Raw genomic sequence first — 72,089 nt, 5'->3', positions numbered from 1 at the left:
GGGGATTCCTTGATCCGGTCTCTCATTCTGTAGTCACATCAATTCTCAATTCTATTTTGCAGCTTTGGGTAATATATTTTTACTCTGTTTATAGGTATATTCATTGTACCCAGGGCGAAATAGTTCCTGTTCTCACTATAAACGGTTGTTCCCTCAGCAGCCTCTCTTCGGTCTCTCCCTTGAATTTGTTTTCCGAGAAACCACAAAGCGTAAACATCTCTGTCCTGAAGAGGTAAGAAGAAGTTAAAGTTACGGCTTTACCTCTGACAAAGTGCTGACACTGGAGACTCCTTCCAGTACAGCTGCACGAGCCACACCCATAAGTGGAACTTTACCGATCTTGACACGCCCGCACTCCTTTTGCTAGTGTGAATGCAGGGTAAGGGCTGATCCCATTACAACCTCTTTTTATAAAATAGGGTAACGAATTTTCACGTACACGTATTTTCTGGACTAGGAGACACAAGTAGGTTCTCGAGTCTTAAAGAACCGAGTTTGCCCAAAAATGTTCTGGAGGTTACGATAAACATTATGAAGATCTGGAGAAAAAGAGACTACTCGGATTGGTTTAACCTGCATTTTTAGGGATCAAGTTAAAGAAGATGGTGTGTGTGATTTATCAGTGTGTGTGATTTGTTGGCGTGTGTGTGTGTGTGTGTGTGAGATTGGGGTTAAAAGCAGCCCCTGCAGGAGAACGACTGCATCTCCTTCTACTACATTCATCCTGTTCCATCTTGTGGACGTCATGTGACTCTTGTGATCCGAGTTTTGTTTTGTTTTTGTTTTCACTTTTGCGCGCTCTCTTTGTTAAACTGTTCTTGTATATGTGTGTGTGTGTGTGTGTGTGTGTGTGTGTGTGTGTGTGTGTATACAGTACCAGAATGGTCAGAAGAGACGGAAGGCCCATTACAGCAGTGTTGACCTGTCTGAGGTGGAGTGGGAAGACACTGACAATTATGTACGGACATATTACCTTTCTGTTCGATTAAAAGCACTAAAAAAAAGGGAAAAGGGTGTATATAGTTTATAGTCAGACTAAATTTGATAAAACATGCCTTTTATTACTGAATCTTTTTGCAGGAAGAGTTTAAACAATGACTATTGCATCATAAAATATAAGAGCCAATCATGTTCCAGTATGCAAATTCAGTCCATTCCGCACCAGTTTCCCCTGGGGGAAGGGTGTGTGCTTGCATTCGGGTTTCGAAACATTTTCAATTTGTAAATCCATTAATTTCTTGCTAAGGCTGAAAGCGTTGATCTCTGTGAATGAGCTGTTACTGCAAAGCGAGCACGTTAATATAAACCTGAGCTTTGCAGCTGCGCTACTGTCAGACCTACTGTTATTGAAAACTAATCAACCAATCAGAATCCATTATTTGACGTGATGGAACGTCTGGAATGCGTTTTCTAGCTGCTGTGTTTTCTTCCACAGCTCAGGAACGCTATGGTGAACAGAAAAACGGGCACCTTCTCCATGGAGGTGAAGAGGACAGTCGATAGAGGGGTGAGCGCCGGCTTTCTTCACCACGCCGCATCCCTCGCGTATCTAAAATATTCTTCGCATTCATGCTCACTTTAGATATCTTTTACGCCGTCTTGCTTTTCTACAGAAACGTGTTCTGTCAATGCACAACGATTACTACTTCACAGCCATCAGAGGAACGTCATACAGGTACACATGCACAGACTCTTATTAGCTCTTAAATAGATAGAATGATTTTAAGGGAATTGAATAAAGTGTGTGTGTGTGTGTGTGTGTGTGTGTGTGTAGTGTCGGAGTGGCTTTGTCCAGAGGCCATGGAAAGCACTTCTTTAAGGGAAATGTTACACTGGAAGCAGGTAACTGTAGCTTCTTTCTACTTTTATTTCTCTCTCTCTGCATAGTTTGAGCTCTTGACGCTTTAAACGAGAACTCTGAATCAAAATCATCTACTTATTAATTTAAATAATAATAATAATAATAATAAAAAAGTCCATTTAAACGTTACTTTCAATAAAAAGTCTGAGAATTTTTGATAATGTTCCCTGCATTCTTGTTCATTTCTGGATGTCAGGTCTGCGTGATCTGGATCAGCCGGGCGTGGCTCTGGCAGACGAATGGTAATACGCGTTTACACTTTTATTATTAAAGAAGGATAAATAGTAGCCTCACAGGTCATATAAACTGACACAGAGACTTGATCGCTAACCTGATCATATAACACCATCACTAGCTTTCATATATAGCTTTTTTTTCTAGCTTAGCATAATGTTGAACACAAAACACTGGCTGTAGTTTCCCCAATATAACAGCTTATCTACACAACTATTTAAATACAGCACTATTCTAGCAGTAACCAGATACCTAGTTAGCTTAGCAAACATTAACAGTATTGCTAATCTAACCAGATACCTAGTTAGCTTAGCAAACATTAACAGTATTGCTAATCTTTCATTATGTAACTGATTCATGCCTAGCATGAAGTACTAGCTGTACTATCACAATATAATAGTTAAATATAATAGGTTAAGCTAAACAGCTCTTTATATAAGGTACTAACCTAGCAAGCTCTGCTAGAAAGCTAGGTAAACATTATGCTAACCATGTATAATCAAGCGTGAAACTCTGGTTGCATTTACACAATATAAGAAGCAATATTAGCTAATCTAGACAAGACAGCTCTCTAAATACAGCACTGTGCTAATGTTAAGCAGGGCTAGCTATCCCGGTCTACTAGCAAAAGAAAATATTTCTAGAGTTTGTAACTCATCCCGGTCTACTAGCAAGCTAAATAACATTACTCTGACTATAATAATGCGCAGCATGAAACACTAGCTGTAGTTACACAATATAGTAAGAATAATTAGCTAATCTAGATGATACAGCTGTTGAAATACAGCATTGTGTGAATGTTAGTCACCTAGCAAGTTGGGATAACATTATGCTAATCATTATAATGCTTAGCATGACATATCTCTACAGCAGTAATCTGATATTATATCATTTATCCAGGTGTGCTAGCAGTCTTGCTAATGTTAAGCTAACTATAACAGATCTTATTAAACTTTTATTTATTTAGGGCCAACTTTGAGACCAAACTTTATTCTGTTAAATAAGTTCCCCTTGAACTCCAGCACTGCAGTGTGCTGACACACACACACACACACACACACACACACAATCTCTTTTGTCCTTCACCGGGGAGGACAGTGAGGATTTTTCTGTCCTTCTGTTGTTCCTGGGTGTTTTAATGCGAGGTGATTAATTACGCTGCGCTGTAAAGGTGCCGGGTCGGTTTCATTATCTGTGAAGTCACAGCGTCTAATTGATAATTTTGCCTCCAACGCTTTTCTGGAGCTGTAACACACGTTAACGTTTGGTCTCTACAGGACATACTGCAACACCGACGAGCATCACGAGCATCGCTACCTGACGCAGATTCAGGCCATCAAACTCTACCTGACCGGCCGCAAACCACACCTCAAGTGTAAGAGGCCACAGACTATTTCATATTTGTGTGTGCGTGTGTGTTAAACACCCTGCGTCACGCCGTTATAGGAAAGTAATCAGTGTCCGGGCGGTGTGATGAAGTCGACCCATATTGATCATCTTCTTCTTTTTCTCTAGTAATCTTGTCATGTTAGAGAGAAACCGCAAAGAAGCATAAACTGCTCGGAAAACTTCGAGTTACGGCTTTACCTCTGAATGTTACGAATTGCTGACACCGGAGACTCCTTAGATGCATGTTACCGTACATAAGCGTACATAACCTTACAGAAAACCTCCCCGTCCACTGTGCAAGTCCCAGTGAATGATCTGTTTCTATAGAAACGATAACATGGTCATGTGATAAACCTGTGATTAGTGGTATAAATTTACTTTGAGTAAAGGTCACGAGAAGGATTCTGCCTCCGATGTTAGTTTCCACCAAGGAGCCACGGAAGATATCTGATAAGCCTAACTTGTCGTTCCTAATCTCTGAAAGGTTAGCTAGCAGGATGATAACTCTGAAGATACAAGCTGAATGCTAAAAGCTAGCCGTCGTGGCACGAACCGCCGTGATAAATATCAAGTAGCAGGAGATCACACGGACGTGTGTACGATCTCATGAAAGACCCCGTTTAGCCGATTTATTTATTTATTTATTATCCAAAGCGATTTACAATTTAGATCCGAAGCTGTTTGATGCTAAAAGGCCACTGTATGACTTTACAGATATCTGATTTTTGGAGAAATGTGGTCACATGTTTGTAAAAGTCAAAAGCATGATCTAAAACACACTCGAGGAAAGTACAGATACGCTAAGATCACAGCAGGTGCGTGTGATGCGCCTCGGTGAGCCGTGCCTCGTCCTGGTTACACGTCTGCGTCGTCGTCGTGTGTGTTGTGAGTGTGTGAAAATCTCCTCTGGCTTGCCGTAGGCGACAGGGAGCTGATCCAGCAGGTTCTCTTCGACGCCGTGATCACCGCTCCGCTCAAGGCCTACTGGACCGGCCTCGCTCTCAACAAGTCAGAGTGAGTCTCGCTTCACGAGACCTTCTCACAACACCCTTTCACTCTTAAATACCCCTGCTTTTTTAATCTAATCTCAGTCCACAGCGTCTGTAGTGCATCAGAGCGGCACGCTTCCTCACACGGAACGGCTGTTTACTCACAAGTCTAAGGGCCGGTGTTTCATTCTGTCCTTAAATATACAAGACCATAAAACACACATTTAATACTACACGGCAGCGATAAAGACGTGCACACGAGACAGAACGCACAGAAAATCTCAGCGAGTTGCTATAGCGTCACCCTTCCAACACTCTAGCAGCACAGTGAAAAGTCCTTCCGGTTACTTTACACATTTCTGACGGGTTTGTCGTATCATTCGCCACACAACTCAACCACACAACACCTGTAATTCTGGCATGACCTTCAATTCTCCTCTCTGAAAGGACAGAGTTTACAGATTTACACTCTCACTAATACACACACCTCTCACTCAATAATTCACCAACGCATTCGAGCAAAACGCACTCGCGTAAAGTTTACATGCGTAAACTTTTACTGATGAAGTTCAGCACCTGCCCCTAGATATCCATTATACGTGTGGAGCAAATGGATTTGTTAGTTGTCCTGTCACAATCTTATCAAAATTAAGTTTAAAAAAAAAAAAAATGACGTATTCTAGCAATGCTTATAATAAACATGCCGCATGAACGTATTATAAAATCTTATATTATATTTTCAAATGAATGCTTTTAATGAATGTTTCAGGAACCCTGATAAAGGAGTGGAGATTGCGTTCCTTGGCACTCGCACTGGTCTCTCCAGAACCAACCTGTTTGTCGTCCCGGAGCAGCTGACCAAACAGTGAGCAGAACCGAACTTTAACCGACCAATCAGAAAACAGTTTTTGGGTTTGTCCGGGAAATTAATAAGTATTTTAGATGATGGACATCTCATCTAAGTTAATATTAAAATGGTTTGTGTGTGTGTGTGTGTGTGTGTGTGTGTGTGTGTGTGTGTGTGTGGAGGGATCTGCTGAGGGCAGAGGATAAGGAGGGTGTCTTTAATGCGGATCACTTTCCCTTGTGGTATAAGAGAGCGGCCGAGCAGGTTCCCGGCACCTTCATTTACTCCATTCCCTTTAGTGCAGGTAGGACGCACACACGCGCACACACACATACACACACACGCACACACACACACACACACACACACACACACACACACACACACACACACACACACACACACTAAACTACTAACATGGTTCCATCTAGTGGTTGGAAAGAAATTGTGCACGGTTCTCATTTTTATTTGTATGATGTACAGTATGATGTGTGTGTGTGTGTGTGTGTGTGTGTGTGTGTGTGTGTGTGTGTTTAGCACAGGATAATAAGAGTGTGGTGTTGGCCAGCACTGCTATCCAGCTCCTGGATGAGAGGAAGTCTCCTATAGTGGCAGGTGAGTGCTTCCTTACGTTACTGTATACAGACACTGGATGTCTACATATAGACTTCATATAGACTTCATAACACATGCATAACACTACATGAGCGGTTTGTCAGTATTCACAAGATGCAGAAGATTCACTATATCCACGATATTTTTTTTTAGAAAAACCCTTACATTTTTCAAATGACCAACAACCGTAAACAATCAAACATGTTACTGTTTAGCCTCATTTGACTTAAAATCCAGCTTCATAAGGATTTCATAACACACACGTAAGCATACTAACAGTAAGATATGTGTTTCGGGAGATGTCTTATCTTTATATTAGTGTAAGACCAAACAGGAACTTCATATCACACTCATAAAGAGTTCATAAGCAATTATAAGCAGCTTATGTCAGTATTCATAAGATTACTGTATTTGATGCTTTAGTCTGGAGGCTGGAGTGACGCTTCATACACGTGTTATAAACACGGCAACTCTACATTAGTGTCATAGGAAGCCCAAACTCCATTATAAAGCATGTTTCTGAGCAGATAAACTGACTTTATAAAGCAACGCTTGTAATCTTGTGAATGCTGCCATAAGCTGCTTATAAATACTCAGTAACAGTCGTGATTATGTATGTGTTATGCAAACGTATTTACTCTTAATCTTCTAAAGCATAAATGATTTAAACATCTCCAGTCATGCAGCAAATACAGACATAAAGAGCTCATATCATTCACGCAGTATCCTTATGTGGGTGTGATGAAGTGCTTATAAAGGTAGCACGAAAACATGAAGCGATTAATACACTCTGTTTCTTCCTCCGAGTGCTCTGACTGTGTGTGTTACGCACGTGTGTTTCCACAGCTGTCGGGATTCAAATGAAACTGGAATTCTTTCAGAGGAAGTTTTGGACAGCCAGCCGACAGGTGAGGAGAAAAAACTACTCTCATACATGAGTATTATCAACACTGATATTATCAACACTGATATTATCAATACTGATATTATCAACACTGATATTATCAACACTGATATTATCAATACTGATATTATCAACACTGATATTATCAACACTGATATTATCAACGCTAATATTATCAATACTGATATTATCAACACTGATATTATCAACACTGATATTATCAGCGCTAATATTATCAACACTGATATTATCAACACTGATATTATCAACACTGATATTATCAATACTGATATTATCAACACTGATATTATCAACGCTAATATTATCAACACTGATATTATCAACACTGATATTATCAACACTAATATTATCAACACTGATATTATCAACACTGATATTATCAACACTGATATTATCAACGCTAATATTATCAACACTGATATTATCAACACTGATATTATCAACACTAATATTATCAACACTGATATTATCAACACTGATATTATCAACGCTAATATTATCAACACTGATATTATCAACACTGATATTATCAATACTGATATTATCAACGCTAATATTGTCAACACTGATATTATCAACACTGATATTATCAACGCTAATATTATCAACACTGATATTATCAACACTGATATTATCAACACTGATATTATCAACGCTAATATTATCAACACTGATATTATCAACACTGATATTATCAACACTGATATTATCAACGCTAATATTATCAACACTGATATTATCAACACTGATATTATCAACACTGATATTATCAACGCTAATATTGTCAACACTGATATTATCAACGCTAATATTATCAACACTGATATTATCAACACTGATATTATCAATACTGATATTATCAACGCTAATATTGTCAACACTGATATTATCAACACTGATATTATCAACGCTAATATTATCAACACTGATATTATCAACACTGATATTATCAACACTGATATTATCAATACTGATATTATCAACACTAATATTATCAACACTGATATTATCAACACTGATATTATCAACACTGATATTATCAACGCTAATATTATCAACACTGATATTATCAACACTGATATTATCAACACTAATAATATCAAGGCTAATATTATCAACACTGATATTATCAATGCTAATAATATCAATGCTAATAATATCAACACTGATATTATCAACACTAATAATATCAAGGCTAATATTATCAACACTGATATTATCAACACTAATAATATCAAGGCTAATATTATCAACACTGATATTATCAACACTGATATTATCAACACTGATATTATCAACACTAATAATATCAACGCTAATAATATCAATGCTAATATTATCAACACTGATATTATCAACACTAATAATATCAAGGCTAATAATATCAATGCTAATATTATCAACACTGATATTATCAACACTAATAATATCAAGGCTAATATTATCAACACTGATATTATCAACACTAATAATATCAATGCTAATAATATCAATGCTAATAATATCAACACTGATATTATCAACACTAATAATATCAACGCTAATATTATCAACACTAATATTATCAACACTAATATTATCAACACTGATATTATCAACACTAATAATATCAACACTAATAATATCAACGCTAATATTATCAACACTAATATTATCAACACCAGTATTATCAACGCTAATATTATCAACACTGATATTATCAACACTGATATTATCAACACTGATATTATCAACACTAATAATATCAACGCTAATATTATCAACACTAATATTATCAACACTAATATTATCAACACCAGTATTATCAACACTGATATTATCAATACTGATATTATCAACACTGATATTATCAACACCAGTATTATCAACGCTAATATTATCAACACTAATATTATCAATACTGATATTATCAACACTGATATTATCAACACCAGTATTATCAACACTAATAATATCAACGCTAATATTATCAACACTGATATTATCAACGCTAATATTATCAACACTAATAATATCAACACTGATATTATCAACGCTAATATTATCAACACTGATATTATCAACACTGATATTATCAACACTGATATTATCAATGCTAATAATATCAACACTGATATTATCAACACTGATATTATCAACACTAATAATATCAACACTGATATTATCAACACTAATAATATCAATGCTAATAATATCAACACTGATATTATCAACACTAATAATATCAAGGCTAATAATATCAATGCTAATAATATCAACACTGATATTGTCAACACTAATAATATCAACGCTAATATTATCAACACTAATATTATCAACACTAATATTATCAACACTAATAATATCAACGCTAATATTATCAACACTAATATTATCAACACCAGTATTATCAACGCTAATATTATCAACACTGATATTATCAACACTGATATTATCAACACTGATATTATCAACACTAATAATATCAACGCTAATATTATCAACACTAATATTATCAACACTAATATTATCAACACCAGTATTATCAACGCTAATATTATCAACACTGATATTATCAACACTGATATTATCAACACCAGTATTATCAACTCTAATATTATCAACACTGATATTATCAACACCAGTATTATCAACGCTAATATTATCAACACTAATATTATCAATACTGATATTATCAACGCTAATATTATCAACACTGATATTATCAACGCTAATATTATCAACACTAATATTATCAACACTAATATTATCAATACTGATATTATCAACGCTAATATTATCAACACTAATATTATCAACACTAATATTATCAATACTGATATTATCAACACTGATATTATCAACGCTAATATTATCAACACTGATATTATCAACACTGATATTATCAACACTAATATTATCAACCCTAATATTATCAACACTAATATTATCAACACTGATATTATTACTAAAGTAAAACTCAGTATTTTGAGGTGTAAAGGTATTAAGTGAAGTTATTTGAATAATCTCATCCTCCGTCCTTCACAGTGTAACGCCCTGGACGGGAAATGCAGCATCAGCTGTGACAATGAGGTAACCTCTCTCTCTCGCACTCTCTCTCTCTCTCTGTCCGTCTGTCTGTCTCTGTCTGTCTGCCTGTTTGTCTCTCTGTCTGTCTGTCTCTCTCGCTGTCTGTCTCTCTCTCTGTTTTTCTGTCTGTCTCTCTCTCTCTCTCTGTCTGTCTCTCTCTCGGTCTGTCTGTCTCTCTCTGTTTTTCTGTCTGTCTCTCTCTCTCTCTCTCTGTCTGTCTCTCTCTCGGTCTGTCTGTCTCTCTCTGTTTTTCTGTCTCTCTCTCTCTCTCTCTCTCTGACTGTCTCTCTCTCTCTGTCTGTCTGGCTCTCTCTCTGTCTCTCTCTCTCTCTGTCTCTCTCTCTTCCTGTCTCTCTCTCTCTCTCTGTCTGTCTGTCTGTCTGTCTGTCTGTCTCGTGTTCTTTTTGTATGCCTCTCTCTGTCTTTCACTTTGTCTCTCTCACTCCGTGTCTCACTTTTTCTTTCATCCTCTCTAATTCTGTCTCTCTTCTTTTTCCTTCCTTTTTGTTCTTCTTCAGTTTATCCCTTTCATACTTCATCTTCTCTCCCTTTCTCTCCCTCTCTCTGTCCTTGTCTTTCTTTCTTTCTCTGTCTGTCTGTCTGTCTGTCTGTCTGTCTGTCTGTCTTCTGCCACTCTCTGCTTGCCTTCCTCTTAACCTCTAAAAACTCGTTTCCTCTTCTGGTGGTCTCCCACACCTGTTTCGTGTGGAAGCGAAACGCAGTGTTGTACCTATCTGTCACACACACACACACACACACACACACACACACACACACACACACACACACACCCCAGACTGATTTCCCCAGGTTTCACATGATTGTTCTGCATGAGACAGCAGCTCAGTTTCAGTTCCTCTCATATTACTGTGTTCCTCGATAAGACGCTTCCTCCCGACTTTGAGATTCATCACACTGAAGGTTACTGTACAGACCGCTGTATTTACACTCTTCCCTCGTTTCTCTCTCTCTCTCCTCTCTCTTTTCCATCAGGATATTAAATGTTACCTCATTGACAACAACGGCTTTGTTCTGGTGTCTGAGGATTATTCTCAGGTTGGTCAGTCACAGTGATTACACGCTGCATCTCATTCATTTAACTGTGTTCAGGTTTACACTTTAATCCTCAGATTATAGTCCGTTTATCAGGTCCACCTTGTTATACAGGTCACTCTGTAGTCCATCTGTTGCTCTGCACAAAATATTGGCACCCCTTCTGCCCAGTCCATCGGTGAACAAAGAGCAGAAATGATTTATTTTTTAAAAAATTTACAATTATTTATATGCCATATTGGTTCTTCTCTCTCCATCATAACTAAACATTTAATATTTCAATCTCGATGTGTTTACAGTGTGAATGATAATTATTGCCATTATTACGTCATGATGAATTCATATACGGTATGCATGCATATAGATACACTTAATATCGCCTTATCTTATACATGCACAATTTTAAGCACGAAAATGAATTATATACATGATCCTAAACATCCCACTCCTCAGGGTCCGACATTGCCTGCTAGGTCCTTCCACTTCTGTTAGCATTAATACAAAATTCCATTTTATTGTCATAAGAATGAGAGAAAAAAAACAAAACAAAACACCACAATACTTATATTTCGAGCTATTGTACCTTGTAAAAACTGCTACCTGAAAGTCGTTGTGATGTCACTTCCTGTCTCTTCATAGACAGGGCTCTTCTTTGGAGAAGTGGAAGGAGCCGTCATGAACAAACTGCTCCTCATGGGCTCTTTTAATAGGTCAGAGAGCAAGTACACTCACCCACACACACACACATGTATCATTCAAATATTTTGCATGTACTATGATGTAGAGCAGATTGTAACACAAACGTTTGATCATATATTGTGATGTGACTTTCCACACATATTTTACCGTGTGTGTGTGTGTGTGTGTGCGTGTGTGTGTGTGTGTGGCAGGCTCACTCTGTATGACTATCAGGCTCTGTGTAAGGAGTACGTAGGCAGCAGTGACAGCGCGCGCACTTTACTGAACGTGAGTATGAGCGTTACTGTTAACATTAGCGGTGTTAAGCAGTGCCACGCCCATTTTCTGTATCTGTCTAGCACTCAAAATATTCAGCTCTGTTTTTGTGTTTAAACCACGAGTGGGCGTGGTCTACACCAGAAAGTGTTTCTATTTTCCCATTCGTTTTTTCTTTCACAAATTAGTTCGCAGAACATAACGTTATTCACCTCCTGAACCCCGTGGAACGTTCTGTCTCCTGTGACTGAGGGTGCTTGTGCAGGGTGATCAGCTCCTCAGCTCCCTGGGTGGAGAATCAGTATAGGGTGTACACAGTATATGGCTCGGTACACGCCGGGACACTGATGACTCAGTTTCCGGCAACGTGACAATGTACTCGCGTTGTAAAACGTCGCCACAGCAGACAGGACCCAAATCTTTCCGACGTTGTATGTCATATCAATTTGTTAGCTTGATCACACGCGGATGTTTTTGGCGGTGCGTTGTGGAAGGATGCTGCGATCGAGACGGCCGACTCCCTGATCAGTGTCCTGACTACTGAACTAGGAAGCTGACTGCGATGCCCCCAGCATCATCTATAAAAGCATATCTCTTTTGTTTGTACAGAAGTCTGATAGGAAATAATGATATGACAGAGCTCAGTGTTTGAATGAAACCTGGCAACCCTTCCCACGTGCCCTTCACTCACCTGTCCTTTAAAGATCTACATAAGAGTGAAAGGTTTGCGTTAGTGTGACTTTGTTGTTGTTGTTGTTTTGTCCTGCAGGATTAACAGCAAATAAAATAAAATAAAAAAACCCTGAATGTATTCGTTTAGGACACATTCTCGGTTCAATCCAAACAACGTATTCGTATTCAGTTACGTCCCTTCTAAATACCCGAAATTCAGTTGAGCTATTTTAATAAATGATGAATTATATTAATAGAACAGTAAATTGTAATCCAGAGGCTCTGTAACGTGATGAATGAATGTGAGCAACTGTAAAGAAGCACATTTAACGTGAAGACGCTTTTAAAAGGAACGAGATAAAACGGTACGTCTTATTGTACATACAAATGAACAGTTGGAACTCTTTTCTTTTTTTCCTTAAAAACTCGCGCTCTTTTCTACTGACGCAGAAGGAACGAAGTAGAGGTTTGATACAGAATGTGTATATGAGGTTGTGATGTTATGTGTGTTTTCTCTTTTTTCAGCCGTTCTCTGCTGTGAAGTGGCTCATCAGTGAAATGATCCTGTAAGAAAAGCTAGTTTTGTGTAAATTCGGCAGTTTTATATTTAGTGCTGGGTGATTTTACTCCTGTGTGTGTGTGTGTGTGTGTGTGTGTGTGTGTGTGTTACAGATTCCTGCTAGAGTTTAACTTCTACAGCTGGTGGAGTTTTGACTCGACTGTGAAAGGTGATTTGGTTTTGCTTACGGAGTTACTCAAGGATCTCTTTCAATATTTGTGCAATGTGTTTACAAAGTCGAAATATTAGGATATATTTACGAATGTGTGTGTGTGTGTGTGTGTGTGTGTGTGTTACAGCTGACAGAGTGAACAGGAGGGCGATGCTGGTGCCGTGTGATATGGAGTATCCGGTGTTTGTCTCAGAGCGCACGATCAAAGAGACGGCCGGCAGCATCGACTGTGACGGCTGTATCAGGTGTGTGTGTGTGTGTGTGTGTGTGTGCGTGTGTGTGTGTGTACTCGCTTTCGCACTGCAAGTCCAAAAAGAAGAAGTGTTTTTATTCATGTACAGTGGTGCTTGAAAGTTTGTGAACCCTTGAGACTTTTCTAGATATCTGCATAAATATGACCTAAAAACATCATCAGATTTTCACACGCGTCCTAAAAGTAGATAAAGAGAACCCGATTAATCAAACGAGACAAAAACGTGAAACTAGGTCATTTATTTATTTAAGGAAAGCGATCCAATATTACATATCTGTGAGATATGAGGAAAGGCAAAAAAATAAGGGCTAAAGGGCTCACAAACTTTCAAGCACCACTGTCGTCAAACGTGACGTATTGCAGCTTTCGAAGCTTGTCTCAAACCGTCTGGAGCACAAAGTGCTGCTTTCTAAAACACTGGACAGATTTCTAGTCAGAAATGTGCAGGCAGTTTTGATTTTTTTTGTTAATGAACCAAACAGCAGGTATAGTTCATCATTTTTCCCCTGGTGTGTGGTTGAGGTTAAGATTGAGAACAGGATGATGGGTTATGGTTATTTTGCATAACCCAGACGTATCCATTGTGTGTGTGTGTGTGTGTGTGTTAGAGAGAAAGAAAGAGCTCTATCGGTTTTGTACTATACACAGATTATATTGCATCGTTAACGTTTATCTGCCTTTAACTGCCTGCTTTGTGACGCAAAATTGTCTCTCTCTCACCTGTTCCAAGTCAGGTTTTTATTATATCTGTGGTTTTCTGTATTTTATTAGCTTACTTAGTTTGTTGGTTTGTTTGTTGTATGTTTCACTTAATTCAATTTTGTTTGTTTGTATTTCATTTCATATAACCTCTCTCTGTCCTGCAGTTATTTTGCACTAATCGCAGCTCAGAAAGCCATCCACCCAATTACTGACTCTAAGAGTATTAATATATCTGTGCTTGTACAGTGGGTGCAAAGTAGAGTTTCACCTCTCCTCTTTTAAGCCTTCTTGGTAACAATTGCGCTGTTAACAGTAACAGTGAGCTGCTCGTTGTGCGTGTGTGGTTTCAGTAAGAAGGTGAGGTGTTAATAACGCACACTGGCTGATAAAAGGCTCAACACCCACGCGGAGCGAGACGCCGAGCGCTCTGCCGAGTCTTTCACGTCACATTTCAAGGTCTGCTGTTGTTAATACAGGAAAGAGAAACTTTCTGAGGCCTGAAGAAACTGTTGCGGCGTAGAGAGAGCAGACGCTGTGGCTTTGAGCTTATTTATGTGCAGAACTCTGCTTAAAGCACTTGTGTGAAAACTGAGAAGAACTACCGTGCTGTACGCTTTCAGTTACAGACGGCCTCGTCTAAACGCTCCACACGTTATTCCTTTGGTGAATTCATAAATATGAAATATATTTATTAAAAAAAAAAACTAAAATGAGTGAGTTTACTGCAGGAACTTTAGAGACTGGAGGCCTTTAAGGACCTCCACATCCATTTATATTCTTATTATGTTACTGAATTTGTTTTTTTTTGTTTTTGTCACACAAAACTCTAGGAGTGGGTCCAGGAGGACGGGCGCGAGGACGTAAATAAAGAGGACGGGCGCGAGGACGTAAATAAAGAGGACGGGCGCGAGGACGTAAATAAAGAGGACGGGCGCGAGGACGTAAATAAAGAGGACGGGCGCGAGGACGTAAATAAAGAGGACGTGCGCGAGGACGTAAATAAAGAGGACGGGCGCGAGGACGTAAATAAAGAGGACGGGCGCGAGGACGTAAATAAAGAGGACGGGCGCGAGGACGTAAATAAAGAGGACGGGCGCGAGGACGTAAATAAAGAGGACGGGCGCGAGGACGTAAATAAAGAGGACGGGCGCGAGGACGTAAATAAAGAGGACTGGCGCGAAAACGTAAATAAAGAGGACGGGCGCGAGGACGTAAATAAAGAGGACGGGTGCGAGGACGTAAATAAAGAGGACGGGCGCGAGGACGTAAATAAAGAGGACGGGCGCGAGGACGTAAATAAAGAGGACGGGCGCGAGGACGTAAATAAAGAGGACGGGCGCGAGGACGTAAATAAAGAGGACGGTGCGAGGACTTAAATAAAGAGGACGGGCGCGAGGACGTAAATAAAGAGGATGGGTGTGAGGACAGATTTTGTTAGGATGAAACCAGTTATCTCAGAAAGTTCAATTCAATTCAATTCAATTTGATTTGTATAGCGCTTTTTACAATAGACATTGTCTCAAAGCAGCTTTACAGAAATATCAACACGGTTAATAAATATCAACATATACAGATATTAAAGGTGCGAATTTATCCCAACTGAGCAAGACACTGAGTGGCGACGGTAAAGGAAAAACTCCCTAAGATGTTTAAAGAGGAAGAAACCTTGAGAGGAACCCGACTCAGAAGGGAACCCATCCTCATCTGGGTAACAACAGTTAGTGTGAAAAAGTTCATTATGGATTCATATGAAGTCTGTATGGCGTTAGGAGCAGCCGTAGTCCCAGCAGTCTGGAATTAAAGAAGATTTGAGCTCCATCCAGAGCTCCTCGTAGACATGGAGAAGTGTCTGGAAGCTGGCCAGTCACTTGATGCCTGAGCAGAAGTGAACACTGCTTTATGACCCAACCATAATCCCAAATTGACTCCTCCTGCCTTCAGCAGCACTCTTTTCCTCCAAACCAGTATTGTTAACCACATCCAGGAGCTCACTCTGCCCATTTTAGTGGCACTAAAGTTAGACGAGAAAGTGGCGAGGATGTGTCCCTCGTATCCCTGGAATAGACCACGCCTTTAATTTAAGCATGTTTTCTTGTGCCCTGAGACAGATCGCTGTGTTTACACAGTTACAGACCGACAGATTGACGAAACGTGACTTGCAATAACCTGATTAATTAAAGTTGAATAAAACAGCAGTTTAGACACTGCAACACATATACACTGGCAAAAATGATCATTTTCTCTCTCTCTCTCTCTCTCTCTCTCTCTCTCTCTCTCTCTCTGTCTCTCTCTCAGGACGTTTGTCATTCAGCAGATACCCAGCAGTAACCTCTTCATGGTGGTTGTGGAAAACAAGTGTGACTGTAGCTCCGCCCCTCCAGTTACAATGGAGCCGATCGAGATCATTTATATCCTTCACAAATTATAAATACAGAGATACAGTCATTTGCATTTCCTGGTACAGCTTTCAAAGTTTACCCAAACACACACACACACACACACACCCACACACACACACACACACACACACACACACACACACAGAGTAAAAAAAAGAGTCGTCTTCACAATAAAAAACTATTCTATTCCCTTAGTGTTGAATAATAAAGTCAAACTGCCTGAACTAATAATAAGTTGGTCAGCCAAAATACTACCTCAGTGACATACAGTCTGCTCCAAAAGTATTGGAACAGCAAAACCAGTGTTTTTGTTTTTGCTGTACACTGAAGACATTTGGGTTTGAGATCAAAAGATGACTATGAGACAATAGATCAGAATTTCAGCTTTCATTTCCTCATATTTACATCTAGACTTGTTAAACAACTTTTTAAAACATGGTGCCTTTTGTTTGAAACCACCCATTTTTCACGTGATCAAAAATACTGGAACATGTGACAGGTGTTTCTTGTTTACCAGGTGTGCCATGTTAGCTTGATTGTTTAAACGCTTAATAGCTCTGAACATCCAGTCTTGGTTTGAGCCCTAGGTTTTACCTGTAAAGATAAAAAAGATAAACCAACAAATGCTGTACTGCATGAAAAACCTAAAATGGAGGACAGAAATAAACAACTGAACGGATAGATAGAATTCAATGACTAGCTACTGCTAAAAACGTGTAATTCCTTATGTCTGGTTATCAGAGTCTACTAATAAAACTTCCCTGTTGGCTAAAAAAGAGTGGTAGCTAAATAGCTAAATTAGCTCACTGGTATCTGGCTGGTTTTAAGTCATTAAGTTAGAACTTGTTTACCTTGAACTGAAAAGACAAGAATGAGCTCTCTGATCTAGTTATGAATTAAATTATATCAGATAGAGGAGTGTCTTGGTGTTTTGAAGTTTTTGAAGTCTGTTGAAAACTACGTGCCAATTTGGTGGCTGTTCTCAGCTGTCTAGCTAGCTTGTGCTAACGGGGTCTGACTAGCTAGATATTTGAACTCTGTTAAATTTTGACATGTTTCTTCAAAAATGAATCATAAAAAATATGACCAAAATTGACCAGAAATATTGGCACAAGCATATTGTAATCTCAGATATGTTTACATTTGGAAAACTATTGCTTAGTACATTTTTACAGTACACACAGACACACACACTACACAATAACATTTTACACAGTTCTGAGTGTGTGTGAGTTTATATGCTTTAACCTCTGAACACACAACGAGTCTCTTAAGTGTGAGACAATGAAGTTTCAGAAGGACCGCAAACGTCCTGACTCCTGTCACCCCTTCCATCCTGAGGTACACTCTGTGCACGTATGTGTGGTGTGTGTGGTGTGTGTGCGTGTGTGTGCAGTCTTGTATGTTTGTGTACTTTCTCTCCCCCTATATTCTCTGTTACTGCAGCTAAAAATGACCCTTATCTTAATCGGCCAAATGTCCTCACAAAATTGTTGTGTGTTTCTTTCATTAAGAGGAAATTTTGGTCCTCACATTTCAGCCTTGAGTAAATGCTGTGTGTGTGTGTGTGTGTGTGCAGGAAAACGCCATGGAGTGCGGCTCGGCCACAACCCTTTCTCCTACGCTAGCTGCCGCTTTGAGCCCCCTCCTGATTGTCCTCATTTCCAGGTGACCTTTGACGTGACCTTCGACCTTCCAGCCATTGGAGGATCGTCCTCGCTAATGGCTATTGCTAAATGGGGGTGTGAAAACAAAAATACCAGTTCAAATGCAGCTTGCTGACAGAATCAAACTCATCCTTATGACCTCAAAACTTAAACCTGCTGACACTTTAGAGGCTCGGTGACCTTTATATGACCTTTAAGAATGTCCAAACATAAAGAGAGTGGCCCAAACGCCAGAAGAGTCTTTCTCAGAATTCATTCTAATGAGTTATTGAGAAAACTCCAGTTGGTATGGTGTGTATAGGCGTTGCTTTACAAAGTAGAGAGAAAAAAGTTGTGCTTTGGCAGCCATTTTGTAGCTAGCTAGCTAGCAGCCTGCTGGCAAATTAGCGGCTAATTAGCAGCTAAAAGCATTTCACTCTACTTCTCAGCTAAAGTGTGGCACAGGGGCACTAAACATGACTAACTTTCTGCTTTATTACACAATATAGTTATCTGAATGTTATATTAGTAACCGATTTGATGTAAACTGCTTCTGAACGTTAACTCTAACGTATGCTAGCAGTAACAGACACAGCTCCACAGCCGAATAACGCTGTATGAACGCTCGAAAATAAAACGATGAGATCTTAAAACGCAGACGTCTTGTCAGAAAGAATTCTCTGCACCCTTTGGTTTGAGATATATATAAAAAAATGTAGGTGTGAATTTAAGCGTTTGGGACACAGAGCTTTGTTCTTAATCTGAGCCATGAGTCCCGCGTAACGCGCGAGACGAGCGAGCTTATAACAAATCACTGCTTTTTTTGTAATTTCATCCAGAATTCAAGACACCATTGTTTACGGGCAACTGAAAAAAAAAAAAAATAGATTCCTCGTTAATTATATTCCCATTCGTCTGCCTGTCATTTTTATTTACACCTTATCATTTCATCAAAGGAAATTAACATGCATGAAGTGAGAAAACGTACGGAATATTCTACAGAAAAACGCTGATTTTTAACAATTCTGAATTGCACAAGAATGCCTGCTTAACAAAAAAAAAATACAAAACAAAGAAAAGAAAATGTCTTTTAAATGATTATAACTATACCTCAAAAAGAACGAAAGCCATTTGTTGTAAATAAAAGCATATTTTCCATCAGCGGTCTCGTTTTTTTGGTCTTAATTTGAGGATTTTTCCTTTTTCCTTTATTTTTGGAACGACGAAATGATCGAAAAATGTATGCAGAGGGGTGTGTCAAGGCAAAATGTGTTTTAAAAATGTTAAATCGATGAAAAATGAATGAATGAACGAACAAATTAATATATAAATACAGTTATGAATATACATATGGATAATTATAGATATAGATATATAATATAAATAAGTAAAACAGGATGTTAGGCCTCTGTTGTCACAATTCATACAGAAAATGTCCCTTTGCTACTGTAAAGTCATCATTCTTGCTCACGCTTGCACTAGCGCACATTTTTCATTGTTGTACCTGGATCCATCTCCAGTGTATCTCTTTAAACCTTCACATTTTTGAGCGCTACAGTCATTTTATGCCATTAGACGTCTATATTCCCAGGGTTTAGAAGTTTTCGGAACAGAAATATTAAGGAGAAATGAAAGTGAGCCGTATAGAAGGCGTGTCACGTTGATGTCACTGAGACGATGTGTCACAGAATCCTGTTAGCTAGTTTCTCACATGAATGTGACCACTGACAGGGATGTGTACATACGGGTCAGGGTGTATATGCCAGTGAGAACGGGCCAAACGAAAGCAGAAGCATGAAACATTACAATACATTTCCGTATTTTTAAATAAGAACTCTAAATATAGACTTCGATGAGGTTTAATGCGCTCAGGTTCATAATACTCTAAACACAGGAATGTTCCATGAGCATGACTCAGGACCAGCTGAAAAACAGTCAACTTAAATCATTACGTGCTAGGAATCGTAATCGATCTAAACTATTGGGCCTTTTATCATATAGGTCACTGTTTGAGCTTCACAATTATTAACTATAGACCATTCGATACGGTAGTGTTGTTAAAATTCCTTTTAAACACCTCGGGGTCACTGTTATGTCCGTCAAACAAAATGATGGATATTGAAACATGGAAAAAGAAAAAGCTTTCTAAAGCTACTCGAACAGCTCTTACAAGGTGACGAACACGTTCAAGCCGAACCCAGGTCTGCTTAGTTCTGGTCAGTTCACATTAATGGATGGGGTAGGGAGGGGGCCGGTATATTGTTCAGACTTCCTACAATAATTGTCCTCCTACCGAGCGACATAAACGACATATACATGGTCCAGACAAATGACCTGCTCAGTATGGATTGCGCAGTTGAAGAAGCCACAGAACCGCCGCTCATTGGATGTTTTTGGGTTTTTCCCTCACCATTCCAAGTCACGAGACTGTTGCGTGTGAAAAGGCTTTGAGCATGTTTAAAGCATTGCTCGAAACATTTTCATCCAACTGCAAACGGTAAAAAACTACACATTGCTATAAATATCAGTCTTCAGTTTGATACAGTTCATTACGTCACCTGTAGGAGGACTCAGGGCCGTGGCTAAGCTGCAGGTTTTGCACTGGGAGGAGGGATTTGGGAACGAGCTGATGTGGAACACCTGAACCTCGCTATCTAACCCCTATTTATGTTGTTCCCTCGAGAGCTGAAAAGCTGCGTGATATTTTTTTTGGTGTTGGTGGTCACAGACTTATTAAGTGTACAAGAACAAAAAATGCTTATGCTAATATTACGTAGAAAACTAAAAAAACAAAGAGGATTGGAAGTATGAAATGAAGTACAGGGGTTAAAGTGTCAAAAAGGGCCAAATCACCTGAATCCTCTGTGATCGTCTTGTCTTTGTGTTCTCTGCTGCTCCTAATTATAGCACGACCGCATTAGCTGTTACGTCTCTGAGAGCGAGTAGGCCTGCTTGCCTGCGTGCTCGCTCGTGGCTTTCTCAACTTCCTGCAACAGCCGATCTCTTGCAAAACCATCGTCTCCTTTAAGAGCTCTGTGTTCGCTTTTAGAAATACACGTTTTATCTGAATGGTTAAGTCTTGACCCAGTTGTGACATTGCCTTCGTGATCAAACAGCAGCTTGAAATCAATTTATTTAAAGATGCCAAAGCAGCGTATTAAATTAAGGCATGTACTGCATAAAAACCATACAAATAATACAAAATTTACACTCTGTAAGGTTAGCATCCATCAGTACTTCTGTATCAGGCTGTACACCGTGTCTTTGTCTTGGGTGACCACTTGAGTGTCGGCGATGGTACAATACATGTGATACACATCGTCCTAAAGCGTCGGAACAAAACAGTATCATGTAAGCCATCAGCAGTGTTATTTACTGAAAAGATCTCTTTAGACTTGCAGCGATGTCATGATACCTATCAGACCACAGCGTTTCATAATAACAGCTGCTGAGAAGGCAATGAAATACTGAAATTCAAACGTCACCACGAAGCAGTGTAACAGTTTATCAGAAACCATTACTCACCTCTGTTGTCTTAGCATCTTCTTTTACGTCTCCGCTAGTGTCTGGAAATTCACATGATTGGAAGAGTTAAAGTCGTCACACAGTAGCATGACATTCAGATTATAAAACAGTGATTCTGAATGTTATTTATTTTTCAGGTTGTTGTGGCTACACTATCCCCTTTACTGGACTATTTTTTTTTGTAGGAAATTGTTCAAACATAAAGCTTATGATTGGATCCTATTTGATTATCAATCAGAAAGAACTTGAACAGACAGTTTAATAATAGAGAGTGAGACGCTAGCTATGTTTCCATCCAAGCTACGTATTTAACATAAAACATTATGTTACATAATTCCCCGGCATTTCCGGGGATACTGGCGCATCTCACCGTCTGCCATTCTTACTTTTCACAGGAAATAATCCAATCACATGACTTGTTGAGGTAAAGTCACATGACTTTTTTGATGCAGGTTGAGGAATTTCTTCAGTAAATGTGTTTCCGTTATAGTTTATGTGCATGTCTTCTTATCGATTTAAGCAAATTATCCACATCGATACGTTTTTTATGCACGTTTTGCCGATTTTTAATCACATCTGGTGAACATCATACTATTTTTGTACGTGTATGGAACTAGCATATGAGTCGGAAGTAGATTTTACAGTAATCACAATATTACATTGGGATAGACTAGAATTTAGTCAGAGCGCTTTCCTGCCTCGGATCTGATCGTATCTGATTGTCATTTATCAGTCTGTAAATGTCACCCGTGAGTTCTTTATCTATACAAAAGTAAAGTTTGGTGTTCCACAAGGCTCTGTTCTGATCACGCTCCTCATTTCATTACATACACAGCCACTGGGTACAATAATTCATAAACATGGTATCAACCTCCACTCGTACTGTATGCTGATGACACACAGCTGTGTGTTTCTGCCAAGCCAAGTAACAGACACCAGCGTAATAAAGTTGAGCAATGTGTAAACAGCACCAGACACTCGATGCAGAGTAACTTCCTTTTAGAAGAAGAAAACCTTCATTTGTCACACACAGGGTTAATTGCACCAATAAGGATTAAATTAAGCACAGTTTAGAGCTAATCTAGGATTTGTTGATCTGGGCTATATTTTAAATCGAGTTGTGTTGCACCACTTCATTTTAAACACAGGTTATCAAATCTGGGATTAGAATTCTAACCTGCGATTAAAACCTCCATTTACGATTCATTTTCTCCACCACGATGGATTCGCCATCGACAACACCGCGGCGGTGCAGGCGGATTTCATAAACGTGGAAATATTTGAATTCTCCAGTGTAACTAAACAGCAACAATGTAACTTTCACTTCCACTGGAGTGACTACAAAGGGATCGTGAACTTTAAACTTTGAATGGAAAAAAAAAACTGCCATTATTAACCGCTCATTCGAAAAAAATGAAAAAAAAAAAGCAAATAAAAAAAATTAAAATCTGAGTTTAAAGTGATGGAGCAATAAGATTATAGTTAATCCAGGTTTATTGTGAAATTAAATCCAGGATTAACGAGATGGTTTAAATGTAAGCCTGCTTATTTTAAACAAGGTTTAAAGTTTGGCGCAACAGAATTATTAGATAAACCTTGATTTAATCTAGATTTAAGCTTAATCCTTATTGGTGCAAGCCACCCATAGAGTACGTCTCAGTGAGGCGAAATTCTTCTCTTTGCGTAACACAGCTTCTTAGGAGTTTGAAACATTGGTAGTGTTACAGATTTGTGTGGTTTAGCTCTTTCTGACCACAGGCATTGCATGTTTTGGGTGTACTTCCTTTTTAAAAAAAAGTTTTTGTGTGCATGTGTCCTCGATCTATTTCAAAGCACCATTAAGTGATGTCATGTGTGTGAGTTTGTACTGTATAATTTACCTAAAGGCAGGGACGGTAAGGGTACTGAGCTGATCACAGAATAAGTTCCAGCAGTTTCTGAGCCGGACTAAACATCAGAGTAAAGAAAATAATTTCAATTCGTACCCAAGCATTAACTGTAACTGATAGCCATAAGTGACTATGTTTACATGGACAGCAATAATCTAATTATTGACTTTAATCTGAGTAAGGTAATAATGTGATTAAGGTGTTTACATGAGTCGCTTTTAGAATACTCCTGTCATGTTCCCGTTTTACATGTTATTGATCATGATTAGATTAACAGCCCACGTCATTACGTCACCGCGCCGTCCAACGTCCCTCCAGAATTTCACGTATCAACATACAGTTGAAGCCGTGGGCTGCGTCCCAAACCGCGTACTTACCTACTATATAGTAGCCGAGATGCATGTATTTTTCCCCACTACAGGCCTATAGTAGGTAAGTATGCGATTTGGGACACAGCCGTACTCTCTTGTTCGCCGTAAAACGTGAAACTGCCGTGTGTGATCGTGTCCTGTCGCAAAATGCGGTGAAAACGCTCACACGACGTTCATAATGTGATTAAGGTGTTTACATGTCTGTAACAGACGTCCATAATACGATTAAAACAGGAGTACTCCACCTGTCTTAATTCGATTAGAGCTTAATTAGATTATGACCATAATTAGATTAAGGTTGCTGGTTACATGGTAGTTTCTTAATCAAATTATGGTCTTAATTAGATTAAGAGTGGATTATTGTTGTCCATGTAAACGCAGGCACTGCTTGTTATAAATTGTATGACAGAAATGATACTTACTGTGTTCATATTGAGCATGGACATCATGACTCCTGGGGAACCCCCCCCCCCCAATATTTTATATTTATCGACAGTAGGCTCAGTGGATGTGTGGTTAGTTTCAGTGTTTGTTAGCAATTTGGACTTTTCTAGCTAGGAAAGAAATTGATAAACATACCCTGATTTCCACAGGCCATTTTACGTCTGTTGCAAAAAAAATAAAGAAATCCACAGAAACACACAGATATACACGGATATTAGGTGTTTCAATCAGATAAAACCAGGACGTATGCATACACTATTAAACCGAAATAAATTTCTAACCTCTCAGCCGTCTGCTTCCCTGAAAAAGAAAACAGACTAAACACCTTCTGTCGTTTCATAATCATCTACACGATCGGTTTTACACGGCACGTTTCGAAACGGTGAAAGCAGAAGATTAAGAAAAGGACTTACTGATGAACCTGCAGAGACAGACGCTCATCAGTCCAGCCAGGAAAACACACACGCTGGTGACTGACAGTAGAAGGACAAACACTGATCCTGGATAATATTTGATAAAATAGTGGAAAATGACATTTTATATAGTTAGAGCATGAAGTAAAGTATAAAACACTATCACGCTGTTATAGGAAAATAATTGACGACGGTGTGGTGTGATGAAGTAGACTTACTCTACCCCCCCGAAGTTGATTATTTTGAGTGTTTTATTCAACTCACCAATGCTAACATGTTTATTTATTAAAGCACGGCATTTTGCTGGTGAAACCAGTTCATTCCTGTTCTTATTTATGTTCTAGCACACTGCTCTTTCTTTAGTGTTCAGCTCTCTGTCAGCTTTTATGGAGTTTTGTGGGCGTGGCTTAAATGTACAGGAAATCCTGTGCCGTAAACATGCTCAATAATTTACAGCTTATTAACCGACTCACCTGAGTACAAAGAATATTAGAGTTACTGGAACGTTTGTCAATCTAATTTGGCCACGAAAACATTTACTTATATACTAAAAATGAACCATAAATGAGGCCCAACATGTGTGAAGAGTTTTGGGACAATTGGAAGGCCAAACTCTATAGTATGACATTTTTATTTATTTGTTTATTTTAATCATTGCAGGAACAATATTTTTTGCATCGTTACAATTTAACCTTCGTAGAAATTGTTGGATACATGATTAAATATGATGTTTTCTGTTAGCTGGGAGAATCCCCAAATCATCACGTGAGCACGATGGTAATTTTAGTTTAATACAAACAGTCATTGGTCACCAAATCCAAAACTGTTATATTTACAAATGATCAGAATAAATAAATCCAGGTATAAGATATAAGGGCAAATGACATACTTTTAAGAACATCAGTCTGATGGGTCATGTTGAACCTTTCACCTTCACAAAAGCACATGGAGGTTTTACAAACATAAATACCCTGATGATAATTAAGCTGCACACTATAGTTCACTATACTGCAGCATAGAAGTTTGTCTTATAAACTGTACGCTATATAAGTTGAGGGAAAGGGGGGGTGGGGTGAAATACAATCTATAAATCTGCTGAAGGAACAGGAGGTTATTTATAATCCAAACAAAGTTATATCACACTGATATTCTTCTAGGTGGGATTAATAATTTAAAATAACAAATTTGTATTGTTACTCACTACTTTTTGGGCCACTTGTGGGGTTCACAATCGAAATAGAAACTGGAGAAGCTACAGAGAGAATTACAATCTATTCAATATAAAAAAGATCATATCGTAACTGAAAGATATAAACAGTGGTATCTGAAGAAATGAACTCACCTGTAGATTTATCTTTAGGTGTGGTTTGCGATGTTGATACAGTAGACAACGCTAACAAAAGGAAAAGCAAATACATGTAAAGAATTAAAATAATTTATAATAATAAATAAGAAAATTATTGTTGTACAATAAATATATTAAATAAACTGTAAATCTAATAATACAATTCAAAATTGATAGATAATGTACATTAATGGCGATTATAAAATGTTTTTATCATTAAAAACTATCCGGAATCAGTTTTCTCTTTAGTTGTGGATGACGGCGTTGGTGGAGAAGACAAATCTAACAAAAAAAGGCAAAATCTGAGATAACTGTTTAGACTAATTTACTGTACTGCAGGAAATAAACATGATAAACGGGCTTATTTTAATTCTAGGTGCTAAGTGTGCTATCACTGTTATATATGAGTTAGTGACTCACTGTTAGGAGCACTGGTTGTGTTGTGATGATGATTTTGTGTAACTCTGGTACTTTCAGCTACAGGAAAGAATTCTCCGGTTATAACTGATATGAATAATATAAATCCATGAATGGACATTCTCATAGTAAAACTGCACAAAGTTCACTCCAGCAATATACACTACAGCATATAACAAGTCGAATGCATTAACTGTTACAGCAGGAACTGTTTTAAAGGTGTGTGTCTGGTGTTTTAAAGTCTTTCTAGTTTCATAGTAAGACCTACTACACAGTAAACTTACGAGTCGCTGTGTGTCTTGTGGTGATCAGAGGAGTTGAAAAAACTGGAGAAGCTTAAAACAAATACACAACATATAATAAAGGACATAATAAATACAAGTGTTATTATTTAAAAGGACTAAACAGTGGTGGAAGAAGGAATAAACTGACCTGCTGTAGGTTCCTCCGTAGCTGTGGATGGTGGCGTCGTTACCAGACTCAAATCTGATGCACACAAATATTTACATAAACTACACACACTGATTTTTTTTGTGTTCCTACAGTACAACAATGACCAAAGTAAAATGAACACCACGGAATTCTAATGTAATGTAATTAAAACTGAGTCACTAACCTGCACTGGGTTTCTCTTCAGGAGTGGATGTCTGAGTCGTTGTTGTTGTAGTTGTTGTTGTTGTTGTTGTTGTTGTAAAGAAATCTGACAAAAGATGAAATGAAAATGAGTTAAAATTATTCAAAGGTATAAAGTAATGGAATACATAATTTGATTTATTATAACTTACGCATCATGTTGTGTTTATCACTCATTAGAGAGCGAGCAGTCGGGTCAGAGATCAGTGAATAATCACAGCTCACTTCACGACTCTTTACTGACTGCAGACGATTAAACAGATCATTTTTCTCTGCTGTAAATCTACAAACTGCCTTCTGAGATCCTGTCTTTACATAAGGCTGAGGATTTTCTCCAGTGTAGAGATTACAGCTAAAATCAGCAGTTACTGACTCTGACCCTGATATTTCACACACAAATCTGAATTCATCAAGCTGATCATCATGACTGACGCTTAGTCTCGGTTTCTGATCTGCAGAGGAATAAATAAAATCAATCAATTAATAAATTACACCAAAAATAGCATTAAGGAACATGAATGTAATTTTATGATTCATGCAGATATTAATACACAGAATGCACATATATTATAAAGATACATGTAATGTAGAGCTTACACCGCACTGTGACTGGAGCTGGGAGAGAGTGAGGAGAAGGAGTACGAACAGAGTTATCCACAGTGTAGTAACAAGTAATATGAAGTGTTCCAGGAGAACTTCGTCCTGTCCACCTGATCAGTTCAGAACCATTGACTGAGAGCTGACATGATGGAGAGAGTTTTAGATTTGTGTTGTCTCTCTCTGGGTAGAACTGACACCGAGACACTTTAACATTGTCTGGAACATGACAGTGAATCTGCACTGATCCTCTCTCTGTGAGAACTTCAGGAGACACGGACAGCCGGGGCTGAGGAACATCTACAACCACACACACACACACACACACACACACACACACACACACACACACACACACACACACACACAGTCCAGGACAATGTCAGTCACTGATTCCTGAATGAAGTGTTGAAACTGATTCCTGTTGAAACTCTTTCCATGTGTGTAAACACACAGGTAGGATTTTAGAAAGCTCAGAGTACATTTGTATTCATATTTGTTTTCCTAAATATCATATCCAGAACAGGATCACACATTCACGTTTGTTTTAAATCTAAAGAAGTAACACATTAAACTGTAACGTGTCTATTTTAATCTCTAGATGTATTTGAGTTTTGGGAATTAAACTGTGATACTTAAAGAAATAAATTAACCAAAAATTGATTCCTCTTTAGTCACTAAATAAACTACACACATAAAATATATTGTGGAAAAAAGGAATATGTAATATAAAATAAACACATCTTACATGTGTAACATTATGCACATTAAACTTCAGTTATAAAAAAAGTGTAAAAGAACTAAACAGCAGTAAATAAAATAAAATGAACTCACATGCAGTGGATTTCTCAGTAGTGATGGACGGCTGTGTTGGTGTAGGAAAGAAACCTGATGAAAAACACGTAAATAAGTTTAAACACAATTCACAGGTAGAAATGTATTTAAAAATAAATGTAAGTAATTTGATTTATTATAACTTACGCGTCATGTTGTATTTATCACTCATTAGAGAGCGAGCAGTCGGGTCAGAGATCAGTGAATAATCACAGCTCACTTCACGACTCTTTACTGACTGCAGACGATTAAACACAGCGTCTCTCTGTGCTGTAAAAATACAAACCTTCACAGAGTTTCCCTTTTGAGATGTTCGGTTTATGAAAAGCTGAGGATTTTCTCCAGTGTAGAGATTACAGCTAAAATCAGCAGTTACTGACTCTGACCCTGATATTTCACACACAAATCTGAATTTATCAAACTGACCATCATGACTGACGCTTAGTCTCGGTTTCTGATCTGCAGAGGAATAAATAAAAGATATAAATAAATAAATAGCACTATAATGGATGTGTAGAAAAGAGGTATTAACTGTTACAGACGTTCATGTTGGGGTAATAAATTCAAGTGTGAATTAGAAACATGATTAAAGCAGACAGTAATAGACATCAAATGTAATGTAGAGCTTACTCAGCACTGTGACTGGAGCTGGGAGAGAGTGAGGAGAAGGAGTACGAACAGAGTTATCCACAACGTAGTAACAAATAATATGAAGTGTTCCAGGAGAACTTCGTCCTGTCCACCTGATCAGTTCAGAACCATTGACTGAGAGCTGACATGATGGAGAGAGTTTTAGATTTGTGTTGTCTCTCTCTGGGTAGAACTGACACCGAGACACTTTAACATTGTCTGGAACATGACAGTGAATCTGCACTGATCCTCTCTCTGTGAGAACTTCAGGAGACACGGACAGCCGGGGCTGAGGAACATCTACAACCACACACACACACACACAAACACACACACACACACACACACACACACACACACACACACACACACACACACACACACACACACACACACAAATCACACAGTCCACTTAATGCACACACTGAACATCAAACTGAACATGCAGAAGTATCTCTCAAAATCTCTAGAATTATTTGTAAACATCTATTAGAACAAATCACTGAACTCACAGCACCACAATAACGACTCACATTGAGAGTTAATGTCCAGAATCAGATGGAAGAAGAACAGGAGGACGAGCAGCGCCATTTCACAGCTCCTGGATGAAGTGAAAGCATCGAGACACTCGTTTCAAGAGTAATAAAATCAGGAAGCAGGTCATTTAAGCCACAGGAAAACCACGTAGTCTAGTGTTTAACAGAACGCTCAGTTCTCCACACTGCTCAAGTTCACACACTCACTTCTGAGCAGGTTACACATGATTGTTGTGTATGAAAATGACATGAAAAAAACATGATTGTTTAGGTCTGTACACAACACTGTAATTACTCTAAATTATAACAATTTTGTTTGACATGCTGTTTATTGTGTATTGTGATTCTGTCTGACTGACTTTCAGTATTTCACCTGCCCCACCTCCAGTCTCCCTTTATAAAGATGTTTAATATCAGTACTTATTGTATCCACTAGGGGGAGCCAACACGCTGCATTCAATCTGCATTTATTCTTCTTCAGTATCAGGTCACTTCATTTTGGTCAGCATCACCACGGCTTAAAACCCTCACAGCATCTCATCTTAGTTTTTATGTGGGAAAAATTTATTATATTTTTGGATTGGACTTTTTTTTGGAAATGTATTAAAACCTTAGTAATCATTTAAAGAATAAGTGAACAAATTCTTATGGTCAAATTTGCTTTAAACGACCAGCCATGTACGAATGTCATAACAGCCTATGCGCCACAGACTGGTTTGTCACAAGCCGAAAAGCAGCTATTTTGGGATGACCTATACGATCTCCATCCATCCATCTTCTGTACCGCTTATCCTTTTCAGGGTCACAGGGAACCTGGAGCCTATCCCAGGAAGCATTGGGCACAAGCCAGGGTACACCCTGGACAGGGTGCCAATCCATCGCAGGGCACAATCACATACGATCTGCTTCAGTCTGTTCTGAACTCTGAGTCAAAATACATAGGGGCTGACCTTAATGGCCATGTCGGACAAAAAGCTACCACATATCAGACGGTGCATGGAAGCAGAGGCTTCGGCAGCAAAAATGCACAAGGAGAGGACATTTTAAACTTCGCATCAACCTCCAACCTTGCAATAGTCAACACCTTTTTCTCGAAGCCACAAGAACACTTAATTACCTATACGAGTGGTGGAAACTGTACGCAGGTGGATTACCTCCTCGCAGACCGAAGTCTCCTCAAGACATTCAGGGACTGCAAGGTTATCCCCGGAGAACCTTTGACTTCTCAACATCGCCTCCTTGTCGCTGACTTGACACCGAGACCAGTGAAAGTAAGAATTGAAAACGTTGCGGAAATTCGCTGGTATAAGCTAGATCGAGTTGAAGGGCATAGATGTGTGTACAGTTAACCGACTACCTAAACAAAGATCACACAAAACACTCAGCCAACACCATGTGGGATGAATTTCATAAGTACTGTAACCAAAAGGCAACAGAATATCTGGGTGTATCCAGAGGTGTAGACAGAGACGGTAAAGACCCTACATGGTGGAAAGCAGAAGTTCAGCAAAAACTACAGACAAAAAAATCTCACTTCAAGCTCTGGCAACAAACAAGCAGTGAGGAGGACTGTATCTCTTATCGCACCGCAAAAAAAGATGTGAGACGCGCAGTAGCACAGGCAAGGGCCATTACTAAGGAAGATCTATATGCTAAGTTGGAAGACGCACCTAATGATAAGCAACTCTTTAAAGTCGCAAAACAGAGACACCCAGGATACAAAAACCATCAAGTACATCAGAGACGCTCAAGGACACCTATTAACATCTAACGATGACATAAAGCAGAGATGGAAAGAGTATTATTCAGAACTACTCAACCAAACATACCCATGTGAACCACCTCAAGAACAAGCACCTGAGGAAGGTCCTTGGCCAATAATCACACTAGATGAGGTTAAATCAGCAGTACAGAAAATGCCCAATAACAAGGCCACTGGGCCTGATGACATACCGTCAGAGTTGTGGAAGAGGTTAGGAGATCCGGGAGTTTACTTCCTGACGACCTTGTTCATCAAAATTCCTGATGACGGCATTCCAACTGCATGGAGAAAAATCTACCTAGTGCCTTTTTACAAAAACAAAGGTGACCTAAGACTATGTGGGAACTACAGGGCTACAAAACTGATATCACACACTTTTAAAATCAGGGAACGGGTAATAAATAGAAGATTGTTGCATCTAACTAAGGTCACTGAAAACCAATGCGGATTCGTTGCAGAAAAATCAACAGTCGATGCTATACATACGATTCGAATCCTTATGGAAAAGCACAGAGACAACAAGAAAGATCTACACATGGTGTTTATAGATTTAGAAAAAGCTTTCGACCGTGTTCCGAGACCACTAATATGGCAAGCTATACGATCACAAAAAGTGCCCGAATGTCTCATCAATATAGTGGCTGACATGTACGAAGGCGTAACCAGTAAGGTGCGTTGCCCAGCAGGAATCAGCGACTGGTTTGAAGTGAGAGTAGGAGTTCATCAAGGTTCGGCACTCAGCCCCCTACTTTTTAACCTGGTGATGAATTACGTAACGGCGGAGGTGCAACATTCAATACCCTGGGACATTGTCTACACAGACGATATCGTCCTTATCAACGGAGACCCAAGAGAGCTCCAACAACACCTGGAAGAATGGAGAGCTGTGCTGGAAAATGCTGGCCTTAGAATAAGCAGACAGAAGACTGAATATATGCACTGCAACTTTTCAAACAGCAACGAACATGACACAATTTCTCTCCAAAACTCCGCACATAACTCAGTCACCAATTTTAAATACCTCGGTAGCATTCTATCTAGCGATGTCTCTATTGACGCCGATATCACGAGTCGTGTGAATGCAGGGTGGCTGAAATGGAGGAGTTTAACAGGAGCGCTCTGTGACAAAAGAATGCCAGTGCAAATCAAAGGCAAGATTTATAAGTCCACTGTGAGACCTGCTTTAACCTACGGTGCTGAATGCTGGCCACTTAAAAAACAGCAGACAGAAAAGCTACAACGAAAAACAAACTACAACAAAAAAACAACAACAAAGCAAGACCAATAAAATTAATCCACACAGATAGGCTGTATAAGAAGATAAAAGATAAAGAAGCAATACTCGGATGATTTAAAGTGCATCTCTGATTAAATGATTTATTGTGCGTTTCAAATTCAACAGTAAAATAGTTCACCCTGCAGATTTCCTTTAGAAAACACACGGTTCATGATAAAGGCAGACTGTGACAAGCATTCATGAGAATCAAATGAATTGTTAGGAACATTTGTGTTATTTAACAAATAAGAGTTTATTGAGTTCAGACTTTAAACTGAGACAGAAGACAGAAGCTGTTCAGTGTCCATCATTCAGAGGAAGCTGAAAGGAGCTGTGTTTCCTCTGAGAACTGCTGAGAGAAGAGTGTGTACATCACCTCTGTGTAAACCTCATCACCGTCTGCAGGGGGAACAGTTCACACACACATTCAGCTTTGACTTCTTGTAAAAAAAAAAAAAAAAAAACACTGCAGTGCTTTGAAATAAAAAGTATTTTAAAAAAAGATTCATTTACACCAGTAGTTGTTTAATTACATACAGTGCAGATTTATTTCTTTTATTATGATTAAGTGGATTTAATAAATTGTGGTTGGACTTTTCAGTGTAATAATTATTTTTTAATGATTTATTAATACTTCATAAAGCTGATTAGTGTTCACCTGTAAATCTGTTGAGACCTAACATCACAGAGCCAATCAGCAGATTGGACTTTTCCAGCTTGGTAAGAAAGTGATAAATGTACCCTGATCACGGTGGGTCGTGTTCAATTTACATCTGCTGAAGATAATCCACACAGATATACACACGCAGAGACAGAAGCTCATCAGTCCAGCCAGTAAAACACACACACCGGTGACTAACAGTACGGTAGGCAGCGATCCTGAATAAAATGAAAACAGTCTCTGTTAATATTTGATAAGATATTGGATCATGAGATCATTAACAGTTCCTGACTGTTGGACGGGGCTCTTATAGTAAAATACTGAGAGACGAGGTGGTGTGATGAAGTGCAGTTACTGTTAACACTCCGACGTTCCCCCAAGTGACCACAGCAACGTGCCAGCAATTACAATATTTATTTATTAATGACGGACAGCTAGTATTTTTTTCCATTTCTAGTTCCAGTTAGTGTTGTGGAATGTCTGCAAAACAGAAACTTTCTGAATGTTTTATATTACGAACTTTTGGTTCCTGTAGAGTGCAGTCAGTCAGGTCCTCTGGGTGTTTTAAGAAGTTGTTTTTTTGCAGTTGTAGGAACATTAACACTAACGTTGCCATAATGTGAGAAGCATCCAAGGAAAATTATAAGGCCAAACTTTACGACACATCTTCCTGAACATTCTTTTTGTAATGTTACAGTTCATCTTGTTGCATACATAATTAAACATTCGTATGTGTTCTGTTAGCTGGGTAAATCCCTGATTCCTCCAAATATCACAGAACAACACAGGGTATCTTGGTTTGAACGAACATTTCAGAACCGTTAGCAATCAACAAAATGTTAAGTTCACAAATGATGATGATAAATACAATGCCGGTTCGTAGATGTGATATTAATGATATATCAGAATGATGAACTTTTAGGAGAATCCTGCTGTTGGTAAAAAAAAAAACAAGAACAACAACAACAACAAAACAACAACCTCATAAATACCATGATGATAATTAAGCTGCACACTATAGTTCACTATACTGCAGCATAGAAGTTTTTCTTATAAACTGTATGTTATATAAGTTGGGGGAGGGGGGGGGGGGGGGGGTTGGGGTGAAATAATCTGCTGAAGGAACAGGAGGTTATTTATAATCCAAACAAAGTTATATCATATTGATATTTTTCTAAGTGGGATTAATTAATATATAATTAATATATAATTAAGATAAATCCATGAATGGACATTCTCATAGTAAAACTGCACAAAGTTCACTCCAGCAATATACACTACAGCATATAACAAGTCGAATGCATTAACTGTTACAGCAGGAACTGTTTTAAAGGTGTGTGTCTGGTGTTTTAAAGTCTTTCTAGTTTCATAGTAAGACCTACTACACAGTAAACTTACGAGTCGCTGTGTGTCTTGTGGTGATCAGAGGAGTTGAAAAAACTGGAGAAGCTTAAAACAAATACACAACATATAATAAAGGACATAATAAATACAAGTGTTATTATTTAAAAGGACTAAACAGTGGTGGATGAAGGAATAAACTGACCTGCTGTAGATTCCTCCGTAGCTGTGGATGGTGGCGTCGTTACCAGACTCAAATCTGATGCACACAAATATTTACATAAACTACACACACTGATTTTTTTTTGTGTTCCTACAGTACAACAATGAACAAAGTAAAATGAACACCACGAAATTCTAATGTAATGTAATTAAAACTGAGTCACTAACCTGCACTGGGTTTCTCTTCAGGAGTGGATGTCTGAGTCGTTGTTGTTGTTGTAAAGAAATCTGACAAAAGATGAAGTGAAAATGAGTTCAAATTATTCAAAGGTATAAAGTAATGGAATACATAATTTGTTTATTATAACTTACGCATCATGTTGTGTTTATCACTCATTAGAGAGCGAACAGTCGGGTCAGAGATCAGTGAATAATCACAGCTCACTTCACGACTCTTTACTGACTGCAGACGATTAAACACAGCGTCTCTCTGTGCTGTAAAAATACAAACCTTCACAGATTTTCCGTTTTGAGATCTTTGGATTAGGAAAAGCTGAGGATTTTCTCCAGTGTAGAGATTACAGCTAAAATCAGCAGTTACTGACTCTGACCCTGATATTTCACACACAAATCTCAATTCATCAAACTGACCATCATGACTGACGCTTAGTCTCGGTTTCTGATCTGCAGAGGAATAAATAAAATCAATCAATTAATAAATTACACCAAAAATAGCATTAAGGAACATGAATGTAATTTTATGATTCATGAAGATATTAATACACAGAATGCACATATATTATAAAGATACATGTAATGTAGAGCTTACACCGCACTGTGACTGGAGCTGGGAGAGAGTGAGGAGAAGGAGTACGAACAGAGTTATCCAAAGCGTAGTAACAAGTAATATGAAGTGTTCCAGGAGAACTTCGTCCTGTCCACCAGATCAGTTCAGAACCAGAGACTGAGAGCTGACATGATGGAGAGAGTTTTAGATTTGTGTTGTCTCTCTCTGGGTAGAACTGACACTGAGACACTTTAACATTGTCTGGAACATGACAGTGAATCTGCACTGATCCTCTCTCTGTGAGAACTTCAGGAGACACGGACAGACGGGGCTGAGGAACATCTACAACCACACACACACACACAAATCACACACAGTCCAGGACAATGTCAATCACTGACTTCTGAATGAACGGACAACCTGCTTTCTGTTGTAACTCTTTCCATTCTGTACGTGTAAACACACAAGCGGATTTTAACTCAGTGTAAATGTCAAATCTAGAACAGCATCACATAAACACAGTGTTGTTAGTGAATCTCTCTTTGTGTATACCAGCATCTAATATACCTGTCTAAATCTGAACATTTTTAAAAACTCTAAAGTAACACATTAAATTGTAATATGTTTATTTTAACCTTCATATTTGTGAGATTGGAAACTAAACTGTTGATATCTTCTTCAGTGATGAAAATAAATACATGAATATTAATAGGGATTTTTTTTAAAATAAAGAAATATGTAAAATAATGCATATTACACATTAAACTTCAGTTATAAAAAAAAATGTAACAGAACTAAACAGCAGTAAATAAAATAAAATGAACTCACATGCAGTGGATTTCTCAGTAGTGATGGACGGCTGTGTTGGTGTAGGAAAGAAACCTGATGAAAAACACGTAAATAAGTTTAAACATAAAAGTTAGTAAGGTAATTAAAAAAACTTCTGTCATTTGATTAAATGTAACTTACGCATCATGTTGTATTTATCACTCATTAGAGAGCGAGCAGTCGGGTCAGCGATCAGTGAATAATCACAGCTCACTTCACGACTCTTTACTGACTGCAGACGATTAAACACAGCGTCTCTCTGTGCTGTAAAACTACAATCCTTCACAGATTTTCCCTTTTGAGATCTTTGGATTAGGAAAAGCTGAGGATTTTCTCCAGTGTAGAGATTACAGCTAAAATCAGCAGTTACTGACTCTGACCCTGATATTTCACACACAAATCTGAATACATCAAACTGACCATCATGACTGACGCTTAGTCTCGGTTTCTGATCTGCAGAGGAATAAATAAAAGATATAAATAAATAAATAGCACTATAATGGATGTGTAGAAAAGAGGTATTAACTGTTACAGACGTTCATGTTGTGGTAATAAATTCAAGTGTGAATTAGAAACATGATTAAAGCAGACAGTAATAGACATCAAATGTAATGTAGAGCTTACACCGCACTGAGACTGGAGCTGGGAGAGAGTGAGGAGAAGGAATACGAACAGAGTTATCCACAGTGTAGTAACAAGTAATATGAAGTGTTCCAGGAGACCTTCGTCCTGTCCACCTGATCAGTTCAGAACCAGTGACTGAGAGCTGACATGATGGAGAGAGTTTTAGATTTGTGTTGTCTCTCTCTGGGTAGAACTGACACCGAGACACTTTAACATTGTCTGGAACATGACAGTGAATCTGCACTGATCCTCTCTCTGTGAGAACTTCAGGAGACACGGACAGACGGGGCTGAGGAACATCTACAACTACACACACACACACACACACACACACACACACACACACACACACACACACACACACACACACACACACACACAGTCCACTTAATACACACACTGAACATCAAACTGAACATGCAGAAGTATCTCTCAAAATCTCTAGAATTATTTGTAAACATCTATTAGAACAAATCACTGAACTCACAGCACCACAATAACGACTCACATTGAGAGTTAATGTCCAGAATCAGATGGAAGAAGAACAGGAGGACGAGCAGCGCCATTTCACAGCTCCTGGATGAAGTGAAGGCATCGAGACACTCGTTTCAAGAGTAATAAAATCAGGAAGCAGGTCATTTAAGCCACAGGAAAACCACGTAGTCTAGTGTTTAACAGAACGCTCAGCTCTCCACACTGCTCAAGTGCACACACTCACTTCTGAGCAGTTTACACATAACTGAAAAAAGAGCTTCAATGTGTTTGTTTAGTTCTATACACAACACTGTAATTACTCTAACTTATAACAATTTCTGTCTTGTTGTGTATTGTGATTCTGTCTTAATGACTTTCACCTCCAGTCTCCCTTCATAAATATGTTTAATATCAGAACTTATTTGATCAAACTGTGTAGTTAATACACACTGTATGCAGTGTCACACTGAAATATCTGGACTTTTGAAAACAAGAGGAAATGCTGCTATTAGAATATTTAATAGCTGTCAAATGACTAAAATTAGTTTAACACGAGTCTAAAGAAATGCACACGATGTTAAAAAAACCGAACAAGTGAATTTTAGAAATATCTTGAATAAAGTCAAATTTATTCACATTTTCTTTTTATGAAATTACAGGAAACCAAATATAAGATTATTAAAGCTATTTTTGGATTTTCGTCTTTGTCATATCACAGCAAACCAGTGACTACATTTCCCATCCTGCACTGCGGCCTACAAACATGGCCGCCATGGACTGCAATTCCCAGAACACTCATTCATTCTAATCACGCACACCTGCATCCGATCTCACACACAATCACACCACCTTTAAAAGGACTTTCTAGGCATTCACTCTTTGAGAAGAATTAGTGTTATCACTGTATCAAGCGTCTATACCCTCGTCTCGTCTCGTCTCGTCTCGTCTCGTCTCGTCTCTTCTCGTCTCTTCTCGTCTCGTCTCTAGCCTATACCTATACCTATTTGTAGATCATCTCACCCATTGGCTGTTTTTTCGACTACGCTATTGTCGCATGATTTGGATTTGTCTGCCTGCCTCTCTTTATTAAAAGTCTTTATCTGCACTTGCGTCCTAACCTTCATTACAAGGATTATGTGACCGTCTTCCTTTGGCAGATAATTTGTCTTTTTTCTCGATCTTTTTTTAAATGAACAAAATGGTCTGACAACAGAAAATTTGAATATTGAAATTAGTGAAAAAAAGTCTAGAACCAGGTTTGTTTTATTGTAATGATAAATTTGACTGTATTCAAGATCATTCCCACTTGCCAAGATGTCATTAGCGTGATCTATTTGCGTGTACATCTCTCTTTAGTGTTAGTACATGAAATAAAACTGGGGGAAATGCAGACAGGTTCTTTATAAACATCATTATTCATTTATCCTGTGTTTCAGATAGCAAAGCTTTTATTATGCTGGATTATTTTGTAAAATGCGCTGGTTCATGCGTGTAATCAGACCGATGCTTTGTAATAAAGGAAACATCAGCTAAGTTTAAACCTTGACATCTTGAACTTATAGAAGTGCATTTAGTGATCATTTTTTATAAATGCACAATCGGACATATCTGAGACGCATCACTACAACAGCTTCACATTAAGCACTAAGTGGAACAATATGAAACATCTCGATATTAAATGCTTAGCAATGTTTTTTTCTTAATATCTGGAGAAAGATCATTTTCGATCAGAAGAAAAACCCAAAACGGTCCACCTGTCACGATTCCCCCTTGAGACAGCGCTGCAGGTTGCAGCGTGCTCGGAAAGCCGGAGCGCGAGCGCGTGTGCACGGGCGTGGACGAGCTAGGTGCGCGAGCGCTCAGCGAACACATGCTTTTCGATTGTTTGATGACTGGGAATTTGTTTTCTGTGGACACGTGTGTTTGTTTTGACTATGTTCTGTCTCCGCCCCCGTTTAGTCATTGGTTGTTGTCCGAAGGTGTGTCTACATTGGTTTCAGCTATCTGTATTTACCCTTGATTACATTTGTGATATAAACCCCTCGTTCCCTGGACACTTTGCGCAGTATTGAGTATAGTGCTTTACCTAGTTATATATAGCGTCATGGTCCATACCGTGTTTCTCGTGTCGATTCCCACCTAGCCCAGTTTATACCTGGTTGCAAATCTCCCAGCCCATTGCCTGTTTTTGACTACGTCTCTGTGTCACGTTTTGAATTTGTCTGCCTGCCTCCTTAATAAAAGGTCTTTATCTGCATTTGCATCCGCACTCAACTCCCTTACGTCTCGGGACGTTACACCACCTGAAAACTCCACAGTGTCTCATGTCTAATGTAGTGAGGTGTGCCGTGATTAATACGTCATCCCTATTAACTACGTGGCCAATGGGCTCTCTCCCCACCACAGTATATAAGTTGTTTATGCCTCATGGAATGCGTCTTGGTCGAAACCCCGCCTCTTCCTTTCGTTGCTACTGACTACAGAGTGTGACGTTGGGCTACCGAGACTGTGTGCATGGGTGGTGTGCCGTCAAGGCTCCCATCGGTGTAGCATGGCAGTTTAACGGAGCCCCGGTCGGAGCGCCAGCTGGCTGAGTGAGGTGTGGTCGTTTCGGTATAGCTCCTCCCCCTCACTTGCGGGGCCACGTTGCTGCTTTGTTTTGCTTTGCTTTGCTTTATTTTTGCTTTATTTTTGCTTTGCTTTGCTTTATTTTGCTTTATTTGTGTTGGTAACTGTCACTCAGATCAGTTTTTTTTCCAGTTCAGCTGTGTTGTAACAGTCTTTATCAACTGTGCTGTACTGCTATGTGGTAGGTTTTGGTCAGTCTTGGTAAACTTGCTACCTGTAATCAGTTTGAGCTCGGGGTTATCTGATTTTTGTGACAGTAAGTTTTGTCTTTTGTTTTTATTATTATTTTTTTGTTTGCCTGCTTTGAGCATATTGGAATTGATTTTTTTTTTCTTGTGTTTTTGTTTTCTCCTTGTAGGAGCTGAGTGCTTCCTGAGGCTGGGGGGAGTTCTTTGCTGCACTTTAGGCTTTATTTAACTAAGGGTTGTTGTTATTATTATTATTATTATTATTATTATTATTATTATTATTATTATTATTGCTGTGTTTATTTGCAGTGAATTTTGTGGGTATGGTTCTGATTGGTGGGGTTCTTTTCCCTTTTGTAGAGCTGGTGCTGTGGTACTAGCCTGCCCTTCATATAGGAGGCCTCAGTTCTCCTATGATTGTTAATTTCTTCTTGTGACTGTTTTATTTGACCAATGCCTGACTGTGTTGGTTGCTGGGTTTTTTTGTTTGTTTGTTTGTTTGTTTTTTAATTCTTGGCCAGTCTTTAACTTCAAAATAAAATATTTTTGTATGGAAACCCATGCCTCTTGCCTGTTCTAAGTGGAACGTGTTTGTTAGGGTTGTTTCCCCCGTTTTCTCGGGGTGGCGTAGTTGCTACAAACGAGCCACTTGCTACATACATATAAATATGTATGAATGCTTCATATATGAAAACAAACCTTGACAAAGAGAAAATAAGGAGGACAGACCGTACCATTTCTCATACAGAGTGAGACCACAGACGAGACAGAGATCTTTCTCGCACCAGCTCACAGGAAAACCACGGCTTACCATAAAATACACTTGTCATTTCAGCTCAGTTTTTTTACTTTATGTCTTGAGCACATGAGGTATAAATATCCACCACCATCACCTCAACACCCTCACAGTCCTGTGAGAACAAAACGTTTGTATTTTTTATAGACCAGTACAGAAAGCTGACCTTCAGCAAGATGTTTATTACATTATAGATGAACAAATCTGCAAAATCACAAATACATCAATTAATAAAAATCATTTATACAATGTGCAGTTCACAAAGAGGCAAAACTGTAGCGACTACATCAATACGTTAACCATGAGTAAAGAATAAACACTCTGTGTTGTGCTGTTTTGGGAAAATAATCAACAACAGGTTGGTGAGATGAAGCCGACTTACAGTTACTAAGCCAACTTTGAATCTTTTTGTCTAACAGCGCGTCCGCAAGTGTTTTATTCCTCTTACAAAATGGAACTTATTAAAAATGAGACTTTAAAAAAAAAAAAATCCATTTATAGCTACAGCTTTACTGTTACAAAGCTCTGACACTGGAGACTCCTTCCATAAATCATATATAAACACATCCTTACATAAAACTTCTCCATATCAACAATTAAAACAAAAAAACATCCCAGTGAATGAGCGGTTACTATAGAAACAATAAAGTATTAGAAAAAGTGCTTTAATATAAACCTGTGATGTGCAGGTTATAGAAAACTAGTTCAAAACTTTGCGTCTTTATTATTACAATATAAAAAGTCTCTGACAACTATTTGTCTTTATTTATGAATTATTTTATAACAGCTTTTGGATGCTCTTTCACTGTAATGTATTTTATTTTATCTGTGATATTAAAGGAACATCTGTGAAACATACACTAAATGCCTTGTTGCTTCAAACTACAGTGTTTTGTCTTTACTGCTTTGTTTCACCCTACGGGTGTGCAAACTTTTGCACGGTCACGCATTAGGTATTAAATCGACACCTGGGCGTTCAGTGAAGTCTTTCCTGCCCTCTAGTGGACACATTCCGGTACTGCAGAACAGTTCTGTGGTTCATTTATGTCAAGTCCTAGGCTGTACATGTTTGTTTAGATAGCAGCGGCGTCATTAGGAGAGTTTGTGCGGTTTAAACCTCTGATGTTTTGCGAATATTATTTGTGTTAATATCATCTTGTTCTGGTATTTAAAAGGCCTTCATTTGGAAACCAGCGCGTCGCTTTTTAACGTCATACGGTTTGTTGTTGTTGGTGGGACATCTATTAACTTTGCACCCCAGGAAACGCGCACTGGTCACGTGATCGGCTTAATGCGCATTTTAATGAAACGTTTTATATTTTATATAAATCTAGAGATAGAAGAAGTGACAGCATGCATGAATAAACATCACCTTTAAGTCATTACACCCCTTTACATCACTTTAAGAGATAAGGCCGCAATTTTCACCCCAAACTAGGCTCCATTCAGTGACATTGCAGTTACAAGCCAGCAGAAGTCCAATTCATTTCAAATCCAAAAGCAAGCTATTCAATTAAAGCACATTTTAAGGCATAACAGACATAAGAATAATATTGTAAATAACTATTTACATTCATTAAGGTGTAATATACATCAGTGCATCTGCAGCAGGCTGTACACTGCGTCATTGGTGGTCACGTGTGTGTCAGGGATGGAGCTGTACACATGATACGTGTCGACCTGTTAAAACAAAATAAGATGTCAGCAGTTAGGAGTGTCTTTTAAATAAAAATGTATTGTTGACTTATCAAGTAAAGCGATGCTTTCATGTGTAGTTCTGCTGCTGCAGACAAAGCCTGACTGTGCAGTAGAAATGAAGCCAAGAAAGCCATCAAAGTCTGTAATATGGAAACTCTGACCACAAAACAGTGTAACAGTTTATCCAGTAACTGATAGCAAAACGCTACTCACCACTGTTATCTTAGAATACACTTTTATGTCTCCACTGGTGTCTGAAAATTCACATCGTGTGTAAAGTTTAAAGTGTCTCATAGTGACATGACATTCAGATTATAAAACAGTTTCTTTTGGCTGCATTATGTAGTGGAAAAAATCTTTCCAGTCTAAGTTAAGAAAACTTCACAGACAAAAGGGTTTGTAGAGGCCAAAACATAATCAAACTTTATTGAAACAGTAAAGTGAGACAATCTGCAGAAAGTCCAAATTATGCAAACACGCACATGCCCTTTTATACCTTTCTGCAACAGCGAGCTCATCTTAGACGGGGTTTTACCTTTTCTCATTAGAAACAAACCTTCGATCTCCTTCCCCACAATTAATTATTCATGTCTATATAATATCTTAGATGTGTGGAGCATGAGCAGTTAGTTGCTCTTCTTAAAGAGGTTTTATGAGGACAAGGTTTCCTTTAAAAAAAAAAAAAAAGGTTTAACTCAGAAACTCCCTCTCAATGTCTCAATGAGCTTCTGTCTGCCATCCTACTGTAGCTGATATCTGCCTCCCTTCCTGAGGCCCTATCCTAACAGTTTCAGCGAATGTCTAATGTGAATTTATTGCTGTGCAGAAAGGTACAGGAGGATTAACTAATACTGATTATTAGATTATGCTTCTAAGTAATAATTCTAAATGTTAGTTACACATATTGATTACACTTCATCAGAATATTCTATAATTACAACCTTTACTGGACTAGATTTATTTATTTATTTTATTTGAAGAGGGAGAAAACCCCTAAATATGTTTTGATGCTATAAAACTGTCTTAAATACAACAATTATCCATCATCTGGAAAAATGAATGGATTGTGTTTAATAATACCTGAGTACTGAATGATCCTGTTACGTGTTTCACCTTCATTTGTTCAGTGGATTTAAAGAGTTCCTTCACCTCGACTCTTAGTGGGGGTTTGACACTTTCCCTGAGCATTTCTGCAAGCTGTTTAATATTATATCCAGTGTCTGAGTTCCACTTCGGTCTTTGTTTACAGGTTTGATTAGCCTGCACGGTTCAGATCTCCTTATAGATTATCCACAGGGTAAGTCACTGGATGTTTGGGGTAGTTTTTACCCAATTTCTTTCTACTCTTTACCTCTTAGTGCATGTGTTGTGTGTTTATTGTAAAGCACGATTAAGTAAGTGATGTTATGTGTGTGAGTTTGTACTGTATAATTTACCTAAAGGCAGGGACGGTAAGGGTACTGAGCTGATCACAGAATAAGTTCCAGCAGTTTCTGAGCCGGACTAAACATCAGGAAAAAAGTCTGTTAGACTTTCTTATTCTTCAGTCCTTAACATTACATTAACTGGAACTGATAGTGAGTTACAATTTATTATTCATAAGACAGAAATGCTACTTACATTATTCATATTGAGCACGGACATCATGACTCCTGGAAAAAACAAAAAACAATACTTTTAAATCTACTTAAACTCAGTGGACGTGTGCTTAGTTAAATTGTCGTTTATGGCTTTTGGACTTTTCCAGCTTGGTAAGAAAGTGATAAATGTACCCTGATCACGGTGGGTCGTGTTCAATTTACATCTGCTGAAGATAATCCACACAGATATACACGGCTATTAGATGCTTAGATGTGATAAAATCAGGATTTAATAATACGCAGTTCAGCTGAACACAATAAATTTCTAACCTCTCAGTCTTCTGCTTGTCTAAGAAACAAAAACACTTTCAGTCATGTCATAATTATCAACACCATCAAGATTTTGCTAAAAGATGAAGTTAAAGACTCACTGATACACACGCAGAGACAGAAGCCCATCAGTCCAGCCAGTAAAACACACACACCGGTGACTGACAGTACGGTAGGCAGCGATCCTGAATAAAATGAAAACAGTCTCTGTTAATATTTGATAAGATATTGGATCATGAGATCATTAACAGTTCCTGACTGTTTCCTGAATGTTCTTTGCTGCAACATTTTCAGCTGTAGGAACATTAACACTGTCGTCGCCATAGTGTTGGAACAAAATGTGAGAAGCGTTCTAGGAAAATTATAATGCTACATGTCTTTCTGAACATTATTTTTGTAATGCTACATAAAGAATGTCGTATGTGTTCTGTTAGCTGGGAAAAACCCTGTGTGAACAATAAAGAACATGTCAGAACAGTTAGCAATCAAGACAGTGTTATGTTTACAAATGATATGAGAATAAATACAATGCAGGTGATATTGATATTAATGATACATCAGAATGATGTACCTTTAGGACGATCCCGCTGGTTGGTTAACAATAAAAAGACACCTCAAATGTTATTGCGTTACTTACACCAAATCAAATGACCAAAGTAAAATGAACATCACACAATTCTAACATAATGCACATTAAACTTGAATGACTGACCTGCAGTGGATTTCTGTGTAGTGACGGACTGCTGTGTTGATTCAGAAGAGGAATCTGACATGCAAAGGGGTTAAAATGCTTTAAAAATATAAAGTAATGAAAATACAATTGATTTAATATAAATGTAAATTATAAGCAGACATTAATACACATTATATTACATACACATTACACACACATCTTAAAATGTGTAACACAATGCAGATTAAACTTCAGTTATAAAAAAAAAAGTGTAACAGAACTAAACAGCAGTAAATAAAATAAAATGAACTCACATGCAGTGGATTTCTCAGTAGTGATGGACGGCTGTGTTGGTGTAGGAAAGAAACCTGATGGAAAACACGTAAATAAGTTCACACACAATTCAAATTTATAAAAGTAATTCAATTAAACATTAAGTCATGTGATTAAATGTAACTTACGTGTCATGTTGTATTTATCACTTGTTATTGTTGTTATTATTGTTGTTGCTGTTGTTGTTGTTGTTGTTGATAATGTTGGTGTAAAGAAATCTGACAAAAGATTAAATGAAAATGAGTTAAAATTATTCAAAGGTATAAAGTAATGGAATACATAATTTGTTTATTATAACTTACGCATCATGTTGTATTTATCACTCATTAGAGAGCGAGCAGTCGGGTCAGAGATCAGTGAATAATCACAGCTCACTTCACGACTCTTTACTGACTGCAGACGATTAAACACAGCGTCTCTCTGTGCTTTAAATCTACAAACCTTCCCAGAGTTTCCCTTTTGAGATGTTCGGTTTAGGAAAAGCTGAGGATTTTCTCCAGTGTAGAGATTACAGCTAAAATCAGCAGTTACTGACTCTGACCCTGATATTTCACACACAAATCTGAATACATCAAACTGACCATCATCACTGACGCTTAGTCTCGGTTTCTCATCTGCAGAGGAATAAATAAAAGATATAAATAAATAAATAGCACTATAATGGATGTGTAGAAAAGAGGTATTAACTGTTACAGACGTTCATGTTGTGGTAATAAATTCAAGTGTGAATTAGAAACATGATTAAAGCAGACAGTAATAGACATCAAATGTAATGTAGAGCTTACTCAGCACTGTGACTGGAGCTGGGAGAGAGTGAGGAGAAGGAATACGAACAGAGTTATCCACAGTGTAGAAACAAGTAATATGAAGTGTTCCAGGAGAACTTCGTCCTGTCCACCTGATCAGTTCAGAACCAGTGACTGAGAGCTGACATGATGGAGAGAGTTTTAGATTTGTGTTGTCTCTCTCTGGGTAGAACTGACACCGAGACACTTTAACATTGTCTGGAACATGACAGTGAATCTGCACTGATCCTCTCTCTGTGAGAACTTCAGGAGACACGGACAGCCGGGGCTGAGGAACATCTACAACCACACACACACACACACACACATTCCAGGACAATGTCAATCACTGATTCCTGAATGAAGTGTTGAAACTGATTCCTGTTGAAACTCTTTCCATGTGTGTAAACACACAGGTAGGATTTTAGAAAGCTCAGAGTACATTTGTATTCATATTTGTTTTCCTAAATATCATATCCAGAACAGGATCACACATTCACGTTTGTTTTAAATCTAAAGAAGTAACACATTAAACTGTAACGTGTCTATTTTAATCTCTAGATGTATTTGAGTTTTGGGAATTAAACTGTGATACTTAAAGAAATAAATGAACCAAAAATTGATTCCTCTTTAGTCACTAAATAAACTACACACATAAAATATATTGTGAAAAAAAGCGATATGTAATATAAAATAAACACATCTTACATGTGTAACACAATGCAGATTAAACTTCAGTTATAAAAAAAAGTGTAACAGAACTAAACAGCAGTAAATAAAATAAAATGAACTCACATGCAGTGGATTTCTCAGTAGTGATGGACGGCTGTGTTGGTGTAGGAAAGAAACCTGATGAAAAACACGTAAATAAGTTTAAACATAAAAGTTAGTAACGTAAGTAAAAAAAACTTCTGTCATTTGATTAAATGTAACTTACGCATCATGTTGTGTTTATCACTCATTAGAGAGCGGGCAGTCGGGTCAGAGATCAGTGAATAATCACAGCTCACTTCACGACTCTTTACTGACTGCAGACGATTAAACACAGCGTCTCTCTGTGCTGTAAAACTACAAACCTTCACAGATTTTCTCTTTTGAGATCTTTGGATTAGGAAAAGCTGAGGATTTTCTCCAGTGTAGAGATTACAGCTAAAATCAGCAGTTACTGACTCTGACCCTGATATTTCACACACAAATCTGAATACATCAAACTGACCATCATGACTGACGCTTAGTCTCGGTTTCTGATCTGCAGAGGAATAAATAAAATCAATCAATTAATAAATTACACCAAAAATAGCATTAAGGAACATTAATGTAATTTTATGATTCATGCAGATATTAATACACAGAATGCACATATATTATAAAGATACACGTAATGTAGAGCTTACTCAGCACTGTGACTGGAGCTGGGAGAGAGTGAGGAGAAGGAGTACGAACAGAGTTATCCACAGTGTAGAAACAAGTAATATGAAGTGTTCCAGGAGAACTTCGTCCTGTCCACCTGATCAGTTCAGAACCAGTGACTGAGAGCTGACATGATGGAGAGAGTTTTAGATTTGTGTTCTCTCTCTCTGGGTAGAAATAACACTGATGCACTTTAACATTGTCTGGAACGTGACAGTGAATCTGCACTGATCCTCTCTCTGTGAGAACTTCAGGAGACACGGACAGCCGGGGCTGAGGAACATCTACAACCACACACACACACACACACACACACACACACACACACACATACACACACACACACACACACACACACAAATCAAAAACCATTCAGGACAATGTCAATCACTGACTTCTGAATGAACGGACAACCTGCTTTCTGTTGTAACTCTTTCCATTCTGTACGTGTAAACACACAAGAGGATTTTAACTCAGTGTAAATGTCAAATCTAGAACAGCATCACATAAACACAGTGTTGTTAGTGAATCTCTCTTTGTGTATACCAGCATCTAATATACCTGTGTAAATCTGAACAGTTTTAAAAACTCTAAAGTAACACATTAAATTGTAATATGTTTATTTTAACCTTCATATTTGTGAGATTGGAAACTAAACTGTTGATATCATCTTCAGTGATGAAAATAAACACATGAAGATTAATAGGGATTTTTTTTTAAATAAAGAAATATGTAAAATAATGCATATTACACATTCAAGTTCAGTTATAAAAAAAAAAAGTGTAACAGAACTAAACAGCAGTAAAGAAAATAAAATGAACTCACATGCAGTGGATTTCTCAGTAGTGATGGACGGCTGTGTTGGTGTAGGAAAGAAACCTGATGAAAAACACGTAAATAAGTTTAAACATAAAAGTTAGTAACGTAAGTAAAAAAAAATTCTGTCATTTGATTAAATGTAACTTACGCATCATGTTGTATTTATCACTCATTAGAGAGCGAGCAGTCGGGTCAGAGATCAGTGAATAATCACAGCTCACTTCACGACTCTTTACTGACTGCAGACGATTCAACACAGCGTCTCTCTGTGCTGTAAAAATACAAACCTTCACAGAATTTCTCTTTTGAGATCTTTGGTTTAGGAAAAACTGAGGATTTTCTCCAGTGTAGAGATTACAGCTAAAATCAGCAGTTACTGACTCTGACCCTGATATTTCACACACAAATCTGAATACATCAAACTGACCATCATGACTGACGCTTAGTCTCGGTTTCTGATCTGCAGAGGAATAAATAAAATCAATCAATTAATAAATTACACCAAAAATAGCATTAAGGAACATGAATGTAATTTTATGATTCATGCAGATATTAATACACAGAATGCACATATATTATAAAGATACATGTAATGTAGAGCTTACACCGCACTGTGACTGGAGCTGGGAGAGAGTGAGGAGAAGGAGTACGAACAGAGTTATCCACAGTGTAGAAACAAGTAATATGAAGTGTTCCAGGAGAACTTCGTCCTGTCCACCTGATCAGTTCAGAACCAGTGACTGAGAGCTGACATGATGGAGAGAGTTTTAGATTTGTGTTGTCTCTCTCTGTGTAGAAATAACACTGATGCACTTTAACATTGTCTGGAACGTGACAGTGAATCTGCACTGATCCTCTCTCTGTGAGAACTTCAGGAGACACGGACAGCCGGGGCTGAGGAACATCTACAAGCACACACACACACACACACACACACACACACACACACACACACACACACACACACACACACACACACACACACACAAATCAAAAACCATTCAGGACAATGTCAATCACTGACTTCTGAATGAACGGACAAACTGCTTTCTGTTGTAACTCTTTCCATTCTGTACGTGTAAACACACAAGAGGATTTTAGCTCAGTGTAAATGTCAAATCTAGAACAGCATCACATAAACACAGTGTTGTTAGTGAATCTCTCTTTGTGTATACCAGCATCTAATATACCTGTGTAAATCTGAACATTTTTAAAAACTCTAAAGTAACACATTAAATTGTAATATATTTATTTTAACCTTCATATTTGTGAGATTGGAAACTAAACTGTTATCATATTCAGTGATGAAAATAAACACATGAATATTAATAGGGATTTTTTTTTTAAATAAAGAAATATGTAAAATAATGCATATTGCACATTCAAGTTCGGTTATAAAAAAAAAAGTGTAACAGAACTAAACAGCAGTAAAGAAAATAAAATGAACTCACATGCAGTGGATTTCTCAGTAGTGATGGACGGCTGTGTTGGTGTAGGAAAGAAACCTGATGAAAATCACGTAAATAAGTTCACACACAATTCTAATGTATAAAAGTAATTCAATTAAACATTAAGTCATGTGATTAAATGTAACTTACGTGTCATGTTGTATTTATCACTCGTCGTTGTTGTTGTTGTTATTGTTGTTGTTGTTGTTGTAAAGAAATCTGACAAAAGATGAAATGAAAATGAGTTAAAATTATTCAAAGGTATAAAGTAATGGAATACATAATTTGATTTATTATAACTTACGCATCATGTTGTGTTTATCACTCATTAGAGAGCGAGCAGTCGGGTCAGAGATCAGTGAATAATCACAGCTCACTTCACGACTCTTTACTGACTGCAGACGATTAAACACAGCGTCTCTCTGTGCTGTAAAACTACAAACCTTCACAGATTTTCTCTTTTGAGATGTTTGGATTAGGAAAAGTTGAGGATTTTCTCCAGTGTAGAGATTACAGCTAAAATTAGCAGTTACTGACTCTGACCCTGATATTTCACACACAAATCTGAATTCATCAAACTGACCATCATGACTGATGCTTAGTCTCGGTTTCTGATCTGCAGAGGAATAAATAAAAGATATAAATAAATAAATAGCACTATAATGGATGTGTAGAAAAGAGGTATTAACTGTTACAGACGTTCATGTTGTGGTAATAAATTCAAGTGTGAATTAGAAACATGATTAAAGCAGACAGTAATAGACATCAAATGTAATGTAGAGCTTACTCAGCACTGTGACTGGAGCTGGGAGAGAGTGAGGAGAAGGAGTACGAACAGAGTTATCCTCAACGTAGAAACAAGTAATATGAAGTGTTCCAGGAGAACTTCGTCCTGTCCACCTGATCAGTTCAGAACCAGTGACTGAGAGCTGACATGATGGAGAGAGTTTTAGATTTCTTTTCTCTCTCTCTGGGTAGAAATAACACTGATGCACTTTAACATTGTCTGGAACATGACAGTGAATCTGCACTGATCCTCTCTCTGTGAGAACTTCAGGAGACACGGACAGACGGGGCTGAGGAACATCTACAACCACACACACACACACACACACACAGTCCACTTAATACACACACTGAACATCAAACTGAACATGCAGAAGTATCTCTCAAAATCTCTAGAATTATTTGTAAACATCTATTAGAACAAATCACTGAACTCACAGCACCACAATAACGACTCACATTGAGAGTTAATGTCCAGAATCAGATGGAAGAAGAACAGGAGGACGAGCAGCGCCATTTCACAGCTCCTGGATGAAGTGAAGGCATCGAGACACTCGTTTCAAGAGTAATAAAATCAGGAAGCAGGTCATTTAAGCCACAGGAAAACCACGTAGTCTAGTGTTTAACAGAACGCTCAGCTCTCCACCCTGCTCAAGTTCACACACTCACTTCTGAGTAGTTTACACATAACTGAAAAAAGAGCTTCAATGTGTTTGTTTAGTTCTATACACAACACTGTAATTACTCTAACTTATAACAATTTCTGTCTTGTTGTGTATTGTGATTCTGTCTTAATGACTTTCACCTCCAGTCTCCCTTCATAAATATGTTTAATATCGTCTCGTCTCGTCTCGTCTCGTCTCGTCTCGAGCCTATACCTGTTTGTAGATCGCCTGACCCATTGGCTGTTTTTTCGACTACGCTATTGTCGCATGATTTGGATTTGTCTGCCTGCCTCTCTTTATTAAAAGTCTTTATCTGCACTTGTGTCCTAACCTTCATTACAAGGATTATGTTACCGTCTTCCTTTGGCAGATAATTTGTCTTTTTTCTCGATCTTTTTTTAAATGAACAAAATGGTCTGACAACAGAAAATTTAAAACTTGAAATTAGTGAAAAAAAGTCTAGAACCAGGTTTGTTTTATTGTAATGATAAATTTGACTGTATTCAAGAGCATTCCCACTTGCCAAGATGTCATTAGCGTGATCTATTTGCATGTGCATCTCTCTTTAGTGTTAGTACATGAAATAAAACTGGGGGAAATGCAGACAGGTTCTTTATAAACATCATTATTCATTTATCCTGTGTTTCAGATAGCAAAGCTTTTATTATGCTGGATTATTTTGTAAAATGAGCTGGTTCATGCGTGTAATCAGACCGATGCTTTGTAATAAAGGTAACATCAGCTAAGTTTAAACCTTGACATCTTGAACTTATAGAAGTGCATTTAGTGATCATTTTTTATAAATGCACAATCGGACATATCTGAGACGCATCACTACAACAGCTTCACATTAAGCGCTAAGTGGAACAATATTAAACATCTCGATATTAAATGCTTAGCAATGTTTTTTCCTTAATATCTGGAGAAAGATCATTTTAGATCAGGAGAAAAACCCAAAACGGTCCACCTGAAAACTCCACAGTGTCTCCATACGTAGCTGAAGTAAAGCTACATTTAATATACATATAAATATGTATGAATGCTTCATATATGAAAACAAACCTTGAGAAAGAGAAAATTAGGAGGACAGACCGTACCATTTCTCATACAGAGTGAGACCACAGACGAGACAGAGATCTTTCTCACACCAGCTCACAGGAAAACCACGGCTTACCATAAAAATACACCTGTCATTTCAGCTCAGTTTTTTTTACTTTGTCCTGAGCACATGAGGTTTAAATATCCACCACCATCACCTCAACACCCTCACAGACCTGTGAGAACAAAACGTTTGTATTTTTTATAGACCAGTACAGAAAACTGACCCTCAGCAAGATGTTTATTACGTTATAGATGAACAAATCTGCAAAATCACAAATACATCAATTAATAAAAATCCTTTATACAATGTGCAGTTCACAAAGAGGCAAAACTGTAGCGACTACATCAATACGTTAACCATGAGTAAGGAATAAACACTCTGTGTTGTGCAGTTTTGGGAAAATAATCAACAGCAGGTTGGTGAGATGAAGCCGACTTACAGTTACTAAGCCAACTTTGAATCTTTTCGTCTAACAGCGCGTCCCCAAGTGTTTTTTCCTCTTTAAAAATGGAACTTATTAAAAATGAGACTTTTTATTTATTTATTTTCATCCATTTATAGCTTCAGCTTTACTGCTGAAGCAGCTTCAGATTTACTTTTCAACTTCCCCATATCAACAATTAAAACAAAAAATCATCCCAGTGAATGAGCGGTTACTATAGAAATGATAACGTATTACAAAGAGTGATTTGCAGTTGTGCTACAGTCAGAGCTGCTGTTATAGAAAACTAATCAACACCTTCTGACCAATCAGAGTCCAGAACTCAGCAGCACTGTGGTATAAATAGGAAGTTTCTTGAAGAAGGGGGCGGTTGTGTCTCAGGTGGTAGAGCGTGTTGTCCACTAATCATAGGGTTGGCGGTTTGATTCCCGGCCCACATGACTCCACGTGCTGAAGTTTCCTTGGGCAAGACACTGAACCTCAAGTTGCTCCCGATGGCAAGTTAGCGCCTTGCATGGCAGCTCTGCTACCATTGGTGTGTATGAATGGGTGAATGAGACACAGTGTAATGCGCTTTGGATAAAAGAGCTATATAAGTGTGACATTTACCATTTAAGTTACAGAATGTATATTTTGACAAGACAATGAGATAAATAGCAAAAAATGGTCAAAGAGTGATTATGACATTGTTATGATGAAAGGTTCCAGGTGATATTAGTTCAAAATGTTGCGTCTTTCTTATTGCAATATAAAAAGTCTCTGACAACTGTTTATTTATGAATTATTTTATAACAGCTTTTGGATGCTCTTTCACTGTAATGTATTTTATTTTATCTGTGATATTTAAGGAACATCTGTGAAACATACACTAAATGGCTTGTTGCTTCAAACTACAATGTTTTTGTCTTTATTGCTTTGTTTCACCCTCCGGGTGTGTAAACTTTTGCACGGTCACGTATTAGGTATTAAATCGACACCTGGGCGTTCAGTGAAGTCTGTCCTGCCCTCTAGTGGATACATTTCGGTAGTGCAGAACAGTTCTGTGGTTCATTTATGTCAAGTCCTAGGCTGTACATGTTTGTTTAGATAGCAGCGGCGTCATTAGGAGAGTTTGTGCGGTTTAAACCTCTGATGTTTAGCGAATATTATTTGTGTTAATATCATCTTGTTCTGGTATTTAAAAGGCCTTCATCTGCAAACCAGCGCGTCGCTTTTTAACGTCATATGGTTTGCTGTTGGTGGTGGGACATCAATTAACGTTGCACCCCAGGAAACGCAGACTGCTCACGTGATCGGCTTAACGCGCATTTTAATGAAACGTTTTATATTTTATATAAATCTAGAGATAGAAGAAGTGACAGCATGCATGAATAAACATGACCTTCAAGTTATTACACCCCTTTACATCACTTTAAGAGATAAGGTCGCAATTTTCACCCCAAACTAGGCTAGTTTTGAAGAAAGGCTGTGGATGGAAAAAAAGCAAGATTCAGAAACTGCTGTAGGAGTGTAATAATAATAATAATAATAATAATAATAATAATAATAATAATAATAATAAAGTGTTTCCTTTGCACAGGTAGTAATACAATTACAGTTTTATTTATTTTATTATGATGAGTAGTCAGTGTGTTTTAGCACTTTATTCAGTTTCCACTTTAGTAAGTGTCTATTTATAAGGTTTATAATGGAAACTGACATATCCAGTATGTTTGTCATAATAACATAATAACATGTTCACATGATGTGATTCTACGAAGTGGGTGGAACTTTTTTTTTTTTTTAAATAGATGCAAATAATTGTTTGTAGCGCACCAGTTAGTGCTAGCATAGCGCTCAGGTTAATTTCTGACTCGTGGCTTTTCTCTTTCAGCTGGTGAAACTTATTCATGAAGCACCTGTAAAACCATCAGCTCTTTATTAATCTGGACTCAGTCTTGAGGTCCATTCAGTGACATCGCAGTTACACACCAACTTCTAAGTTATAATTCTAAATGTTAGTTATACATATTGATTACACTTTATCAATGAATTCTATAATTATAACCTTTACTGGACTAGATTTATTTATTTATTTATTTCATTTGAAGGGGTAGGAAAGCCCCTAAATCATATGTTTTGATGCTATAAAAAAGTCTTAAATACAACAATTATCCATCAGCTTGAAAGATGAACCGATTGTGTTTAATAACATTGTGTTGTTTGACATGCTGTTGTGTATTGTGATTCTGTCTGACTGACTTTCAGTAGTTCACCTGCACCATCACTGCACCACCGCCAGTGTCTCTTCATAAAGATGTTTAATATCAGTACTTATTATATCCACTAGGGGGAGCCAACACGCTGCATTCATTCTGCATTTATTCATCTTCAGTATCAGTTCACTTCATTTTGGTCAGCATCACCACGGCTTAAAACCCTCACAGCATCTCATCTTAGTTTTTATATGGGAAAATGAATAATATTCTTGGATTGGACTTTTTTTTTTTTGGAAATGTATAAATGGATCATTCTCATCCAGTGCTGATTCTTTCTCACCCAGTTTGGTTTGAGGATAAAAATGACTGTAGTGTTCTGGACATGGATCCCATTCTTCTCACAGGTCACTCTCATCTATGCATTAAATAATAGCCAATCAATACAACTCCCCTGAAGACAGACGTCCAACTCCTCTCTTTACCCAGTCTGCAAGACTGTAACGGGTGCATCATCACGAGATTACATCATCAGCATATAGAGAAATTAAACCTGTTATTTGCTGACTCATCACTCATTTCTGACAGTATTCCTGCTATTTTCAGCTGCTGTTCTGTCACTTATATCACTAATGGTTTCTAGATTATTCCGTTAGCCCTGGTACACTAATAGACTGGTGTAAACTGACCAATTTTTGATTATTTGTTTAAATCAAACATTTTAAATCAAAATTTGTAGACTTTACAAGTGTGCAAATAAATCTAGACAATCTGAAGATCAGTTCAGTTTCCTGACTCATCTTTGCTGAAATTCTAACAAACAGCATGTTTTTTTTTGTTTTGTTTTTTTTTTTTTTTTACTATTTCACTAAGGCATGAATGGCACAAACACTTTAAATAAATATAGAATTCACATAAGGGTTTAACATTTATGACACAGTATGTTGTCAGGTTCTTTGATACAGTAGACTTTTAAACTGTCAGTGCTGGAAATTTATTCACAGAAAACCACACATTATGAACAAAACCACACATTACGATCAAAATATCAGAATGCAGAAGCAGAACATTAACCACTGTACACAGACAAGATACAAGACAATAAATAGATGCTGTACAAGTGAACCAGGTACAATAAGTATAACACAACACAACACAGCAAACTTTTTCTTTGACCCATCACTCCACATCATCACTGCATCACCTCCAGGCTTCCCTCATGAAGATGTTTAATATCAGTACTTCATTTATAGACTAGGGAGGGCCAACATTCATTCATTTAATCCTGACTATGATTACAGAACTGTCCTCAATGTTCCTTCTTCTCTGGTTTAACGGCAGTATTTATTTCACCCCCTAGGGGGAGACAACGCCCCAGAATCTGCTCATTAAAGTTTTCTTTATTATTTTTTTTTTATTTTATTTTTTTCTACATAGTTGGATTAACTTCAACAGAATTACTTCAGTTCCATAATACTGAGTGAGCTGTTTTAAAATAGTTATTTATTGGCATTAATATCTCCAAAACATTTAAGATGTCACGTTGAGTAAATCTGTGAATAAGTATTCATTAGTACATTAGTTTATATACAGTAAATGAGGACAGATGATTTCCCATGTGATTATAATATAATGTTGTACATGTACAGATTCTTTAAGGAAAAAACAAAACCTGTTCATTATCACATAAACAACTGTGACTGTTCTAGATTTAAGAATACATGTACATGTTAAATAAATAATTACAGATGTGATCCTGCCTCAAATATAAAAATAAAACAACAACAAAGCAACAACAATATCCACACAGATAGGCTGTATAAGAAGATAAAAGATAAAGAAGCAATACTCGGATGATTTAACGTGCATCTCTGATTAAATGATTTATTGTGCGTTTCAAATTCAACAGTAAAATAGTTCACCCTGCAGATTTCCTTTAGAAAACACACGGTTCATGATAAAGGCAGACTGTGAAAAGCATTCATGAGAATCAAATGAATTGTTAGGAACATTTGTGTTATTTAACAAATAAGAGTTTATTGAGTTCAGACTTTAAACTGAGACAGAAGACAGAAGCTGTTCAGTGTCCATCATTCAGAGGAAGCTGAAAGGAGCTGTGTTTCCTCTGAGAACTGCTAAGAGGAGAGTGTGTACATCACCTCTGTGTAAACCTCATCACCGTCTGCAGGGGGAACAGTTCACACACACATTCAGCTTTAACTTCTTGTAAAAAAAAACAAAAAAAAAAAAAAACACTGCAGTGCTTTGAAATAAAAAGTATTTTAACAAAAGATTAATTCACACCAGTAGTTGTTTAATTACATACAGTGCAGATTTATTTCTTTTATTATGATTAAGTGGATTTAATAAATTGTGGTTGGACTTTTCAGTGTAATAATTATTTTTTAATGATTTATTAATACTTCATAAAGCTGATTAGTGTTCACCTGTAAATCTGTTGAGACCTAACATCACAGAGCCAATCAGCAGATTGGACTTTTCCAGCTTGGTAAGAAAGTGATAAATGTACCCTGATCACGGTGGGTCGTGTTCAATTTACATCTGCTGAAGATAATCCACACAGATATACACACGCAGAGACAGACGCTCATCAGTCCAGCCAGTAAAACACACACACCGGTGACTAACAGTACGGTAGGCAGCGATCCTGAAAAAAATGAAAACAGTCTCTGTTAATATTTGATAAGATATTGGATCATGAGATCATTAACAGTTCCTGACTGTTGGACGGGGCTCTTATAGTAAAATACTGAGAGACGAGGTGGTGTGATGAAGTGCAGTTACTGTTAACACTCCGACGTTCCCCCAAGTGACCACAGCAACGTGCCAGCAATTACAATATTTATTTATTAATGACGGACAGCTAGTACTTTTTTCCATTTCTAGTTCCAGTTAGTGTTGTGGAATGTCTGCAAAACAGAAACTTTCTGAATGTTTTATATTACGAACTTTTGGTTCCTGTAGCGTGCAGTCAGTCAGGTCCTCTGGGTGTTTTAAGAAGTTGTTTTTTTGCAGTTGTAGGAACATTAACACTAACGTTGCCATAATGTGAGAAGCATCCAAGGAAAATTATAAGGCCAAACTTTACGACACATCTTCCTGAACATTCTTTTTGTAATGTTACAGTTCATCTTGTTGCATACATAATTAAACATTCGTATGTGTTCTGTTAGCTGGGTAAATCCCTGATTCCTCCAAATATCACAGAACAACACAGGGTATCTTGGTTTGAACGAACATTTCAGAACCGTTAGCAATCAACAAAATGTTAAGTTCACAAATGATGATGATAAATACAATGCCGGTTCGTAGATGTGATATTAATGATATATCAGAATGATGAACTTTTAGGAGAATCCTGCTGTTGGTAAAAAAAAAACAAGAACAACAACAACAACAAAACAACAACCTCATAAATACCATGATGATAATTAAGCTGCACACTATAGTTCACTATACTGCAGCATAGAAGTTTTTCTTATAAACTGTATGTTATATAAGTTGGGGGAGGGGGGGGGGGGTTGGGGTGAAATAATCTGCTGAAGGAACAGGAGGTTATTTATAATCCAAACAAAGTTATATCATATTAATATTTTTCTAAGTGGGATTAATTAATATATAATTAATATATAATTAAGATAAATCCATGAATGGACATTCTCATAGTAAAACTGCACAAAGTTCACTCCAGCAATATACACTACAGCATATAACAAGTCGAATGCATTAACTGTTACAGCAGGAACTGTTTTAAAGGTGTGTGTCTGGTGTTTTAAAGTGTTTCTAGTTTCATAGTAAGACCTACTACACAGTAAACTTACGAGTCGCTGTGTGTCTTGTGGTGATCAGAGGAGTTGAAAAAACTGGAGAAGCTTAAAACAAATACACAACATATAATAAAGGACATAATAAATACAAGTGTTATTATTTAAAAGGACTAAACAGTGGTGGATGAAGGAATAAACTGACCTGCTGTAGGTTCCTCCGTAGCTGTGGATGGTGGCGTCGTTACCAGACTCAAATCTGATGCACACAAATATTTACATAAACTACACACACTGATTTTTTTTTGTGTTCCTACAGTACAACAATGAACAAAGTAAAATGAACACCACGGAATTCTAATGTAATGTAATTAAAACTGAGTCACTAACCTGCACTGGGTTTCTCTTCAGGAGTGGATGTCTGAGTCGTTGTTGTTGTTGTAAAGAAATCTGACAAAAGATGAAGTGAAAATGAGTTCAAATTATTCAAAGGTATAAAGTAATGGAATACATAATTTGTTTATTATAACTTACGCATCATGTTGTGTTTATCACTCATTAGAGAGCGAGCAGTCGGGTCAGAGATCAGTGAATAATCACAGCTCACTTCACGACTCTTTACTGACTGCAGACGATTAAACACAGCGTCTCTCTGTGCTGTAAAACTACAAACCTTCACAGATTTTCCGTTTTGAGATCTTTGGATTAGGAAAAGCTGAGGATTTTCTCCAGTGTAGAGATTACAGCTAAAATCAGCAGTTACTGACTCTGACCCTGATATTTCACACACAAATCTCAATTCATCAAACTGACCATCATGACTGACGCTTAGTCTCGGTTTCTGATCTGCAGAGGAATAAATAAAATCAATCAATTAATAAATTACACCAAAAATAGCATTAAGGAACATGAATGTAATTTTATGATTCATGAAGATATTAATACACAGAATGCACATATATTATAAAGATACATGTAATGTAGAGCTTACACCGCACTGTGACTGGAGCTGGGAGAGAGTGAGGAGAAGGAGTACGAACAGAGTTATCCAAAGCGTAGTAACAAGTAATATGAAGTGTTCCAGGAGAACTTCGTCCTGTCCACCAGATCAGTTCAGAACCAGAGACTGAGAGCTGACATGATGGAGAGAGTTTTAGATTTGTGTTGTCTCTCTCTGGGTAGAAATAACACTGATGCACTTTAACATTGTCTGGAACATGACAGTGAATCTGCACTGATCCTCTCTCTGTGAGAACTTCAGGAGACACGGACAGACGGGGCTGAGGAACATCTACAACCACACACACACACACAAATCACACACAGTCCAGGACAATGTCAATCACTGACTTCTGAATGAACGGACAAACTGCTTTCTGTTGTAACTCTTTCCATTCTGTACGTGTAAACACACAAGAGGATTTTAGCTCAGTGTAAATGTCAAATCTAGAACAGCATCACATAAACACAGTGTTGTTAGTGAATCTCTCTTTGTGTATACCAGCATCTAATATACCTGTGTAAATCTGAACATTTTTAAAAACTCTAAAGTAACACATTAAATTGTAATATGTTTATTTTAACCTTCATATTTGTGAGATTGGAAACTAAACTGTTGATATCTTCTTCAGTGATGAAAATAAATACATGAATATTAATAGGGATTTTTTTTAAAATAAAGAAATATGTAAAATAATGCATATTGCACATTAAACTTCAGTTATAAAAAAAAATGTAACAGAACTAAACAGCAGTAAATAAAATAAAATGAACTCACATGCAGTGGATTTCTCAGTAGTGATGGACGGCTGTGTTGGTGTAGGAAAGAAACCTGATGAAAAACACGTAAATAAGTTTAAACATAAAAGTTAGTAAGGTAATTAAAAAAACTTCTGTCATTTGATTAAATGTAACTTACGCATCATGTTGTATTTATCACTCATTAGAGAGCGAGCAGTCGGGTCAGCGATCAGTGAATAATCACAGCTCACTTCACGACTCTTTACTGACTGCAGACGATTAAACACAGCGTCTCTCTGTACTGTAAAAATACAAACCTTCACAGATTTTCCCTTTTGAGATCTTTGGATTAGGAAAAGCTGAGGATTTTCTCCAGTGTAGAGATTACAGCTAAAATCAGCAGTTACTGACTCTGACCCTGATATTTCACACACAAATCTGAATTCATCAAACTGACCATCATGACTGACGCTTAGTCTCGGTTTCTGATCTGCAGAGGAATAAATAAAAGATATAAATAAATAAATAGCACTATAATGGATGTGTAGAAAAGAGGTATTAACTGTTACAGACGTTCATGTTGTGGTAATAAATTCAAGTGTGAATTAGAAACATGATTAAAGCAGACAGTAATAGACATCAAATGTAATGTAGAGCTTACTCAGCACTGTGACTGGAGCTGGGAGAGAGTGAGGAGAAGGAATACGAACAGAGTTATCCACAGTGTAGAAACAAGTAATATGAAGTGTTCCAGGAGACCTTCGTCCTGTCCACCTGATCAGTTCAGAACCATTGACTGAGAGCTGACATGATGGAGAGAGTTTTAGATTTGTGTCGTCTCTCTCTGGGTAGAACTGACACCGAGACACTTTAACATTGTCTGGAACATGACAGTGAATCTGCACTGATCCTCTCTCTGTGAGAACTTCAGGAGTCACGGACAGACGGGGCTGAGGAACATCTACAACTACACACACACACACACACACACACACACACACACACACACACACACACACACACACAGTCCACTTAATACACACACTGAACATCAAACTGAACATGCAGAAGTATCTCTCAAAATCTCTAGAATTATTTGTAAACATCTATTAGAACAAATCACTGAACTCACAGCACCACAATAACGACTCACATTGAGAGTTAATGTCCAGAATCAGATGGAAGAAGAACAGGAGGACGAGCAGCGCCATTTCACAGCTCCTGGATGAAGTGAAGGCATCGAGACACTCGTTTCAAGAGTAATAAAATCAGGAAGCAGGTCATTTAAGCCACAGGAAAACCACGTAGTCTAGTGTTTAACAGAACGCTCAGCTCTCCACACTGCTCAAGTTCACACACTCACTTCTGAGCAGGTTACACATAACTGAAAAAAGAGCTTCAATGTGTTTGTTTAGTTCTATACACAACACTGTAATTACTCTAACTTATAACAATTTCTGTCTTGTTGTGTATTGTGATTCTGTCTTAATGACTTTCACCTCCAGTCTCCCTTCATAAATATGTTTAATATCAGAACTTATTTGATCAAACTGTGTAGTTAATACACACTGTATGCAGTGTCACACTGAAATATCTGGACTTTTGAAAACAAGAGGAAATGCTGCTATTAGAATATTTAATAGCTGTCAAATGACTAAAATTAGTTTAACACGAGTCTAAAGAAATGCACACGATGTTAAAAAAACCGAACAAGTGAATTTTAGAAATATCTTGAATAAAGTCAAATTTATTCACATTTTCTTTTTATGAAATTACAGGAAACCAAATATAAGATTATTAAAGCTATTTTTGGATTTTCGTCTTTGTCATATCACAGCAAACCAGTGACTACATTTCCCATCCTGCACTGCGGCCTACAAACATGGCCGCCATGGACTGCAATTCCCAGAACACTCATTCATTCTAATCACGCACACCTGCATCCGATCTCACACACAATCACACCACCTTTAAAAGGACTTTCTAGGCATTCACTCTTTGAGAAGAATTAGTGTTATCACTGTATCAAGCGTCTATACCCTCGTCTCGTCTCGTCTCGTCTCGTCTCGTCTCGTCTCGTCTCGTCTCGTCTCGTCTCTTCTCGTCTCGTCTCGTCTCGTCTCTTCTCGTCTCGTCTCTAGCCTATACCTATACCTATTTGTAGATCATCTCACCCATTGGCTGTTTTTTCGACTACGCTACTGTCGCATGATTTGGATTTGTCTGCCTGCCTCTCTTTATTAAAAGTCTTTATCTGCACTTGTGTCCTAACCTTCATTACAAGGATTATGTGACCGTCTTCCTTTGGCAGATAATTTGTCTTTTTTCTCGATCTTTTTTTAAATGAACAAAATGGTCTGACAACAGAAAATTTGAATATTGAAATTAGTGAAAAAAAGTCTAGAAGCAGGTTTGTTTTATTGTAATGATAAATTTGACTGTATTCAAGATCATTCCCACTTGCCAAGATGTCATTAGCGTGATCTATTTGCGTGTACATCTCTCTTTAGTGTTAGTACATGAAATAAAACTGGGGGAAATGCAGACAGGTTCTTTATAAACATCATTATTCATTTATCCTGTGTTTCAGATAGCAAAGCTTTTATTATGCTGGATTATTTTGTAAAATGCGCTGGTTCATGCGTGTAATCAGACCGATGCTTTGTAATAAAGGAAACATCAGCTAAGTTTAAACCTTGACATCTTGAACTTATAGAAGTGCATTTAGTGATCATTTTTTATAAATGCACAACCGGACATATCTGAGACGCATCACTACAACAGCTTCACATTAAGCACTAAGTGGAACAATATTAAACATCTCGATATTAAATGCTTAGCAATGTTTTTTTCTTAATATCTGGAGAAAGATCATTTTCGATCAGAAGAAAAACCCAAAACGGTCCACCTGTCACGATTCCCCCTTGAGACAGCGCTGCAGGTTGCAGCGTGCTCGGAAAGCCGGAGCGCGAGCGCGTGTGCACGGGCGTGGACGAGCTAGGTGCGCGAGCGCTCAGCGAACACATGCTTTTCGATTGTTTGATGACTGGGAATTTGTTTTCTGTGGACACGTGTGTTTGTTTTGACTATGTTCTGTCTCCGCCCCCGTTTAGTCATTGGTTGTTGTCCGAAGGTGTGTCTACATTGGTTTCAGCTATCTGTATTTACCCTTGATTACATTTGTGATATAAACCCCTCGTTCCCTGGACACTTTGCGCAGTATTGAGTATAGTGCTTTACCTAGTTATATATAGCGTCATGGTCCATACCGTGTTTCTCGTGTCGATTCCCACCTAGCCCAGTTTATACCTGGTTGCAAATCTCCCAGCCCATTGCCTGTTTTTGACTACGTCTCTGTGTCACGTTTTGAATTTGTCTGCCTGCCTCCTTAATAAAAGGTCTTTATCTGCATTTGCATCCGCACTCAACTCCCTTACGTCTCGGGACGTTACACCACCTGAAAACTCCACAGTGTCTCATGTCTAATGTAGTGAGGTGTGCCGTGATTAATACGTCATCCCTATTAACTACGTGGCCAATGGGCTCTCTCCCTAGCACAGTATATAAGTTGTTTATGCCTCATGGAATGCGTCTTGGTCGAAACCCCGCCTCTTCCTTTCCTTGCTACTGACTACAGAGTGTGACGTTGGGCTACCGAGACTGTGTGCATGGGCGGTGTGCTGCTCACTCTCAGTGCGGTGTGCCGTCAAGGCTCCCATCGGTGTAGCATGGCAGTTTAACGGAGCCCCGGTCGGAGCGCCAGCTGGCTGAGTGAGGTGTGGTCGTTTCGGTATAGCTCCTCCCCCTCACTTGCGGGGCCACGTTGCTGCTTTGTTTTGCTTTGCTTTGCTTTATTTTTGCTTTATTTTTGCTTTGCTTTGCTTTATTTTGCTTTATTTGTGTTGGTAACTGTCACTCAGATCAGTTTTTTTTCCAGTTCAGCTGTGTTGTAACAGTCTTTATCAACTGTGCTGTACTGCTATGTGGTAGGTTTTGGTCAGTCTTGGTAAACTTGCTACCTGTAATCAGTTTGAGCTCGGGGTTATCTGATTTTTGTGACAGTAAGTTTTGTCTTTTGTTTTTATTATTATTTTTTTGTTTGCCTGCTTTGAGCATATTGGAATTGATTTTTTTTTCTTGTGTTTTTGTTTTCTCCTTGTAGGAGCTGAGTGCTTCCTGAGGCTGGGGGGAGTTCTTTGCTGCACTTTAGGCTTTATTTAACTAAGGGTTGTTGTTATTATTATTATTATTATTATTATTATTATTATTATTATTATTATTATTATCATTATTATTATTATTATTGCTGTGTTTATTTGCAGTGAATTTTGTGGGTATGGTTCTGATTGGTGGGGTTCTTTTCCCTTTTGTAGAGCTGGTGCTGTGGTACTAGCCTGCCCTTCATATAGGAGGCCTCAGTTCTCCTATGATTGTTAATTTCTTCTTGTGACTGTTTTATTTGACCAATGCCTGACTGTGTTGGTTGCTGGGTTTTTTTGTTTGTTTGTTTGTTTGTTTGTTTTTTAATTCTTGGCCAGTCTTTAACTTCAAAATAAAATATTTTTGTATGGAAACCCATGCCTCTTGCCTGTTCTAAGTGGAACGTGTTTGTTAGGGTTGTTTCCCCCGTTTTCTTGGGGTGGCGTAGTTGCTACAAACGAGCCACTTGCTACATACATATAAATATGTATGAATGCTTCATATATGAAAACAAAGCTTGAGAAAGAGAAAATTAGGAGGACAGACCGTACCATTTCTCATACAGAGTGAGACCACAGACGAGACAGAGATCTTTCTCGCACCAGCTCACAGGAAAACCACGGCTTACCATAAAAATACACCTGTCATTTCAGCTCAGTTTTTTTACTTCATGTCTTGAGCACATGAGGTATAAATATCCACCACCATCACCTCAACACGCTCACAGTCCTGTGAGAACAAAACGTTTGTATTTTTTATAGACCAGTACAGAAAGCTGACACTCAGCAAGATGTTTATTACATTATAGATGAACAAATCTGCAAAATCACAAATACATCAATTAATAAAAATCATTTATACAATGTGCAGTTCACAAAGAGGCAAAACTGTAGCGACTACATCAATACGTTAACCATGAGTAAAGAATAAACACTCTGTGTTGTGCTGTTTTGGGAAAATAATCAACAACAGGTTGGTGAGATGAAGCCGACTTACAGTTACTAACCCACATTTGAATCTTTTCGTCTAACAGCGCGTCCGCAAGTGTTTTATTCCTCTTACAAAATGGAACTTATTAAAAATGAGACTTTTTAAAAATCCATTTATAGCTACAGCTTTACTGTTACAAAGCTCTGACCCTGGAGACTCCTTCCATAAATCATATATAAACACATCCTTACAGAGAACTTCCCCATATCAACAATTAAAACAAAAAATCATCCCAGTGAATGAGCGGTTACTATAGAAACAATAAAGTACTAGAGAGTGGTTTAATATAAACCTGTCATGTGCAGGTTATAGAAAACTAGTTCAAAACTTTGCGTCTTTATTATTACAATATAAAAAGTCTCTGACAACTATTTGTCTCTACTGGTCCAGGTGTCAGACAGATTTAAACAAAGCACACAGCACATAGCCATAATACAAAATAAGTCCTGTGTCATGTTGACACGGAAATACATGTGTATTTCAAGTATATAGCTATAATCAAGGATAGCAGTTGATCAGCTTATTTAAAGAGGTAATTAAATGAATACAATCATCATAGGTATTTGATAGCAGTTCATAATATAAGAGAGTACATGATATAAGAGAATTTCCTTTCAGTTGTTGTTGGTGGGACATCAATTAACGTAGCAGGAAACGCGGACTGGTCACGTGATCGGTTTAACGTGCATTTTAATGAAACATTTATATTTTATATAAATCTAGAGATAGAAGTGACAGCATGCATGAATAAACATCACCTTTAAGTTATTACACCCCTTTGCATCACTTTTAGAGAAAAGGCCGCAATTTTCACCCCAAACTAGGCTAGTTTTGAAGAAAGGCTGTGGATGGAAAAAGCAAGATTCAGAAACTGCTGTAGGAGTGTAAAATAATAATAATAAAACAATAGTAATAAAGTGTTTTCTTTGGGTGGAACTTTATATGTGTGTGTGTGTGTGTGCAAATAATTGTTTGTAGCACACCAGTCAGTGCTAGCATAGCGCTCAGATTTATTTCTGACTCTACTCGTGGCTTTTCTCTTTCAGCTGGTGAAACTTATTCATGAAGCAACTGTAAATCCATCAGCTCTTTATTAATCTGGACTCAGCCTTGAGCTCCATTCAGTGACATTGCAGTTACAAGCCAGCAGAAGTCCATTTCATTTCAAATGCAAAAGCAAGCTATTCAATTAAAGCACATGTTAAGGCATAACAGACATAAGAATAATACTGTAAATAACTATTTACATTCATTAAGGTGTAATATACATCAGTGTATCTGCAGCAGGCTGTACACTGCGTCATTGTCGGTCACGTGTGTGTCAGGGATGGAGCTATGCACATGATACATGTTGACCTGTTAAAACAAAATAAGATGTCAGCTCTTAGAAGTGTCTTTTAAATAAAAATATATTGTTGACTTGTCAAGTAAAGCGATGCTTCAATGTGTAGTTCTGCTACTGCAGACAAAGCCTGACTGTGCAGTAGAAATGAAGCCAAGAAAGCCATCAAAGGTAATGTAATATGGAAACTCTGACCACAAATCAGTGTAACAGTTTATCCAGTAACTGATAGCAAAATGTCTGGTTCATGCACGTAACCCTGTTCCCTGAGAAGGTAACGAGACATTGCATTTAGCATAACACTATGGGAGCGCCCTTGCGTGTGACCGGAATCTGAAGCTTGTGTCATGCCTATTTATAGGCTTGCCGTGATCAGGTGATGTGGCAATTAAGCGTGTCACGTGATATATATATGGCACCTGTGAACTATGCCGTCAGCCTCTATTATCTGAAGCGAAGACGCAATTCACAGGCTTACCCCGGTATGACAAAGCTACGCAATATCTCGTTCCCTTCTCAGGGAACAGGGTTACATGCGTAACCCGGATGTTCCCTTACAAAGGGAACTCCACATTGCATTTAACATAACACTATGGGAAAGAGAATACCTACTGTGTCATACCGAGGGTACAGCCTGTTCAAAAAGACCCAAGCCCGAGGGTCACTGCAAGACACTCGAGCCCGGGGCGGAATGAATATCCAGGCTGTAATATCGAATGGATGTGTGTAGCATAGACTACTGTGCAGCAGCACACACATCCTATAAGGATACCCCGTTGGACAAAGCCTTCATGGAGGCGACCCCCTATTGGAATGAGCCCTCATGCCCAGAGGCGTAGCGAGAACATGTGCCTCATAAGTGATAGAGATTGCTTCTACTATCCAATTAGAGATGCGCTGCTTTGACCCAGCATCACCTCTACTGTCACCGCCATGCAGACCAGCAGCTGCTCCGACTTATGCCACTGGCCGGAGCGGTGGACGTGAGTACAGAGAGCCCTTACCGGACACAGCAGGTGCATTCTCTCTTGTTCCAGTGTGGGGAACAGAGGAGGGCAGAAAGCCTGCAACACCTCAGGCTGGCCAGCAGATGGGGCAAAAGAGAGAACTTGTAGATCTCCTACTCGCTTGAGAGATGTCAGGGCCAGCAGAAGAGCTACCTTTAGAGTCAGAAGCTTCTCAGAGGCTGACTCTAAGGGCTCAAATGGGATACCTGACAGACCTTCCAGGACCACAGAAAGGTCCCAGGAAGGTATGTGTGGTCTGCAGATGGGCTTCAGCCACCTGACACCACGAATAAACCTCGAAGTTAGAGGATGTTGCCCCACAAAGGTGCCATCAACAGGGGTGTGGCTGGCCAAAACGGCAGCCACGTAAACCCTGATTGTAGAAGGATCCCATCCTGCTGAGAAATGTCCCTGTAAAAACTCCAGGACTGTAGCTATTGCACAGTTCACTGGGTCTGGCTGGCGTTCCTCACACCACAAGACATAAAGCCGCCACTTGAGCACATACAATTCCCTCGTAGATGGTGCTCTAGGGTTCAACATGTTTTCTACAACCTCAGTTGTGAGACCAGAATCTATGAACTGGTGCCCCTCAGGGGCCAGACCCACAGTTTCCATAATTCCGGCCAAGAGTGTTAAATCAGCCCTATGGCTTGAAACAGTAGATCCCTGCGGATGGGAATTTCCCAAGGAGTGCCATCTAGCACGGATATTATCTCTGAGAACCATATTCGAGCTGTAACTTGTGGGAGCAAAGCAATCGGGGGAAAAGCGTACAGAAACGACCTCGACCACATGTGCACCATGGCGTCTAGCCCTAATTGTGCGGGAGAAGTGAGGGCGAGCCACAGCGGGCAGTGTGTTGTCTCCTCTGGTGAACGCATGCAGTCCTGCTTGGCCAAACCTCCGCCATATGGCCCGAAGGGAAGAACCTGATCTTGGCTATGTGGAAATATGCACCTTTTAGATCTATCGTCACAAACCAGTCTTCAAACTGGAACGATAATGTGAACGATCCATGTGGAACGATAAGTTTGGGCGTCAACATCTTGAACCTGTATGTCCGAAGAGTACTGTTCAGATGACGCAGATCTAAAATTGGTCGCATACTCCTCTATTTTTTGCGGACCAGGAAATAACGGCTGTAAAAACCTCCCTCCCTCAGGGAACGGTGTACATATTCAATAGCCCCTTTGTCCAAGAGGGATCTTACTTCCTGTGCTGACTACTGTGGTGAGCACACCTCTGAACCGGGGGGGTTGATCTCTAAACTGGACCCGGTAACCCTTAACTATTAACTATTCCACATTCTGTTGGAGGGAAAATCAGATTTTTGTTGCCCTGTGACAGCTCTCTGACCATTCTCAGATCAGGCCTAGTAGCAGGCCGCGACTGTGGCCTCCCAGTTCCCCTGGCTGTCTGCGGGGGTTGCCGGGCTTCCATACTCGCCTTCTGTGTCTGCTTCACACTAGCGCTGACTCGGGCTCCACTCGTGAATGCCCGGGTGAACACGACACAACAGGGAAGGAACTGGCTAAATGCCGCCATATATTGAGCTCACTCAGCAGGTCTGCTTGGTAGGCCTGCAACACTGTCATTGTCTGCAGTGACCCACAAGCAAGACTACTACATCATAGGCCAAGCCCACCAATGCCACGGTGGCCTTACATGGTGGCTTGGGTGGTAAAGCTGCCCCCCCCCCCCCCCGAAATTACCTGCCGTCGATGGAGAGAGGTATCTCACAAGTGCCTCGTCCACCTTCAGCATAGCTAAATAGCTATGCAGTTCATTCCAAATGATGGCCGAATAATCCGACATCGTAGGGTTATAAATACGGCTTATGCATGGTTTTCCCCCAGAAGCCTGATATTTTGTCATGCACTTCTGGAAGAAAGGGGAGTTTTCTGCAGTGTGAGGGATTTAGTTTCACTGGGGAGAAAAAAGCAGCTCTTTATATGCTGCTCTCGGTTTTTAGCACATCCTTCTGGCTCCTCAGAGTCAGAGAGGAATTATTACTATTATTTTTGTGTGCTTTTTTTTTTTTGGCTTTCCATAGCGGAAGGAGGAGTCGCGACGCGAGCTCCAAAATCCAGCAGAGAGCCGGACCTGGAAGACAGCAAGAGATAGAGCAGTGCTCGTCTCCGGCACCTCTTCAGGATCCATAAGTGATCCCCTGGACCTGAGACGGCTAGCTGCCTCGGCAGCGGCTGGCCCAGATCCACAAGGCTCTGAAACCCAACTCGCTTCGGCTTCCAAGAAGAGAGTGAATCGCGAGTGGAGCTGCCTAATGTAAGGCGTTACAATGTGCTGTCAGACCTCTCGAGGGTTGCCATCGCATGCTCCAACCCTAGACACTTCACACAGAAAGTGTGCACTACAAGGCATAACACACTTCCTGCATTCTCTCACTCATTCCTTTTTTTTCTTCTCTTTTTTTAAAGGGATAGAAAGGTCCAGAGATTTTGAGAAAAGATAGAGAGGAAATGAAGCAGATTTTTGTTTCTTTACACAAACGACCAAAATGCAGTCTTGCTGAAGATAATAAGGCTGATGGCGTGGTTCACAGGTGCCATATATATATATCACGCGACGTGCTCTTGATGTTGTACAGGATGAACCCACATGACTGTGCAGTTGTTGAGATGTGGTCTGTAAAGGTCAAACTGTCATCAAGAATCACCCCAAGTTTCCTGGCCATCCTGGTTGGTTTGAGTGTGGTTGAGCCGAGCTGTACAGTGAGGTTGTGGTTGATTGAGGGACAGGCTGGGATGACGAGAAGCTCAGATTTTGTCAAGTTGAGCTTAAGGTGGTGTTCCCTCATCCAGACCGAGATGTCCAACAGGCAAGCAGAGATACGTGCAGAGACGGATGGATCATCAGGCTGGAAGGACAAATAGAGATGGGTGTCATCAGCATAGCAATGATATGAGAAACCATGAGACTCAATCACCTGCCCTAGAGATGTAGTGTAGATAGAAAAGAGCAGTGGACCCAGAACTGACCCCTGTGGAACGCCAGTTGTGAGTTGCTGAGTTTCAGAAATACCTCCCCTCCACGATACCTTGAAGGATCTGTCTGAGAGATAGGATTCCACCCAGCACAGAACCGTTCTGGTGATGCCCAGGCTGGAGAGAGTTGACAGGAGGATCTGATGGTTCACAGTGTCGAAAGCAGCAGAGACGTCAAGTAGGATGAGGACAGATGATCTAGAGGTTGCTCTTGGTAGTCGGAAGGCTTCAGTGACGGAAAACAGAGCAGC

At 38.5% G+C, this 72,089-nt stretch overlaps 3 protein-coding genes and 2 long non-coding RNA genes across 6 annotated transcripts in view; 1 reads left to right on the top strand and 4 right to left on the bottom strand.

Moving 5' to 3' along the window:
- Positions 1 to 18,409, top strand: part of cacna2d3 (calcium channel, voltage dependent, alpha2/delta subunit 3) — a 48,107-nt gene extending 29,698 nt beyond the window's left edge. Inside the window, exons 18-38 of the mRNA XM_017449976.3 lie at positions 875 to 958; positions 1,436 to 1,507; positions 1,614 to 1,675; positions 1,775 to 1,842; positions 2,058 to 2,103; positions 3,373 to 3,470; positions 4,405 to 4,498; positions 5,243 to 5,338; positions 5,503 to 5,624; positions 5,858 to 5,935; positions 6,782 to 6,843; positions 9,888 to 9,932; positions 10,923 to 10,985; positions 11,622 to 11,692; positions 11,873 to 11,948; positions 13,134 to 13,174; positions 13,281 to 13,336; positions 13,467 to 13,584; positions 16,590 to 16,702; positions 17,952 to 18,034; positions 18,273 to 18,409. Of these exons, the coding sequence (XP_017305465.2) occupies positions 875 to 958; positions 1,436 to 1,507; positions 1,614 to 1,675; positions 1,775 to 1,842; positions 2,058 to 2,103; positions 3,373 to 3,470; positions 4,405 to 4,498; positions 5,243 to 5,338; positions 5,503 to 5,624; positions 5,858 to 5,935; positions 6,782 to 6,843; positions 9,888 to 9,932; positions 10,923 to 10,985; positions 11,622 to 11,692; positions 11,873 to 11,948; positions 13,134 to 13,174; positions 13,281 to 13,336; positions 13,467 to 13,584; positions 16,590 to 16,702; positions 17,952 to 18,034; positions 18,273 to 18,365 (1,641 nt within the window). The 3' untranslated portion in view covers positions 18,366 to 18,409. The remainder of the gene's footprint in view (positions 1 to 874; positions 959 to 1,435; positions 1,508 to 1,613; positions 1,676 to 1,774; positions 1,843 to 2,057; positions 2,104 to 3,372; positions 3,471 to 4,404; positions 4,499 to 5,242; positions 5,339 to 5,502; positions 5,625 to 5,857; positions 5,936 to 6,781; positions 6,844 to 9,887; positions 9,933 to 10,922; positions 10,986 to 11,621; positions 11,693 to 11,872; positions 11,949 to 13,133; positions 13,175 to 13,280; positions 13,337 to 13,466; positions 13,585 to 16,589; positions 16,703 to 17,951; positions 18,035 to 18,272) is intronic.
- On the bottom strand, positions 16,531 to 28,294 carry LOC108254725 (uncharacterized). Its single transcript, XM_053673926.1, has 15 exons — positions 27,974 to 28,294; positions 27,529 to 27,828; positions 27,360 to 27,443; positions 27,176 to 27,229; positions 27,028 to 27,078; positions 26,747 to 26,803; positions 26,324 to 26,374; positions 26,183 to 26,233; positions 24,982 to 25,068; positions 24,850 to 24,868; positions 24,704 to 24,729; positions 24,547 to 24,578; positions 23,745 to 23,811; positions 21,865 to 21,905; positions 16,531 to 21,662 (listed from the first exon to the last, which is right to left on the bottom strand). Exons 2-15 carry the CDS (start codon positions 27,551 to 27,553, stop codon positions 21,570 to 21,572), a joined length of 738 nt encoding a protein of 245 aa, XP_053529901.1. The 5' UTR covers positions 27,554 to 27,828; positions 27,974 to 28,294; the 3' UTR covers positions 16,531 to 21,569.
- A 4,735-nt stretch (positions 28,295 to 33,029) lies between these two features.
- LOC128628902 (uncharacterized) lies at positions 33,030 to 36,297 on the bottom strand. Its single transcript, XR_008393143.1, has 6 exons — positions 36,005 to 36,297; positions 35,404 to 35,859; positions 35,219 to 35,272; positions 35,071 to 35,121; positions 33,753 to 33,890; positions 33,030 to 33,410 (listed from the first exon to the last, which is right to left on the bottom strand). It is a non-coding gene; the product is annotated as an uncharacterized LOC128628902 (long non-coding RNA).
- Positions 36,298 to 41,662: 5,365 nt separating this feature from the next.
- On the bottom strand, positions 41,663 to 46,723 carry LOC108254727 (uncharacterized). Of its 2 annotated transcripts, none has more exons than XM_053673927.1 (11): positions 46,417 to 46,723; positions 46,243 to 46,332; positions 46,096 to 46,149; positions 45,821 to 45,874; positions 45,210 to 45,293; positions 45,109 to 45,127; positions 44,971 to 45,005; positions 44,819 to 44,850; positions 44,635 to 44,701; positions 43,412 to 43,452; positions 41,663 to 43,180 (listed from the first exon to the last, which is right to left on the bottom strand). In XM_053673927.1, exons 1-11 carry the CDS (start codon positions 46,439 to 46,441, stop codon positions 43,094 to 43,096), a joined length of 588 nt encoding a protein of 195 aa, XP_053529902.1. In that variant the 5' UTR covers positions 46,442 to 46,723; the 3' UTR covers positions 41,663 to 43,093. The 2 variants fall into 2 exon arrangements, with proteins under 2 accessions (XP_053529902.1, XP_053529903.1); XM_053673928.1 differs by having other exon boundaries at positions 44,971 to 45,002.
- A 9,932-nt stretch (positions 46,724 to 56,655) lies between these two features.
- LOC128628901 (uncharacterized) lies at positions 56,656 to 60,836 on the bottom strand. The gene is made up of 6 exons (XR_008393142.1): positions 60,543 to 60,836; positions 59,942 to 60,397; positions 59,757 to 59,810; positions 59,609 to 59,659; positions 58,297 to 58,434; positions 56,656 to 57,948 (listed from the first exon to the last, which is right to left on the bottom strand). It is a non-coding gene; the product is annotated as an uncharacterized LOC128628901 (long non-coding RNA).
- Positions 60,837 to 72,089: the final 11,253 nt, after the last annotated feature.

The sequence above is a fragment of the Ictalurus punctatus genome, chromosome 21, assembly GCF_001660625.3.
Source record: "Ictalurus punctatus breed USDA103 chromosome 21, Coco_2.0, whole genome shotgun sequence".
Classification (NCBI taxonomy): domain Eukaryota; kingdom Metazoa; phylum Chordata; class Actinopteri; order Siluriformes; family Ictaluridae; genus Ictalurus; species Ictalurus punctatus.
Note: the sequence above shows the minus strand (reverse complement) of the source record. Positions and strands in the feature narration are given on the sequence as shown.

What these genes read in the sequence shown, in the direction of transcription:
- LOC108254725 (XM_053673926.1), bottom strand. Translation starts at nt 27,553, where the DNA reads ATGAGTGATAAACACAACATGATGC. An exon ending in CACAACCAGTGCTCCTAACA is followed by an intron (nt 26,375 to 26,746) that starts GTGAGTCACTAA and finishes TCCTTTTGTTAG; the next exon opens with CGTTGTCTACTGTATCAACA. An exon ending in ACCTAAAGATAAATCTACAG is followed by an intron (nt 26,234 to 26,323) that starts GTGAGTTCATTT and finishes TTCTCTCTGTAG; the next exon opens with CTTCTCCAGTTTCTATTTCG.
- LOC108254727 (XM_053673927.1), bottom strand. Translation starts at nt 46,441, where the DNA reads ATGAGTGATAAATACAACATGATGC. An exon ending in TACACAGAAATCCACTGCAG is followed by an intron (nt 45,294 to 45,820) that starts GTCAGTCATTCA and finishes CATTTTATTCAG; the next exon opens with GATCGCTGCCTACCGTACTG. An exon ending in TGTATTCTAAGATAACAGTG is followed by an intron (nt 43,181 to 43,411) that starts GTGAGTAGCGTT and finishes TTGTTTTAACAG; the next exon opens with GTCGACACGTATCATGTGTA.